Consider the following 72,089-nt stretch of genomic DNA (forward strand, 5'->3'; position numbering starts at 1 on the left):
TATTTGTGATTTTCAAGTGTTAAAATATGCAAATATCATATTTTTAAGGTCTCCAAAAGTTTCTTACATTGTAGTTGTCCCAGAAAAAAATGCTATTTTCAGTTTAATTTTCAACTTTCATAGGAAAATTCTCAAATGCCTTTCTAGAAATACCCTGAGATGATGGCTGAGGGGCCATGGTGTTTTTATGCAGGAAATGCAGCAATGATAGATGAAAAAGGGCTTGAAGGGGCTGGCTAGGTGTGCTCAGTGATTTGGCCACCTGTAGAAATAAGACTGACCCTGATTCTTGTGTTTCAATGATAATTGACACTGTTGGACTCAGAAGGAAACAAGGAAGGAGAGAGGAGAGGAAGTGAGAAGATTTCAGGCCATATTAATAAATTCATTCAAGAGATGTTTCTTGAGCACCTACTATATTCTGGGGATATGACAGGCACTCAAAGAACATGTCATTCTGTCATGAATGTTGATTGATATTTTTTTGTGTGTGTGAGACGATCAGCCCTGTGCTAACATCTGCCAATCCTCCTCTTTTTCTTGCTGAGGAAGACTGGCCCTGGGCTAACATCCATGTCCATCTTCCTCCACTTTATATGAGAGGTTGCCACAGCATGGCTTGCCAAGCAGTGCATCGGTGCACACCCGGGATCCGAACTGGCGAACCCCAGGCCGCCACATCAGAGGGCGCGCACTTAACCATTTGTGCCACCAGGCCATCCCCAATGTTGATTGATATTTTTATTTACAATAATGGGTAAGGTGAAACTGAAACAACACAGATGCTTGTTGAAACTTTACTCTTTCATCAATTATGTGAGCCACTTTGCTGAAATAGATAATAGTTTACAGACATTGGAATACTATTTCCTTAATTTTTTGGGGTTATCAAAAAATACTCAGCACACTCTTAGGCATAATCTACATTATTTTTTTGTTTTTGGTGAAGAAGATTGTCCCTGAGCTAACATTTGTGCCAATCTCCCTCTATTTTGTATGTGGGATGCTGCCACAGCATGGCTTGATGAGCAGTGTGTAGGTCTGCACCCAGGATCCGAACCTGTGAACCCCCGGCCGCTGAAGCAGTGTGTGTGAACCTAACCAATATGCCATGGGGCCAGCCCCATAATCTACATTATTAATATTTTCTCTATTACTTTTCTGTGGTCTAGATGATCAACAAAACAGTAGGTTGTAGAGGAGGAAGCACTATTCCTCTACCCTCTAGGTTCTTCTGGCTGGCCTAAGAAATAAATTGACAGGAGGCAGATGAATAGGAAATATTAAACAAAGTTTAATAACATGTATACATGAGAGAAACCCAGGAAAACTGAGTAACTTGCCAAAATGTTTGAAGCCACCACCTTAAATATCATCTTTAGTAAAGATAAAACAGGACATTGAGGGTAGTGGTTTGGGACTTCAAAGGGGAGAAAGGCAATTTACATGGAGAAGGAAAAGCAAATGTTTGGTAAACAAATGTTTGCTGGGCCATCTATAGACTATGTGACCTGAGAGAGAGCTTTGATAAAAATAGGGCTAGCAAGGTTCCTCCCAGTCTACCACACCTAGAGTTATATCTGGTGATAGCTCCTTCCTAGGACAGGCCTTCTGTCTTAAATTCTTTTAGACAGTTAGGAGGAAGGTCAAAGTTTCTTTCTCAGTCTTCTGTTCTTAAAGACAATCATGCCAGACAGACACATTTTAGGGTGGCAAATTCTGATCCCTCACCGTCAAGTCTTAACTTGTAGCATTTGCCAATTCCCGTGGTGTAAATTCCCCCATCATGGCTAATTTTGAGCTATCAGTATGACATCATTGAATGTGAAGTTGGGAAAGGATTCTCAGTAGCCTGCCATTATAGACGGTTTACACCATGCAGAGAATAGAAGTAAAAAACACTACTACGCTAATGAAGTGATGAGTTTTGAGTAATTACTTTTGTTTTTAATATAACTTAATTGTAAGTATATATAACTTACTTGTTAATAATTGCTGTGTTCAGAAACTGGCTCGCAAAATCCCTGATAATTTAACGATCTACATTCACAAGCTAGAATGAATTGGCTAATCACCCTTTCTGCTACGTGGACAATGGCTTTTGAGATGCACAAGTAGAGACAGGAAGCTCTTATAACTGTCTGGGTAAGAGATGATGGTGGTTTGAGCCAGGCTGGAGGTGGTGGAGGTAGTAAGGAGCAGCTGGATTTGGGATCTGTCTTAGAGAAAAAACCTCGAAGAACTTACTAAAGAATTGGATATGGAGGTTGCGCTTAATACCTAATATCCTCAGGTTTGTTCGAATTTAGAGCATTTTATTTTTTGTCAATTTTTTTGTTTACATCTGTAATTATGTTTCTGTCACTTTTAAGCAATACAAATAACTATCAAACAGGTGAGCTTATCTAACAACATTAATCTTATAACACAATTAATATAACATTATTAAAACTAGAGATGAATAAGCCCAATTAAAGAAGCGTTAAGGATTTGTAGAAATGTAGCTACTTGTGTTCTGTTCTCGAACTGCTTCAAAATCCAGATATTCTTTGTTTTGCCCTTCTTTAAGTACACACTGATGTGAGTATATTAATAGTTAGGTATACTGAAAAGAAACATACGCATAATCAATTATTTTGAATGATACAGCACTTTTATAAATTCGATGAAAGTACACCTTTATATGAATAACGTTAATGGTTACAAAGAAGATATATTCTTGAGAACTCTGATTTCTCTTTACTCAGATCCTTCTTATTTTCAACGATAATGCATATTTTAGCACATGGTTGCATGATTTCTTTCAGAAGGGATTGAATGTTTACTTATCAACATGAATAAGGCATTATGTAAAGATAGAAAAGTTCAAAAAAATCCACATTCATTTTAAGGAAGTAATTGAATCACAGATCTGTGCTTTAACTATTATCCTGGTGTAGTGTTAGGAATATGGCCTATGTCTTTTCAGTAATTAAAGGAATTATGAACATCCACTGACGCTCTGTGAACATGCCCCAACATCTCTGGGAGAGTGTTAAAAAATTTCAATGAGTGGTGATTAGATTAGCCCTTAAATTACAATTCAAATTAGAAATATTATTAATAATTCTGTTTATTATTGCTCCTGAAATTTCAGCTTATTTTGCCCCATTTGTGATTAAATATAAACTTAGGATTGATTCCTGTTTTGTGAACATTTTTTTAAGAATGAAGATTGAAATTGACTCCCTGGTTTAACTAAATAATGTTTTCACACTATTCACAGGGCATTATTAAATGTCTAAAACTTGAGACAGCCACAGACAGCAGATCAATGCCTCTTTTCTTCACATTCTGAGTAGAGAGGTGAGTTTGAAAAGAATAACTGATCACTTCCCAGAGAAATAGTTACAGTTCCCTGCTGGTGCACTTTGCCTTATCAAATGCATTTTCTTTTCTCCTTAATAAGGTCAGTTGACAATAAATAACTTATACCCCCACTTTGTATCAGTAGTACAATGGAAATAACCCTGTGCTGTGGGGCTCGCACACCCAGATTTCAGTCTTGTGCACTCAACCAACTACGCAGTCGTTGGTAGTCTTTAGTTCCAAATTTTCTCATCAGTCTTTAGTTCCAAATTTTCTCATCAGTCAAAAGCAAGTGAACTTGAATTCTAAGGTCTTTTAGATTTATAAGATAACCCCAGGGCTTTCCATTTATTATCATTTTGGTTTTCATATGTTATATATGAAGAGACTGAAAAACAGCAAGATATTCTATCTATATGGAATGCACTGAAATGTGCTTTTCTTTGCTGTGCACATCAATTATTTGAAAAAAAGCCTTACCTAATTGTATGAAGTCAATTCCAACAATAAAGGTATAATGTGAAGCAGTTGGAGACCATACCCAGCACATGTGTCTGAGTTAACTGTTTTATTCAAATAAGGGTTCAGTGTACTTGAGAAACAAATGTTTTTAATATGATGTTTTTGTTGTCGTCCCTGGGTTTTTTTTGCTTCATTGGATATCAATAATGAACTAAGAGATCCCTTTACCACCTTTCTATAGAGCCCTAATTCACTGATGTGATATAGATTATTTGATAGCCTTTATTATATCCATTTAAATTCTACTGCTACTAAATACAGCATTATTTTTTATTAAAGGTCTCATTTCTATTGAATGTACTAAGAAGAAAATAACTATAAAATCCTGCAAGAATGTTTTTGAAAGTTGGGATAGATTAGGAAAAATAAGAGCCAGAGGGATTAGAAGGATTTGGAAGACTAAGCAGGTAGGATAAAGCAAAGATAGAGGAAGACACATTCTTCTGCTCTCAGGCCTCATTCGGAGCTCAGCCTCCCTCTGAATTTGCCACTCCAGAGAAAAGTCCTTGAGCTTCCACATCCGGTCCTTTAGAAATCCCATATCCATCTCAACTTCAACCACTGTGAGAAGTCACGAGATGAGCATGCATGTGAGAGCTGGTCTGCTATCTCTCACATTTCCGGATCAGTTATGCCTTCCACTCCAGCATACTCATTCCTGTTTTCTGCCCTTCTCATCGCGTATCGCTTAGAAAATTGCAATTGCATTTCCACCCTCTCCACTGACACTCCATTCATTAAAATGACCCCTGAAACCCTCCCATGCTGCAAACATTCAGGTCTTCATTCACCCAAAGCTCCATACTGCCCCCAGACAACTTTAGACAGTTCACACTTAAAGTTGTAAGCTGTGCAAACACATGGCCCCCAGGAACATATCCTAACACACTGAAGACAAAGTCCTCCTGTCTTGTCTCATATCTACTCTCTGGATTGTTTGTGTTTCCTTTTTTTCTCTCCACCTTGCACCACTGATCTCTTTTTCTTTTCTGGATATTGCTTTCCCGACATAACTTCTTCTTCCTGACTCCATCCAATTGCCTCATTTAAAATACTTGAATATTTTTATTTCAGAAATAAAAAACCAATAACATTCGTAGATTCCAATGTGATATCAAATAATAAAGCAATGCCCCATTTGGTTTTAATCAGATGGTGGCACACATTTAACAAGAGATGTACATGTTTTTTAGAAATTGTATGTTGAACTTGAGCCTGTTCTTGTGGGTTCTTTTCACTTCACATACCTGAATCCTGGCCGTTTTCTATTGTTTGGTCCCCACAGCTCCTCCAGTAACAAGCAGATTAAGGAGACGTTCTTTGGCGCCCACTGCTACATCCAGCTTCACTACTTGAAATCCATATCAACTATTTATTAGAGTTAGAGAGAGCAGGTGAACTTAGAAGATCTCACTGTTCACAGCCAGCTTTTGTCCAGAATTCAATGTTTGATTCTCTTTCTCTAATCAGAGCATTCTATCCCTGCTCCTCTCTGACCTCCTTACCCACAACCTGTTCTTCATCTTCATCACAATCTCTATTTATTTGGGCCTCCATTTGTTCCCAGGCCATCATTTTTGCCTTGCCTACCCTCAACTCCTCCCACAGTCTGTGACCTATGGGCAGGCATCACAACAGTGTATTAAACATCATCCTAAACCTTTGCCTCCTTGGCTCACCCAATGTGCCAGTCCCTGGCTCTAGGGAAATCTCACTATCAAATCTCTGTTTTCCTGCCAAGTGGCCAGAAGTTATCGAAGAAAGTCAAGAAACATCTATTAAAAAATCATGCTATCTAATATCAGCTGGCCTGTCACTGCTACTTGCAATCCTTTTATTCTTATATATTGATTAAACATCAAAATTCTGAAAAATCCATTTGGGCTGCCACAAACGTTAAAAGGTTGGCGTGTGCAAGCTCATGGAGTCGGAGGATGGACCAAGGGAAACCCTGGAGCAGGCTGGTCTGAGACAGGAGTGACAGACAGGGCCCAAGAGAGTCGGGTCAGAGGAGAGCCCAAAACAGCCTGCTTGGCAGGAGTGGTGCTGCTATTTGCACATGCTAGAGTGTCTGTGCCCAGAGCTGACAAAGATAAATTCCACTGTGGTTGAACAAATAGGCTTTCCTCATCCTCAGCCAATAAATATCCCATATTCTGAATAGGCTCCCAATTGACTTCTTGGTACAATTTGAGTTGATGGTCTGCACAGCTGTGTAGAAATGAGGGCTTGGGTTATATTGCAGACAACCTCTCTGACTGTAATTACCCCATTACAGGAGTGATCAACTGAGACACCATTGCCAAAAGTCCCTCATTGTGAACTCCCCGAGACAGGATACAGACCGTTTTTGATGGAAGGCCAATTGCTCAGGGACTTACTGCCGTTAGCGGTTCTATAGAAGGCAACGAGGCTTGCTTTCAGGGCACAGCGAAGAAAGCATCTGTTTGCTCAGAACTTGTCTTGAGTGCAAGCCTCCTAGTCCCAGGGGGCCTTGTTGATGTTGTTGTTATTGTTATTCTTCATTATTTATTGATCATAGGAAATACATAATGTACTGAGAGACAATAATGTTCGTGGGAAATATAGTTTATGTGTATGAAAAATGCTCAATCTGATATATTGTACTTAATGTTTGGAAGGATAGTGCTTCTTACCTGGTAACTGATGAAACTGATGATTTAGAGGTAGTAGATATTTTTGTTTTTCCTTTAGATGAGAGTGAGAGTTAAAAAAAACACAAACCACTCCAACTACTGGTATCTTTGTCCGAGTCATCTCATGCATGATTGGCTCACAGAACTCACTTGATCTAGATCACTTTGGATTCCCTACATTGTCTTTCATTCATTTCTTTCCCTTCCTTTCCATTCCTTTTTCTTTCCTTTCCTTTCATTCATTCGCTCGTTTATTCAAGAAATATTTATAAGCATGTATTATGTGCCAGACATCGTGGAATCAAAGATTAATGAACTACTGTCATTATCTCAAAAGCTATCTTTTTAAAAAGAAGCCAAAGCAATTTACCATATATCACTTCCCATCTTGGTAGAGATACATAGATGTTGCCCTTAAGATTAATAACCTCATGATTAGTATTGTGGTTAAGATCCTTAATAGCACAATTACAAGAATATTTATTATTTATTATATGGATGACATTAAACAGAAATTGTTTTAAAAACTTGCCTAGAATCAAACTTACAGTATTATAAATATAAATTTAAGCTACAGGATGTGGAAGAGATTTTTTGTTTTAGTAGTGTTTCTTCTCTCCAAATGGTACAATTTTTCTTAATCTTTGTCTAGTTCTAAACTCTTTCTGTGATAATAACTTTGTCTAAATTTCTCACAATGGAATTTCCCAAGTTTCAAGGATAGGTGAATATTTACAAATTAATCATCAACTAAAATAAAACCAAACATATTTTGGAACATTAAGCTTCTATAAAATAAAGTTAGCAATAATTTAATCTCTTTTCCTTAATTAAAAATTCTATTAATATGCTATAAGTGCAGTAATATGTTTTAACATTTAATTATATAGAAAGTTTTCTAAAGTCTGCATCTGTGGTACCAGAAATTTTCAATAGCTGGGACAATGTATTGATGTTTGTTTTCTATGACCTTTGTAAACATCAATGTCTTTACAGAGATTCAATATTTTCTTTTGAATACTGAGTGTTCAATGGAGAGAATACTAAAGAAAGACACAATCCATCTTTATACACACGTCCATATATACAATTTCCTAGTTGATGCTTTCTTTTCTTTGTCATAATAATAGTCACTCACCAAGCAACTTATTATCATCGTGGAGTTAATTTAAATGGCTAGAATTGACCAAAGTCTGTATATCATTCATGGGGTAAGCTGAATCCATTCGTAGAAGCTGTTTTGAATTAAGAAAAGAATTGTGATCTGAATACTGTCTTGAATAAGCATATATGAAAGGCAACGATATCTCTGAAAATTCTCCACATTATTGTGGAATTTCTTCTTTAATATTATAATTTTAATGATTTCAAATGCTCCAACAATTATAGTGAGAGTGTATAAGCAGAATATCCATTAATTGTTCTATATATGTGAACTCCACTGAGAAACTTTAAAAATTTTAGAAATGCCCTGTGCATTTTTATCTGGGAGCTATGCATCAGTACTTGATGTTTGCAAGCATTTCTTGAGCCAATTTCTTGTAATTCTTCCCAATAAGACTTTTGCTCACAAACTCGTCATCTAAAATATCTAGAATTTATGCATCATTCAAGCACTTATCCATTTTTGATCAACAAATATTTATTGAGTTTATGGAAATCAAAGATTTATGAACTACTGTCATTACCTCAAAAGTTTTATCTTTTTAAAAAGAAGCCAAGATAATTTACCACATATCACTTCCCATCTTGGTAGAAATACATAGATATTGCCCTTAAGATTAATAACCTGATAATTAGTATTGTGGTTAAGATCCTTAATAGCACAATTATAAGAATATCTTGGAGCCGGCCCTGTAGTGTGGTGGTTAAGTTCTGTGGATTCCACTTCGGCAGCCTGGGTTTGCGGGTTCGGATCCCAGACGCAGACCTACGCCACTCGTCAGCCACGCTGTGGTGACGACCCACATATAAAGTAGAGGCAGATTGGCACAGATGTTAGTTCAGGGCTAATCTTCCTCAAGCGAAAAAAAAAAAAATGAGGAAGATTGGCAACAGGTATTAGCTCAGGGCAAATCATGCTCAGCAAAAAAAAAGAAAAAAGAAAAACTTATCAAGTGCAATTCGTAGTATAAGGTGTCAGGCATACAAAGGTGAATGATTGCCCTAAAACTGTTTTCTTTTATTGAGAATTTAGTAAGAAATTTACCATTTAGGCCATCTCTAGCCTGTACAGTGTAAGACTTAGAAGCATCGGCTGAATTTCAGCCACTTTGAACTCTTGACTAGGTGCTCTCATGTAATACACCATCTCCCCATTCATACATGGCATCTCTGAGCATGTTTATATAGCACAATAAGGCAGAGGAAGTGATTAACTTGGCTCCAGAAAAGAGGGATAATCAGGGAAACATATATAGCATGGGAACCAACTTCCAAGATGGCTCCAAGGATCCTCACCTTAGTATTCACACCTTGCATAACTCTTCTAACAAATAGAATATTATAGGGATGGAAATTCTGAGACTAGGCGTTAAAAAAGACTGGTTTCTGTCTTGGTCTCTCTCTCTCTTTCTGATTTCTTGCCCTGGCGGAAGTGAGCAGCCGTGTCGTGAAGCTACCCTGTGGAGAAGCCCACAAAGCAAAGGGCTAAGACTTTCCAACAGCCATGTGACTGACCTTGGAAGCAGATGCCCCCCTCCTCCACCACGCAGAACTTTCAAATAAGTCTACAGTCCTGGCCTGTAGTTTGACTGCAATTTCATGAGACTCTTTGAGCCACATGCCCTTGACTAAGTCATGGCTGAATTACTGACCCACAGAAACTATGAGATGACAATGTTTGTTGTTTTTTTTGTTTGTTTTTTCTTTTTTTGTGTGTGTGAGGAGGACTAGCCCTGAGCTAACATCTGATGCCAATCCTCCCCTTTTCTCCTTGAGGAAAACTGGCCCTGAGCTAACATCCATGCCCATCTTCCTCTACTTTATATGGGACGCCCCCACAGCATGGCTTAACAAGTGGTGTGTTGGTGTGCGCCCGGGATCCGAACCTGCGAACCCCGGGCCGCCACAGCAGAGTGCGTGCACTTAACTGCTTGCGCCACCGGGCCGGCCCCCAATGTTTGTTGTTTTAAGCCACTAAGGGATACTAAAGTCTCACTGTCTTTCTTACCTCAATAATTTTTATTTTTTATTTGCACAACAGTCCAAAATGGATATTCCTGGAAGATCATCTCTCCTGGACAGCTTTCTTCTAAGTGGTGACATAAGGACCCAGGTTCCTTCCATGTTATGACAGTGCCCTCGTTTAGATCCTCCTTTAGTTCTTTCCATTCAGCCACTGGATGGAGAGAGATCACAAATAGATGGAGATTCATTCTGTGGGGAGTGTGGGGAGGGGCAGGGTGGGTAGGCCTGAAATGACCTACATTGCTTCTTTCCATGTTCCATTGGCCAGAAATTAGTAACAGGGCAACACTTAATTGGAAGAGAGCCAGGGAATGTAATCTAGCTGTGTGCCCAGAAGGAAAAAGGAGATGCTTTGGTAAACAACTTGTCAGTCTCTACCACATGAGGCACAGAGTGATTGGACTGGGCTGGGATACAGTGAGAGAGAGAGAAGGATAGACAAATTCCAGCCAGAGGAAACAGCTCCCCGGGAACTGAAGTACTTTGGCATAGGAGTGGTAAAAAAACCCCTAGAGACTCCACAATCAGACAATCAGCCCTTCATTTTCTCTATAAAGTGAGTAAAGAAGCAAATTTGAAAAACAGGGAACTAATTATGAAGAAATAAAATATATATTTGAGAAGTGTAATTATGCCAAAAACTAGCAGATTTTGAGTTTCAGAAATGTCAATGCCAATTACCCTATCTAACAAGATACCAAGAACATCTCAAGCATGAGAATATCAATGCATGAAAGCAAGTCAAACAGACTTCACATATAGCCATTTGATTGCATTTAAGTAAAAACTAGTTCCTTAAGATAACTGCAGCACACTTCCATAGGAGAGTGCTGAAAACAGAAAAGCTCTTTTCCAACAACAACAATTTTCACTAACAAATAATTTGGCTGTCAACACATTGCCAATATTGTACTTTTTAAAAATATATTTTGATTGGCCAACCTTTTAGCCTCTTTGTGCTCTGATTTCAGTTTTCTTTGTATTCTCATTTCAGTCTAATAAATTTTAACATGTCATCCAATGGAGAATAAATCTGATGTGAAACCTTGTAAGAGAGGAGAGAGATTTGCACGAAATAAAGGAGGATTTGCATTGCCTGTAATTCTTCCTTTCTGAAGCTAAGGATTCCCTTGTTTTCTTAGTTCTGCTCGTGGGAAATGAAAGAAACTAAATCCAGAACATTCCTTGCTGACATAAAGACAAAACTACTTCCATAAATTTAATAAAGAAATAACGTTATTCCCATGGTTCATTCTTATTTGTAAAACCATAGTGTTTAAATTATATAGATCACAGAATGGAAGAGAAAATATTGCATTAGACCATATAAACCATTAAGAAATATTTTTAAATAATTAAAGGATAATTTAAACAAATATTTTCAATAGATCTAAACTCTCTCTCATAATAACAATAACAAGTGATGAGCCCAAGATTTGCTATTATTTTGAAAGCTGTCCTTTAAATCCAGGGAGTGGAATTCAGTGTTTTAATGGAATCTGTTTTCTATCAAATAAGTGTTTGGAAAAAAGCCAGTAAATCTTATTTAAATCTAAAAGATGAATAGATGTTTCTCAGTGAATGTGAATTCTGCTGTTTCCATTTTTATTTGGATATTAAAACTTTGGAAGAAAATAGTAGTTGAGATTTTTTTGGCCTACTTTATCATTTTAAAGGATGCTTTTACCATCAGAATGAAAGGCCATCATTTATATCTAAACGATTGAAATGACATTAAGTTTGAAATAATTTAGTTGAAGAAAAAAATTGGAAATGTCACTACAACAATTCTTCTAGTACATCAGCTTGTGGTGGAGTGGAAAGGCGCTTGACTTTATGCTCTGTCCAGCCAGCTCTTCTTGTCAGTTGCGTAATTTGGCACTAGTCATTTGTCATCTCTGTTGGGCCTCTTCTAGCCTGTACGCTACTTTGTGTGACTCTGAAGAAGTCTCCTCCCCACTGGGCATGCTTGAACTCCAGGGAAAAGCCTGCCCCCTGCACAGGATGGTCCTGCACTGTTATCGCACAAAATTAGGGTTCTCTTGCCCCATGCGCAAGGAAAATCCCCTATTATTGTGGCATGAGCTTTTGGGAGAAGAAAACAGCTTCATTGCTAGATTGATCTGCAAGGAGACAGGGATATATGATCTCAGATTTGTCTCCCCAATGCAGGGCTTGGGACACAATTTATGGGATGAAGGGCAGGGCGGGCTGAAGTGTGGAGATAGATGATTGGAGGTAAGGAGAAGTGAGGTAATTGATGATCGTGCACACGCTGTCAAGCTTCATGCCTTTTCACAGGATACTCGTTCACAAAATGGCGGCGTTACCACGATCTGAGGCTTTTTATCTCCTTGACATCGAAAAGGTCAGTTATTGAGCATCTGCACAGGCCCAGATAATGGGTTGGTGGTCTCAACCAGCCTCTACTGGACAAGGGGTGTCAATTCCTGAAAAATCACTCTTAATTGCTCTGGATAAGATGAGGTCACTTGAACTGTAACTGTGGTTACAGCATCAGCGGTACCTATTGTACCTACTAACAGGACCAAAGGAAATAAAAACCCTCCGTAAATTACAACGTGTTGTTCAAATATGAAGTCCTATCATCCAGACCAGGAGTTGCAAACTGTTTCTGAAAGGGGCAAGAGAGTAAATATGTTAGGCTTTGTGGACCACACCATCTCTGTTGCAACTACTCAACACTGCTGTAGAACGGAAGCAGCTACAGAGGATTATGTAAGCAAATGAGTGTGGCCGTGTTCCAATAAAACTTTTTTTATGGGGCCAGGCCCACCGGCTTAGCGGTTAAGTGTGCGCGCTCCGCTACTGGTGGCCCGGGTTTGGATCCCGGGTGCACACTGACGCACCGCTTCTCTGGCCATGCTGGGGCCGCGTCCCACATACAGCAACTAGAAGGATGTGCAACTATGACATACAACTATCTACTGGGGCTTTGGGGGGAAAAAAAAAGGAGGGGGATTGGCAATAGATGTTAGCTCAGAGCGGGTCTTCCTCAGCAAAAAGAGGAGGATTAGCACGGATGTTAGCTCAGGGCTGATCTTCCTCACCAAAAAAACAAAAACAAAAACAAAAACAAAACCTTTTTTATGGACACTAAAACTTGAAATTCATATAATTATCACATGTCACAAAATATTATTTTTCTCTTTATTTTTTTCCAAACATTTAAAAATGTAAAAATTATTCTTAGCTCATAGGCCATGTGGGAATGGGCAGTGGGCTGGATTTGGCCCCCAGGCTCTAATTTTGCTGGTTCCAGATCTAGATCACTGACCTCATTACTTAAAAAAATCTCAAATCTTACTACTCAGAGTGCAATCCCGGGAGTTAGTTAGAAATGCAGAATCTTGGGCCCCTACCCCGACTGATGGAATCAGAATCTACATTTTTAGCAGGATTCCCTGGGTGATTCTAGTGCTCCTTTAAATTTGAGAAGGCTTGATGTGGAACACAGTTAAGAATCAGAAAGGTAGAGAAAATAGCAGGCTTTCTAAATAGAGTAAGTATATACCACAAAAGCACAATTATTCCTACAAGATCCCCTTAGGCCCTCTCTCAGAACCAATTTTTACATAAATATATACATTTATGTAAGTTTTCATGTATTTATATATATACACATTATATGTATTATGTGTGTGAGTGTATACACACAAACACACGCACACACAAACACAGTCTGATGGTAATGGTTCACCGGTCCACAGCAAATTGCGTACAAGGAATGTTGCTATAAGTGGAATCCATCTGATAATGGTAACAAATAATATCCAGAAGCCTGAAATGGTTTTTTAAAAAATGAAACCAAATTAAAATTCTAAAATATCAGGAGTCCGGACTCACATCGTGTCAAGTGGGACAGTTGTATGTGCACTCAGCGGTCCCCGAGGGCATCATCATATTACAGCAAAATGCAGTGGCTGATGTGCATAGTGATAACCCCAGGGCAGCAAGGAAAGGTTAAATTATGTTCAGTGTTCTCTGCTTAAGAAGATTGGGACATGTCCTTGCACTTTAAGAAGATTTCCATCACAGGTCGTTAAAATGAGAAGAATGGTTTTGCTTAAAGAGGCTTGCCTTCAATTATTCGAAAAAGTTTTTATTTAGAATAACATTCTCCACCGATGCTAGATAACCATGGCTTTGTCTTTTTAATTTTTTTCATGTGCTGAATTTTATTTACCATCCTTGAGGATGGACATCTCAAGTTTTTGATTTCACGCTTACCACTTGAGAAGAGGCAAGATCATCTGTGTTTTATTTCTCTTTTCGCCTTTAGCTTCTTAATGAGACCAGAAAGCTGCTGTTACAGGTTAGCAGGTGATTGTGGGAGTTAGAAAAGGAGATACTCTTATTTCCTTCTCTCTAGTTCCTCTCTCCCCCACAACAGAATTCCAATCCATTTCTCTACCGTTCATTCCTGTCTTTCTCTCTTTTTATTTGTATCTACTGACATATTTTTAAAAAGCTTATCAATTTTATCTTATGACCCTTTTCCCAACCTGGCATCTGACATAACACAAAAAATAAATAAATAGTTAAAAGAAAGATATGTAGATATTTGAATAAATGGAGAAGACGTAGAATGATTATCGTGAGTAGTATACCCATGCTCAGTACTTTTGACCGTTGAAGGATTATGAAGACCATTTTATTTTTCTCTCAGAATGGTAGAACCTTGGGCGGCTGAAATCTCAATGAAGATGGATTAGGGAACCATCTCTGATGGTGACAGTTGAGAAGTTTGTTTCACATCCCTCTTGTTATCTGTTGGATGGTAAGGTGAGCAGGGATAGAAGGGTACTTGAGAGGGTAGAATTAGACTATGTAGAAAAACACCAATAGAAGGAAAAGGAGAGACTGACTGTGATAGGACCAATTCTGGTTTCTGCCATGAAATTCTAATTGAGAACTCAGGACATGGCAGACTGCAGAAGATTCTACTTCTCTGAGCTCTGGTCAGGCCTGTCATTGATATGATATCCAGTTCCTAGGCAATTCTCCCCATATGCTATATTTAAAATTAAATGCCAAAATGATCTGCATTAATGAGCGCCCAGAGCTCTGTCAAGTACACTAGTAGGAAAGTCATACTTATGGTAATTCAGTTTCAATAGGTTGGTCTTGTAAAGAGAATGGCTGACAGCAGGTTATCAAAGCAATTTCCAAGTGGGCACCTGAAGATGGGCATTCTTACTGAATAGGGACAATGGAAATGCTTCAAGGACGTCGTGAACATACTTTGTAATAACGTGGGAAAGCCATCATTAGCTCATAAGTCAAGCAGCGTGGAGCAGCCCACAGAAAGCAAACGAGGACTGAGTGAGTAATTCTCATTTACAGAAAACATGGCGCTAGGAAGGAAGCAGCCAACAACAGGTCCTCGAGTTGACAACTAGAGTCATAAGTCATATATCAAAATACACACGCATCCATCCAAAATGAGCTTCACACTACACATTAGCTTTTGCAGAAGTACTTATAAATAAGAAATTTCATATGCAAAAGACAATAATTATTTAGTGCTGAGTTCTTTTTTTCAAAATTAGAAAACTGTGATTTTCTCTTCAATAGATTTTTTCCCAATACGTACTATGTGTCTGGCACTGTGTGTCCACAGCCGGGCATTGGAGGTGCTCTTGGGAAGAGGACAAGCCCAGATCTTGCCCTTGTAGAGCTTACATTTGAATTCTTGAATAATTCAATAGATTCTCTCTTTTCTGACTGGAAAAATACATCAGTGTTTCTATTCTATTTATGCAAATGTTTTTCAGCGTTTCCCAGCGTTTTCTTTCAGAGAGTTTTAATTATGGATTATGTCCAGACATTACCATTTGTGTTCGTTCATAAGAGTCCAGATTTCCCTCTTCTGTGTTTTAAAAAGACAAGCTCTAACAGAAGTGAGGGGTTTTGTGGAGGAAAATATGTTTATTTCCTCACCTAGCGAGACATTCGTCATCCGTCACCCTCCTCCAGTGAAGAAGGCTATAACACACCTTAAATTGTCAACAACTGTCAGGGTTTGATATGCGACATCAGTGACACATTGGTCTCTCAAATGAGATCCACTGTGGGAGGTACCAAGCTATCTCATGACAGACTGTTCAAGGATGAGGAGAAGAATTGGGCTCCAAATAATCCTTGTATAAATTTTACACAGAGGAAAACAGAAGACTAAGACAGTATCTCAAGTGCCATCAGAGCATGAAATGAACAAAAGTGAACAACAGTTGAAGGGTTAAACGTGAGCTAAGAGTATGTGTTGGCTTTTAACGAACACCAAGGAAGCCTTTGTGCACATGAGAATTTAGTGTCTTCGTAAACCTTCACAAAGACTGGATCTGAAAGAATATTTGCCCCATGAAATCTTCCTAGCAGAGACGCTTCACAACAAAGATGGCCCCTGATAATGACTCTGAACCTCACGGGGTGTGGTGGGCGGAGCTGGACACCATCCCAGTGTTTTGCCCTTAAAATGACTCCACTGAGAGTTTCCCATAGCTGTCCTGTTAAAACTGATGCTGTCAAGAAAACAGCTGTTTGGATGATTTCAATGTAGATTTCATCCAGTTACTGAGGAGACTTTGCTTGGAAGTATTCTGGCAAAGTCTGGTAACTTAAGCTTGACTCTATTTAATCTGTTTCAGAGAATATAAAGACAATATACCTACCTTTCTTTCCTTTTGCTTTCTTTCTTTCTCTTTTTTTCTCTTTGGAGGAGCCATTCCTCTAACATACAAAGAAGTTAATTTTGAAAGTGTGCCACTGAAACGATATGAAAAGTAGTTTAATAGAAGAGCAATGGTTGTTCAGTCATGTTGAAAGAAGCCTGCATTCTTGTATTTGCATAAAGCACTGTGTATGGTGCTATTTGTTAAAGTAAGTTGAATAGATAGTACTTACATTACATATAAATGTGTGTTGTTTTGAACTGTTTATGTCAGTAAAGTAAATCTAATGACACAAACGTAATAATACCTTAACTGCTTTTATAACCCGTTTACAATATTTATCGTTTGTGGAGCACAGCTAGTGTTATCTGCAATTCAACAGTAATTTTCAATCACAACCTCAAAATAGTTAACGTTAAAAGGAATCAATATGGACTACATTTTATTGCATACCCATGGGCAATAGCTTGCTGTTAATGATCACAACTGCCAACTTATATCTATCACAGTAATTTTTCTCTTCATAAATTAAATGGAGAGGAATGTGAAATAAACTCTAAGATCATGCTATGATATTTCGGTATTTCTCTCTCTTTTTCACTCTTTATCTCTCATTTTTAAGAAAAGTCTTTTTCTTTTTAACTTTGGCTATGCATTCCATTATTGAGAATTATTACCACCAAGTGCTCGGGCTTTGCTATCAATATCACTAGTGTAAGGAATACCAAGAAGGCTGGTATTAGTGCTTTTTACTTTATCCTTTTTGTGTTGCTGAGTACAAAACCTAGCTCTCTAAAACCAATTCCTAGAACGTTACCTGAAAAGATCAGTCTTATGCCAAATGCATGTCACTGTAGAAAGAAATGTAGTTTGATTTACTTCTTAAAGTGTTTAAAATGGCACATTCTTGGCTCATTGGTAGATGTTGTCTGTGGGAGGTGACGTAACAGCCTAGTGAAGACCAGTGTAGATTCTGTCTTGAATATCCTTCATCCAGTTGTTCTTTCAAAAAATATGCATTAAATGTCATCGTGTCACTTTCATACCAGACACATGCTAGTTATTGAACTTACCCCTACCCCTCCAAAAAAAGGAAGAAAGAAAGAAAAAGAAAACCCAATATGAGCATGCCATCTATTTCCTCCCTAAATCCTGAATTTAGTCCAATTTCATCCATTTAATATTACTCTTTCTCTTCAAAATCAATTTTTCTACTTTTTTCTTTTTCCAACAGAAAGGAACTGTACCAAGTTTCTGCTCATAAGCCTAAGGTCTGAAACTCAGGTGGAATTTGTAGCCCTTTGTTTAACAGCAATTCTAAGTTGTGAGTAATTTCCATTTTAATCATAGAGAAAAAATTAAATTAATTGTGCATGACAGAATTAGGTAATGTTATTACCATCTCTGTATATTACCAGAGCCATTGGAGTCAAGAAGCTTTCTGATGATGAATAAACTGCTTGACTGCCTGATGTTGGTAGAACTAATAATTTTTTGAGTGGTTATTGAATCCTGAAATTATTCAGGTGCTATGAAGAACACAGATGAGATAAAAATAGATCTGTGTACTATTACAGAAGATGAACAATCTAAATATTTCTCTCAGAAGTTTTGGTTCTTTTATGAATGGGAATAGGTAGAAACTCACTGGAATTGGAACTCATATATCTTGATTGTCCATATTGGTAACTCTTTCCCCCAAATATATCATTTTCCAAACATTCAAGTTTTAATATACCTGCCAGGATTCAAGACCAAAAGGCTTTATATTTTATGAAATGATTGTCTGTATTGGACAAATAAATGGATAATTGACTTTATGCTGTGCCATAGACATGGTCTTAATGAAAGTTTAAAAAAAATACAAGAACTACAGACTGATATCTCTCAAACCATCTTGTATCTTGAACCATGAATATGATTAATATATCTAGGTGTTCATGTAAGGTTCTTGGGAGATTTATCATCCCCAAGTAAGATCATAAGAAAGAAAGATCATAAGAAAATCATATGAAGATCATAAGAAAAATGTGAATTTCAAATACAGATTTAATACTTAATATACTTACCACTACACAAGAATTATTAAACTACCCAAGAAATGTAAGTTGGTGATTGCCACAGTTAGCCTTTGATACATAATAAATCATCCCAAAACTTAGTGGCTTAGCACATATTTATTTAACCCTTAATTCTATTGGTTAGGAACTTGGGCAGAGCTCAGCTGGGTAGTTCTTCTGTTTTCAATTGTGTCCATGCATCTTAAGTCTGCAGCCAAGTCCACAGGAGCTGGCTAGTCTGGGATCACTTCTTCTAGGAGAACTCATCTCTGCTCCACCTGGTCTCTCATCTTCCAGAAGCTTAGCCAGGCTTATTCATATGGCAGCTGAGCAAGATTTCAAGAGGGCCACTGGAAGCATGGAAGAAAGGCCTAATGTGACTTCCACTATATTTCTTGGGCTAAAGCAAGTGACAAGGGAGATCAGATTCAAGAGGAAGGGAAATAGCATCTATGTGTTGATGGGAGGAGCTTTTAAATCCTAAAGCAAAAGGCACAAAAACAAGGAAAAGTGAAGGATTGTGGCCATTTTGCAATCTACCAAAATTAGATAAGGAGCAATGTGGAATGGGAGTCATGAACCAGATAGTCTCTTGTGCTTTTTGTGACAGAGGAGGTGGGGAAAGAGAAAACACTGTTTTGCATGTATCAACATATACAGATAGCATGCACACATATGTAGATACTCCCATTAAACATTACTCAGACACGAGAAGAACTTTTTTCTCTACCAACACTTCGCTCTAGTCTTTTTTCCCTGTTCTTTTGCCCAAGCTACAGTTTTTCAATTTTTTTCTTGGCTTTTCTGTATCCCCCCCCATTCACTCCCTGACTCCCAGATCTACTCTATTCCTTCTCTGAGTGAGTTTTATACTTCCCCAGTCTCTCTTAGTCTGCTTACCATCTATTCCAGAATCTGGCAGAAACCAAGACAATGAAGAAAACACTGTCATTTGGCAACATGAAGTAGCAATTAGATGCCAGCTTCTAAAGGGCTAGAGGACATTTAAGACCCAAGTGCTGGAAATCTTACTGAAATTGCAGACAGAACAGAGGGAGAAGTACTTGAAAGACTATTAGCTAGCCAAAGCTTGGCCCCATCACATTTTTTCCATTGCCTTGTATAAGAAGTCTTCCATGTTCTTGCTTAAGCCACTATGAGTAGAAGAGAGAATGGATCAATGAGCATCTGTGTGAGAGCATTCCTCAGAAATAATGAAAACTTGTCTCAGTCCTTTAAGAATAAGACCTAGAGAAAGTGATTGCCAGAGCATAACAGAACTCTTTGGATGCAGGTGACAATGAAGAAGAGGATTCCAAATTCCACTGATAATCCACAGCGCAGTTAATCTCTGAATGGTTACTGAGATATGTATTGTAATTGGAAGCACAATAGTAGCCATTCATTTCGTTCTGTACAGTACTGGATATTGTACTCAGACATATAGTAGGCTATTACTCAAACCGCTATTTTCGATTTTTTATTGTTATTCTTTTAATGCAGACCTTGCCCCTTACCCAAGCCAGCATTGTTGCTCCACTGAGGGTTTTTCAGACATCATTAACCACAGGAAGAGAACATAACACAGCAGAAACTTGGGATTGAATAACAGCCTTGAAATTCACACTGACATCATGTATTATTGTTTGCATTATATACTAAACAGTTATTAGGAACAATTAGCAATTAAAGACTCTTAGGTGCAGTTATATGGTTTTCTACAATATATCCTGAATAGCAGGATAAGTGCTTTGGCTGCAAGCCAATCATCAAAAAGCCCACAGAAAACTCTAATCTAAAATACGTGCTCCTTTATGGCCACTGAATGAAGCGCGTTAATCAAGCAAAGCCACACGCGAGATGGGGAGACTTCAGGTGTGTGCTTTCACTATGAAGCGTATTTCCATTTTATCCAAATCCAAAGAAATAATCAGATTTGCACATGGTACTTTTAAGAAAAAGAGACACAGAGTAAGCACAGAAACAGGTATCCAGAAATATTTTTAAAGAAATATATCCTGATTCCAGGACAAAATTAGTGTAATCTATTCCATCTTCTAGTTCTTTAGCACTTGACAGTGATACCTGGTGTTCATCCTAATGGTCCTGAGGCCCTAAATATTCTTTCTGAAGCATCAAAGTGAGATTATATCATGGTCAAGCTAATTTTAATGTTGTGTAGTCTATATATAGTTAATTCCTTGAAAATGAAATAGGATATGGTGATATTTAGTGTTCTCACAATATTCCTCCTGCCAAAGGGCCATAATTCCAATCGTATTGAATACATTGGACTGTGTTTTATTATGTATTGTGTTTATTTTGTTAATAACAGAGTGCTGAGTTCAGTTCATCCTCCATGAATAGTTATATAGATTTTTTTCTGTTTCCAAATCAGAAAACCATTATACAGTAAGCTGATTTCAATCTCTGTTTAGCACCATTTTAAAGAACATGGATTTGTCTGACGCTGGGTGTCGGCTTCTATCCAGTGTTCAGTACGGAAAAAGAGAGAAAAATCTTAAGGACAATAAAGAACAATTCTCAATTGCTCATTGACCTTCTTTACTCAAATCGTTGGAATAATCTGTAAATAAACATCTGATCCATATTGAATAGCATAGCTTACGTTCTTCTAACTTCCAAAGGTGCCAATAAAAGTATTAACGACATACAAGATAGAACTGAGAAGGGTCGGGGATTCTATTATATATTTGGACGTAACTGAGCCCCTCAAACTTTACATAGCCTCAAGTTGTCTTAAAGGGAGAGAAACATGGAACAAATAAGTAGAAGCAATAAAATTCACTTTCTTGTTTTTTAAGGAGGAATGGACAATATGGGCAATAATTATTTCAAGCTTTTAAAATGAAGTATGTGAGCCAGCAGATACATTAAAACTTGATCGAGATACATAAATATGCAAAAGGAAACAAAGTTTGCATAACCAAACCTTATTTTTCTAATATGAAAATAGAAAAGCAGACGCTCAATAGCAAAATACAGTATGGAAAATAATAACCAGAAGCCAAATATTATGTGCGAGTTGTAATTTTACATTTAAAATGGAAAGTGGCACTAAACGAAGTTTTGAATTTTTCTAAAATATGACCTTAAAAATTAATCCGTGATTTCAGTGTCAGGAAGGGCTTTTTCATTTGGCTGTAGGCTAGCTCTCTGGTGTACGGTACCTGCGTTAGTGAGATGGGTTTATCAAGAGCCATGGGCTTGCTTTTCATCGTGCTCAAGCTAAGTCATTTCCCTCAGTAACTGAGGGTTTTCTGAGACATGTGTTCTTCTCATTCTGATGGAGTGAAGAAAAATCTCCGTTAGTGAGTGAGACACGAAGAGTCTTTTGCACACAGACCAAGTATGAATGCTTCAGCGAGGACATGTCATGGATGCTTCTGGGTCTCTAGTTATTGCTAGTGATATGCACTTCCAGGAGATGGAGCTGTAGCTCAGTCTGAATTCTCATCTTTTCTGGCCAGCTCAGAGAGAAAAAAAAAAAAGAAGAAAGGTTTAAAATCTCAGAATCTCTTTTAAGCAGCTTAAAAAGCAATCATTATTGGATGGCATTGGGAGGTAGGACATGGGTCGAAAACACAGATATGTAGATTACATACAAAAATTTCCCTAACTTAAAGCACTTTAATACACTACGTCGGTGCAGGAGAATTGGAAGGAGTTGAAATCCAAGGTTCTGTTGGATAGAACTCAGTATTTATGACCTCTTTAAGAGAAAGAAAAAAGACAATTTTTAAGGAAAAGAACAAAGAATAAAAGCGAGTAGAGATGTTGTTATTGGTTATTTGTTTTTAATGGAAGCCAGCTCATTCCCAAGTCTGCTGAGAAAATATATAATTATTAAAATGGTGTTATTTTAGATTTTTCCATCTGTTTATCTTAAAATATTTCGATCTAAATATCTCCCCCTTCCACTTGACTTTTCTTTTCTACCTTTATTGGCAGTCAGAGTATTATTGCACCTCTCATAAGTTTGAAGTATATGCTTTCATTTCATTGTATACTTCCTATATTAGAAACCGCATATTTGTGACCGATCTCTCAAAATACAGTAATAGAGTTAAGTTGCTAGCCATGCAGGGCAATCATCCAATTATGAAAACCCACTCTACATGGAGGAAAACTCTTCTGGATGGGTGGCTTAGGGGAAGAAGGTGTTTCTCCTGGTAGCCAGCTGTTTCAGCCATAGTATCGTAGCGGGAATTTCAGAAATAAATAACAGCTGTGACAATAATAATGTTTTTGAATAGTTTTTACAATTATAGAATGTTGCCATGAGTTTTACCTCCTTTTACCCCTCATGACTATCCGAGTGTGTGAGATTGGTGTTATAATGCCCTAAATTCAACAATGAGGCTTCCAGAGGAGACTGATTTGATTACAGTGTTAGTAAGTGGGAGAGTTTGGTTTATAATCCACATCTTCTAATTCCCAGCCTTATGCATTGGTGACGTGTACTATGAGGATTCTTCGCTGTTCTGTCTGGGGTGTGCCTGTGTGTACAATGACGTACAGTAGCTTAGTTTCTGACAGGCACTTGTGGACATCCTCGTGTTTGCCAGGACTGTTCAAGGATATGAAGTGTTGTCAGACTTTTCACTGAAACTGTGGAAGGCCGCATTGGAGTTTGGGACCATCTATATTACGTCATTTTACATAGTAATAAAAGCAGAATCACGCAACTATTTCTTCTATTTAATGTCATAATTTCATCACATTCTTTTGTGATTGTTTTTAACTTATGAATGATAACTTTTGAGGTCCATGTCTTCTCTTTTACTCTAAGCCTAAATTCTCTTACAATTCTTTTTTGTGTGTGTGTGTGTGTGAGGAGATCAGCCCTGCACTAACATCTGCCAATCCTCCTCTTTTTGCTGAGGAATACTGGCCCTGGGCTAACATCCGTGCCCATCTTCGTCCACTTTATATGGGACACTGCCACAGCACGGCTTGACAAGTGGTGCGTCGGTGCGCGCCCGAGATCCGAACCGGTGAACCCCGGGCCGCCGCAGCGGAGCATGTGCACTAACCGCCTGCGCCACCAGGCAGGCCCCTCTCTTACAATTCTTGATTTCTTATTTTATTTAAAGCTAGACAAGTGGTGATGGCTGATCACTATTAGTCAAAATTACCATTAAAAAAAGTTAAATTTTCTCCTAACAACAAGATGATAGTTTTCTTTAAATTATAGATATGAATGTGAATTTTTATGCTATATAGATATGAATTTTCTCCTAATTTCTAGCAGTTAGAAATATTCTAACTAGGTACAAATGCTATTCATAATGCTAGTTGTTTTTCAATGTACTATAGATATGGTAGGATGAAGACTTGGACTTTGAACTCAGACCTGAGTTTGCATCTGGCTCTTTCCCTTACCAGCTACGGAACTTGGGTAAATTATTTATCATCTCTGAGCCTTGGTTTCTTCAACCATAAAATAGGGAGATGCTTGACCCCACAGGGATGCTGTGTGAATATTGATAACATAACAGATCTTTAATACCATTAATATATATAAGGACAGTCCATTGCAGGGCACACTTTCTTCACTCCTCTGTCTTCTCCAGTCAATGATTTTGTAAATAGCCACTGCTCTGGTGTTTATTAGGTTGTTTGAGTGCTTTTCATTTTGGCATGAATTTAACTGAAGAAACAGGTGATTTGTTTTGCCAAAAAAACGAGAATTTGGGGCTGGCCTGGTGGTGTAGTGGTTAAGTTGGCATGCTCCACTTCGGTTGCCCGGGGTTCACAGGTTCGGATCCTGGGCACAGACCTACGCACCGCTTATCAAGCCATGCATGGCAGGCATCCCACATATAAGGTAGAGGGAGATAGGCACGGATGTTAGCCCAGGGCCAATCTTCCTCAGCAAAAAGAGGAGGATTGGGAACAGATGTTAGCTTGGGGCTAATCTTCCTCACCAAAAATAAATAAATAAATAAAATTTACTGACTTTCTGAATTATATAAGTTTTGTTTTCTTGTTATAAATTTGAGCATAGAGCATGTAAATACTACTTTCAGAAGACTAAGGGGAAGGAAACAAGACGAAAATGAAATTTTCCCCCAAAAGGATTCTCTAATAATCTCTAGTGTTTTACGCAAGTGGTGGTGGGGGCTCCGTAGAGAAAGCTCCTTGGAACAAGAGGGGCACAGGAACCTGCCCACACATCTTTGCCACCGCAGAAAATTGGCTCTGAAACGACTCTTCTGTGTTAGTTTTACCTGCGTGTTTTCAGTTGTCACTAGCCTACTCAGGGGACCGAAGAAGAAAGCCTTTTTCCAGGACCAGTAAGTCTACAGGGGTCTGAGAGTGGGGATCTGCCAACACAAAATTAAAGTAATAAGGAAAGCATATTAACAAAGTCTCTTTTTCATTTAATAAACATAAAAAAAAGCTGTCCCACCAGGCACGACTTTTTCCAAGTGTTACTGCAGTTAGTGCTTTTAAAAATTCTCAAAATATAAAATAGGAGAGAAAAGAAAATGTGACTTTTCACTTTTTGTATATGTTTCTTCTGAGTGGTCTCATATGCTAATCATATACATATAACCTATTCTGTTTACTTTCACCTATAAGTTATAAATTTAAGTTAATTAAGGTGTCAGTGTACTGCACATAGGGTTACATCATTAATTATACATTTTATAACTTTTGGTTGAATTTAACGCACGATAGGCCAGATGCTGGAATGTACTTTGTTAGAACTGCACTGTTAGACATATATAGGAATGAATTTAAAAAGAAAAGCAACGAGCTCTTCTCTAATTCAGCTCTATCTCTGGCTGATTATTTTGGCTCCTTATTTTAATGGTAGCACTTGAAAAATAATTTAACAGAAAAAAAAATCACAAAATCGACACTCTAAATTTCATATTCTATAAAGAAAGCTTATGGACTAACATTAAGATAGGTGAGGCCGGCCCTGTGGCGCAAGCGATTAAGTGCGTGCACTCTGCTGTGGCAGCCCAGGGTTCGCCGGTTCGGATCCCAGGCATGCACTGACGCACTGCTTGGCAAGCCATGCTGTGGCGGCGTCCCATATAACGTGGAGGAAGACGGGCACGAATGTTAGCCCAGGGCCAGTCTTCCTTAACAAAAAAAAGAGGAGGATTGGCAGGTGTTAGCTCAGGGCTGATCTCCTCACAAAAAAAAAAAAAAAAGATAGGTGAGAAGACTATAAATGATATGTAATTTCAGAAAGGAAAGAACAGAGATTTATATTTCTTCTTTCTCACCAGTAGCATTAATTCTTATTTCTTACTAGTGAAGGTGCACACAAGACAACAGTGATAAAATGATGGACCAATCAAGAGATTCTGTAATAATTTCAGTCTCCAGATCTTCCAAACACAGTGGCTTGAATGTCTTATGTTTGAAGACGATGATGATCTTGGCATGTAGAAAACACTCCCTTTATATCTGGAGCTTACAGGCAAGATAGGTAAATACACCACTAGTCATACTATTCTTTAAGCACACGCAGAGTCATTGCTCAATTATCACTGCTAAGGAAGAGGAGTAATAGAGTGGGTAATACAGCATGGCAGCTAGAATAATTTATATTCGAGTCAAAATGACTTTTTGTACTTACATTTGAATATAATTGTGTCTGATATTCTGGGACTCCTAGCTGAGCGCCCAGCGGGCAGGAGAGTTCCCGCAGATGCTCTCGCTCATTGTTCTCTGGAAGGAGCCAGAGCAGCTCCTGTGCTTGTGTCTGTGGGAACTGCTCAGCTCTTGGGCTCGGCTACCTAAACCAGTGCCCGGCACAGAGCTATTTGTTTGCTCTGCACAGGCCTGCACTGGTGGAGACAGAGGAAGAGAGGTGGGAAGAATTCACCTGCCTGGTCTTTGTGTGTCTGTAAACCACGGGTGGATAACTAAGAGATAATGACATGTAACGGGGAAACATTTTAATGAGATTAAAAAAACGCGCCAGAAATCAGAGAAGCAGCTCTGGCCAGTTCGCTAATGCAGCCGCTTCCTGAAAAATAGACCTTGTTATTTTATTTACCGGAACCCAACGCTGAGGCGTAACCTGTTTCAGCGGAGCCTGCCACTTAATAGAATTAAAAATATACTTTTGCGTTTCTTCACGTTGTTGTATGTCCTACTTTTAGCCTGGTTGTTGGGTTAGATCTAGTCTTTAAAGGGGGAGGGGAGCATGGTTGGGAATTACAGCAGGTGCCTGAGGAGGTGGCAAATGCTCCAGGATCAGGGTGGGGTTGGAAATAGCTCTGCAGTAGAAAGGCTGCAGAGGTCTTGCAATCTTGCTGTAATCAGAGGGTGGTGTGAGTGCAGAGATCATTTTAGTAGAGAGAGAGTGAGACCTGGGAAGGAGGAGAAAAAAATATATACATATATATACTTAATCTTAGCATATTGACTTATTTCATTTCTTTATTTTTCTAAGAATCTTTTTCTTTTTCTTTCTTTCATTTTTTTGCTAAAAATACCCGATCACAAAATGCTTTATTGCAAAACCATCATTGCATCTTTATAAATGTATTGTTTAGGAGGATTTCAAACTCTTCCAGATATAGATGAAAAATCATTTATTAGCAGATCAAGTTACTAATGGAATGGGGGTAGTAATGGGCGGAATTCTACATTGTTTTAAGAGTTGCTCAAAGACGACAGGTGCAGACTGATAGGACTCAAAGAAAATTATAAGAACTTTATTCAATAAATACCAACTGTCTTAGTCTGTTCAGGCTGCTGTAACAAAATACCAGAGACTGGGTGGCTTATAAACAACAGAAATTTATTTCTCACAGTTCTGGAGGCTGGAAGTCTGAGATGGGAATGCCAGCAGGGTCGTGTGAGGGCCCTCTTCTGGGTTGCAAACTTCTCATTGTATTCTCACGTGAGGAAGAGGCTAGAGATCTCTCGGGAGCCTCTTTTATAAGGGCATTAATCTCATCCATCCTCATGGCCTACTCACCTCCCAGAGGCCCCACCTCTGAATACCTAATAATATTAACATATGAATTTGGGGAGGGCACATTCAGACCCATCAGCAACATCCTAGACACAAGTGTTAGAGATGAAGCTTGGGAAAAAGGACACAATTCACGGCTTCAATGTATTTATGTCTTATGTGGGAAACAGCAGCCATAGATTTATGCAGTATTTTTCTTTTCTTTTCTTTTCTTCTTCTTCTTCTTTTTTTTTTTTTGGTGAGGAAGATTGGCCCTGAGCGAGCATCTGTTGCCAATCTTCCTTTTTTTGCTTGAGGAAGATTGTCACTGAGCTAACATCTATGCCAATCCTCCTCTATTTTGTATGTGGGATGCCGCCACAGCATGGCTTGAGAGTGATGTGTAGGTCCATGCCCAGGATCAGAAACCGTGAATCCGGGGCCGCCAAAGTGGAGTGTGTGAACTTAACCACTACACCACCAGGTTGGCCCCTGTTGTATTTTTCTTTATTTTGGCTATACAATTCAGACACTTATGAGTCAGGGAAGCTCAAAACTTGTGTGTTCAGAATAAGAAGGTTGACTTGCTTCATCTTTGTATATTCCCAGGACTAGGTAAGTTTCTTAGACATTTAAGTACACAGAAAATATTTATTGAGCTGAATGTACGTGTTTTATGCTACTCAAAGGTACCCAAACGGTATTCATCACAAAGAAATGTATAGAGAGCAGGCTGATGAGAGGATAGTGAAATGGCCATTCTCACTGTGTCATAAATCTTTCTTTCTTTTTTAAAACTCTGCATAGTAAATAGAATTGAGATGACTGGATCTTGGTATTGGTGACGAGCCTTTTAGTTACAAGTAAGAAACCTAATCCTAACCAGCTCATGCAAATATGGTAATCTGTTGGCTCTCATAAAGAAAAGTCCACAGGGAATGGCTTCAGGCACAGTTGGATCTAGCTGCAGAAACAATATTGTCAGGGATTTCTCTTCATTTCTTGGATCTGCTTTCACCTCTTTTGGCTTTATTTCAGGCACTCTCTTTTCTCATGGTGAGAAGTTGAGCATCAGGAGCTTTGGGCTTAAATCCTAAATGATAAAGAAACCCAGCAATCCTAAATGATAAAGAAACCCAGCAATGGGAGTACCCATTTCCAATAGTTCTATCAACAGCATCTGGGCTGACATTTAGTGATTCCAATTGACTTGTCTTGTATCATAAGCATACCCTGAGTTGATTTCTGTAGCCATGGGAAAATGGGTTGTGCTGATTGGCTGGCCTGGGTCACATTTGAGAATGGGGATGCTCAATTCTCAAAGGAAAGCTAAGATACTCCTAAGAAAAGTTGGAGAAATGGTTGCTAGGCAGACATAACGGCAGAGATCTAAGAGAGTCTGGTACAGAATAAGCACTTAGTAAGTGTTAATTTAATTGAAGTTTTGAGATCTCTTAAGTGTTGTGGCAGGCAGAATACCAAGAAGACGTTTTAACCTACAGACAGCCACTTTGGAAAATTTAGTCACAAATAGTTATTGTGTTTGTTTTGGGATAAGGGGTATTTTCTAATATGTAAGGAAAATTTTCAATGGATATTCAAGGAAGTAAAGTTTTATTCCTGTGTGAATCAGCACTTCATTCAGGATTTTCGTTACTCAAATGGTGCTTCATCAATGACGCCTTCGTGACTACCCTCTGTAAATAAAGGATGCTTTCACAAGCCCCTCCTGATGGTCCCAGCACTTCCTATCCTCTTTCCTTTGCTTTATTTTTCTACATTTTTTAAATCACTATTTGGTATAGTGTGTATTTACTCATTATTCATCCTGTATATTTATTTATTATCTCTCTTCCCTCATTAAAATATAAGTTTCCATGAGAAGCTTATTCATTTCTCACTGTTCACCTAGGCGACTGGTACATATTAGCTGAATAGTAAATATTTGTTGAATGAATGAATGAATGAATGAACAAGATGCTTTAAGTGGCCAAATTAAATTTTCAAAAGTCCAAAGGAACTCAATTCTATGGATCCTTTAATATAGGATAATTATGTCATTGAGTAAGACTTTTTTAAATGGTAGCACATAGAATGAAATTAAATACATATAATTTTTAAATGGAGAAAAGAATGAAAAATACACAACATACCAATTGTCTTTAATTTGTTAAACTGTATTTATTACCATAAACCTAAATTACTAATTTTGGGTCAGGTTGGAGGTCATGTTGATATTATTTTCACTATAAATTATGCTTTTGCCTTGCTCTCAATTTACTATCAGATTTAATTAATATTCACTATTTAGAATTAATGGTAATATAATAGTTGTTTGGTGGTACATATAAAAAATAATTTGCATTGTGTCCACAGACACATAGAGGACATATAAGGTACGATCGAGATAATACAATCATTTCTTACTAAGTAGAAATGCCTATCTGAATTATCAATAATATGTTGGAGTTAAACTGGTTTTTACCAACCAGTATGTATACCCTTGCACTGTCAATCACTGTTCAGAGAGTGCACATTGGTTTGTATCTATTTGGAAGATAAACAACAAAAATTAATGCATTGTAGTCAAATTTACATTACTTAAGTTGTTTTCTCCTTCCTTTTAGCCTGAGTAATAGAGACCTAAGGACATAGACAGCTGCACAGAACCAGCTCAAATTCTTTCTCCTACCTCCATTGCTCTCCCAGCATTCTAATCTTTTCAGTCACCTAGAATATTTTGTCACTGAAGGTCTACTTCTCATTAGGCAATGTAAAATATAGCATGTTCGGAATATCTCTTGTGTTCCTGAATTAAACTGTCATTTATCTCAGTTTTCAGAAGTATAGGCAAATAAGTTTGATCTGATACTAAGTATGGAAACAAAAAATGTGACATGTATTACCATATAGCTATTATTCAGTAAAATGCTACATGTTAAAAAACAATGTGACATGTAGGAACAAGAAAATGCCAAGTGTATGAAACCAGAATGTTATGTTTAAGACACTCGTCTTTGTCCTGGCTATTATCCATAGTTTTCTCTATAATGTCAGACCACGAATAAATTGATTTTCCAAATATAAACTTGACAATCGTCATTCCCTCCACTCAAAAACCTTCAGTAATCCTCATGGCCTCCAACATGTAGTACAAATACCATCCATAGGTCCATAGCCACCACCCTTTATAAAATGTTTTATCCTTCCACTGCATAAAACTTGTTTAGAGTCAAAGGGCTTGAGTAGAGTGTGCCTTTCTTCCTGCTCTACTGCAGGAGGAAAGTATTTTCTCATTCCCGTGTTCTTATATACGTCCTAACTATTCAAGTCCATCTCAAATTCTGCTTCCCCCTTGAAGCCTTATGATATTCACAAACCACCATGCTTCTTCCATTTTTTGGCACCATTCTTTATCTTTTTCACATACATTGACAGTCCCACGAATTTGCCATTTACTGACCATATTGTGTAACTGACGGTCCCATGAATTTGCCATTTACTGACCATATTGTGTAACTCTCTGGATTTCTAAGACTCAGTTACTAAGGAGAATTCATTAAATTTTGCTAATGCTAATGACGATGATTATGATAAGAATTATGGCTTGGAATATGTATTGGCTTGGAATGGAAAGGGGTCATGTATTTAGAGGAAATACTATGAATACTTTAGTTTACTGGTGGGAAAATTCATTTTAAAAATAAACGTTAATTATTCAAATTTTTAATTTTTTATATATTTTTGTATTGATATTTTATTTATAGTATTTATTATATTTACTGAAGATGCTAATGTTATGAATTAAATAAAACAATGCGTGATATGTATGTCATAGATTTTAGAGTCCAATATATTTTTAATACAACCTTTCCATGATATTCATATCCTTAACCTTTCTTTTACAATTTTGTTCCTATGATAGTTGTGCTTAAAATATCATAAGATATAATTGCATGTATGCCATGGATCCCTGTATTAAAGAATATGAAAAAAATTAATACGTTATTGTTAGATTTTTCTAAGTGTTCATAGTGTGGGATGGCCCAGTTCTTTTGTGCTAAATCTTTTAGAAATTATTCAACTCCACTGAGGTAGAATCTATTTCTCTTTCTCCTCTAATCTAACCCCAAGGGCCACCGTTATATGAGCATCTTATCCTGCTAAATTAAGAAGCCCATCCTTGTTGTTTTGTGTGTACCTTATTTAGGCCATCAGCAGACAAAATGGAAATTATATCTTGTAACCCACAGTGTGGTGCACAGGGGAAATGAAGAGTTGATAAGTATATATCCAGTGCACTTATTGTAAGTGATAATTAAAACTGGAGCACAGAAACACAGAAGGAAGCTTGGAATGAAATTGTCAGTCTAAAAATTGTCCATTTAAAATCTCCTCTAATTTTTCTGCAAACAGCAGTTCCCAAGAATCTTATCAAAGACCCACCTCTGCCCTCCTGGGTTCAATTTGGAGGAGAAAAAAAAGTAGAAAGAAAGCCTGTTTGTACCACATGAAGGTCTGTTGATGTCACAATAGTTAAGATGGGGTTGGCATTTCCATTATCTTCCGGGGTATAATGTAGCCTAAAAGGTCATGACGTGGGTGATTTAGTACTTATATTAATTAGTTAATCAATTAACATTTATTTTTTTGATTCAGATGGAAAACAGTATCTTCCACTTTAAAGAAAGCCTTGACTTGTTTCTTATTTCAAACAGTTAAATCACTCACATACAATCTAACACATTTTCTCCAGAAGTTAGGCTTTTACACATGCTTGCAAAGAATCTTGTTTTTCCAGTTTCTACACCTTAGCATTCTGCTTTAAGAAACAGAAGTCTACAATTATTGAAGTGAGAAAATAAAGAGAACATATGTCGACCGATTTAATGATAATATATTTTTATCTCCTGACTTGGGATTCAGTTTTCTCTCAACTGCTTTTAAGCAACTACTATAGAAAATAAGCTTTGTCATACCATCCCGAAACGTTGTCTAAGCCTGGCATGTACTATTGAAAACACCTGAAATAGTTAAAATCAATAAGTAATTTAGATACACAACTCAGGATTCGAATCCTGACTTACCACTTACTGAGTGGCCCTAGGCACCCTTAATGTCGTCATCTGTAAAATGCGAATAAAAATAGTACTTAATTCTAGACATTTTTGTGAAATTTAAATGCATAAACAGAGCTCGGCACAGTACCGGTCACAAAGTAAGTGCTTAATAAATGGCAACTCTGACAATGACGAAATATTCAAAACCCAAAGAACTGCTAGAGCAATAATACACAGCTACCAAATAAAGGTATACTCAAAACGAAAACTATAAAACAGATTAAATAAAATGCAATAAAATGATTTCTTTCCTATGCATATATGAAAGAACTTTGTTGAATTTTACCGTCTTACTGGAGATGTGGTATAAAATATCTTTAGAAATTGTTTTCTGAGATTTTTTCTGCTGTTGTGCGGAGTAAAGCATTAAAAGTGGACACACTAGGAGCAAAATATAAATTGTTCATTTGAAAGATTGTGTATTTATTATGGTAGACAATGCCCCAGTGCACTATATAGGGAAAAAGAGAGAGAGAGATTGACCCAGAGAAGCAGTGTTTAGGAAGACTAGAAGATCAGATATTGGCATTTATGATTACCTGGACAACCAGCCGAGCAGCAACATCCTAACATACAGGAAGCTTCAAAACTACCAACATAACTGCCTGCGGTGTCTGCCACTGAGCCGCGTGCTGCTACTAGAAAAATATCTTCCACTATGCTGAAAAGCAGGGAGAGGAAGCAGCAATTAGGACTAGCGGGAGAGTTTTGTGCAACTGCATGATTGGACATTTTCCATATATATTCCCCTTGTAAACCAACAAAGAAAATCTTATTATAATGATCTCCACAGATTATTGTAGTATTGATCCCATATTCACAAAGCCATTTACCTTTTCAGGTCTCTAATAAGCATCAGCGTGTTTTCAATCATACTTGCAATTAGAAGTATCCTATCAGATGCAAAGTATCTGTATTTAGGTTAGTCAGAGGCACCCACCCCTAATCAAAAGACAGGCTTCTGACTCGATGTACACATATGAGAAATTTGCAAATTAGGCAATATATTAAGTACACTAGCACCATTTGCTGTATAAAGTAATCCTACTGTGAATCTCTCTGTGGAGTGAATATTTGTTCCTTAATTTATATTTTGAGTCAATACAGGCTTTCACAGATATACTGAGAATCTAAAAATTTCAAACATTTGAAAGAGAGACAAGGGGCCGGCTTGGTGGCGTAGCGGTTAACTTCTCACGCTCCGCTTTGGTGGCCTGGGTTCACGGGTTCGGATCCTGGGCGCAGACCAACGCACTGCTTATCAAGCCATGCTGTGGCAGCATCCCATATAAAGTAGGGGAAGATGGGCACGAATGTTAGCCCAGGGCCAATCTTCCTCAGCAAAAAGAGGAAGATTGGCAACAGATGTTAGCTCGAGGTTACTCTTTCTCACAAAAAAAAAAAAAAAGAGAGAGAGAAACAAGATAGGAACTAAGAGATATTGAATACCTCCAATGGGCCAAGCAATGTGCTACATCTTTTGCCTAAGTTGTGTTATTTAATTCTTGCCAAAACACCGTTAGAAATTAGCAAACCAAAGTTGAAAGAGTTAAGTGATGCTCAAGGTGATATATACTTGTGCATATATCTATGTCTATTATCTCTCTGTTTATCTAACACACTAGTGAGGTTTGGAAGCCAGGTGTATCTGATTTTCAACACTTACTGTTCTTTATGCCTGTTGTTTCCAACCTGTGAGTTGTAGATATTTAGAGGAATATCAGATTTAGTACACATATGGCTCCCTCCCAACAAGCATATTCCGGAAACTAAATAAATAATGTGTCTCCATGTAATACCATTTATTGCATATAGGTGTTATGATAAATAAAACATAAATCTACCTAAAACATGTCTGTGTATAGTGTGTTTAGTCAATATTTTTGTTTTACTCAACAGGCAGTAAAAGTAGAACTACTAAAAATGGGAGTTCCATGAGATTTTTGACATTTAAAATGAATTTTTCAAAATAGGGGAACCTATTAAACCATATGTAAATAGAGACACACTTTTAAAATTATAACCTCTCTAAATATTAAGAAAACACAAACACATCCAGTTTTAGAACAGTTACCCAAAGATGGTCCCATTCTGGCATGTAATGATCTTGCTAAGCTTTCCACAGGCTCCAGTGTTAGAACGAGGCTTGGAATTGGGCCCAAAAAGAACATTTGCAGCTGTCAATCCAATGGCAGTCTGCACAGGCATCATTAATAGAGAGAATGCCTGGTCAGACTTTACAATGATATTAACACGCAGATAATGAAAGGAAGTAGCAATGATACTCATATGACTAGAAAAGCACAATTATTCACCTACAATGGCCTCTATCTCTACTTATTCTCATGCCTCCCAATCTTTACTCTTTTGACCAATATCTAAAACTTGAGGCACTGCAAAAGGTCCTATTATTTGGGAATTTGATTTCATGGATGGCATAGCAATCTGAACCAGTGGGGTCATGTTCTCCTGTGTGGCTAAGATGATTCTGGAGTAAATGAAAATTTTCAGAAAGTATGTTATTGCAGAGCCAGCCCTGATGGCCTACTGGTTCAAGTTCAGCACACTCCACTTCGATGGCCCAGGTTCGGTTCCTGGGCGTGGAACCACAATACTCCTTTGTCAGTAGCCATGCTGTGGCGGTGGCTCACATAGAAGAACTAGAAGAACTCACAACTAAAGACATACAACTACATACTGGGGCTTTGGGGAGAGAAAAAAAGAAGAGAGAGAAAGATTGGCAACAGATGTTAGCTCAGAGCCAATCTTTTCCAGCAAAAAAGAAAAAAAGTGTATTATTGCAGCAGTATAATAAATAGCATTTTAATGGCCTTACATAGTTGAGAAGCTTGGTAGAACTTCTAACTTAGTAATAGAATAGTGACTCAAGGCACTGGGGAGAGACCGGAAAAATAAGTTTAGTATTTTTTAATTTCAATATTTGTTTTAATTTTCTTTTTGACTTCTATCATGCAGCTAATGAAGTTAGTGATTTTGGGTCTAGGCAAACATTTTTGCCTGACATAGTATTTAGATGATTAAAGTGACTTTTTTGGTACCACTTTTTTGGGGATTATTTGGAACTAAGGCTCTTTTTCCTGTGCGAGATTGAAAATGTTTATCAATACCTTCCAGGATCAGCTTGGTCTGATTTGGGGGTAAATCTGCCACTAGTTTTAAAATCAGTGATCAGCTGTTTACTGACTTCCAGCCACTATTTCCACCAATATCTACTTAGGAGTTTTATTGGTTGTTGTTAAAATACGTACACGTGCTTCTAGGTGTCTCTTTATCCCTTAAACCCTTTGTCGTCTTAACTCTGACGCCCCACCCATCACATCAAGACTCGTTGACAATCAAAGTCCCAGGTGGGAATTCTCCTGGTTCTTTTGTTTAAATGAACAGAAACTATCTGTAGACTTGCTGGAGGGTGGAGGGAGACAGATTTCTCTAGTACTGCTCCCTAAGCTACAGAAACGAGAGACCTTCCAATAGCTTAAAAAATGGCTTCTCATATAGTTTTGAGGCACCAACCACACTCAATACCAGATGTTTGACACCAGGGACTAGATCAGATGTGTCATATGGCCACAGTCTTCATGTTCGTATTTTCATTAAGATACAGTTCTCAAGACCTCTATTCATAGACTTGATGGGTCTTATATCTTGTCAAATGCAAATCTGGTATGACTGCAGGCCTTCTTTTGCTGTCCTTCCCTTTCAAATCCTCTCCCTTTTAAGTGAAATCTACTGCCACATTATCTAAATTTAAACCTACATTTAATATATTTTTAGAGCTGCTTTTATCTGAAAGCATAATTTCCATTTTTTAGTACATCACTTTAAAATACACACATGAAGGATTCTTTATAAACGTGAATGATTGATAGATAGATAATGAAAGTCTGTTCACTATTTGTTATATGTGTAACACCCATTTCAGATGAGAAGAGTTAAACTTGTGCAACAAAGTCAGAAAAAAACACTCTTGTTTTAGTCCATGCTTCTTGGGTTTTAATTCTCACAAAGGAAAAAATGGCTCATGTATTACAATGAATGTAGAATTCAGAATATGTGTCAATTGCATTTGCAGACATAGCACAGTCCAATGAATAAACGTCGTGTGGTTTGCAAGTAATTAGCTAATTTTGCTGTGTAAACTTTTAGTTTGTCAGTATTTCTTTTCTATATGAAAATGAACACTGATTCAGTGTGTTGAGAAGTGTGTCAAGCATTAAAAGCCTCACTTCGTGTAGATAATAATTTAATTTCTTGTCCTCATAATTCAGTTTGAAAGATGTTTGAATTTATTAGAATAATTCCTCAAACTGAAAAAAAAAAAAAATTTCCTGCTAATCCTTTCAGATCTCTTGTAGTTTTCCAAATTCCAGTTCCATGAATATAGCTCATAAAAATAACTTGTTGATGAAGTAAAGTCGTGTTTATTGCTTATTGCAGTAAGTGATCACTACGTTTACAGAATCTTAGTAGGATCTCAGAGAGGGAAGGGAAAGGCAAAATATTTATGAGATTTTGGAAACTTTTGGGCTGGAGCTTAAGATTGGGCAAATTCATACCTAATGGTTGAAGATTGGTAGACACAGCAAGGTAAGGCTTTCAAAGTGAGTCTTGTAGATTTGGTGAGTCTAATTGAGCTGTCTAGTGTAACTAGTTCTGTATTTTCAGGAAATTTCTGAAACAAACAATACATTTATTTGCTTGTTTGAAATTTACTTGGATGAAACCCAGAGTTTCGTCTCTCTGGGTAAGAGTTTCGTAAATAGTAAAGGTACGTTAATTCAGCCAGTAAGCTATGGAGGTGTATATGGTTTTAGTTACAAGTTGAAAATAGTAATTGCAACACTAGCCAGTTAGCACAACCATGATGCATATAATTTTTCTTTTCATTCCAAGCTACAACATGCAGAACCATAGTTTTTAATTTAAGACTTGTAACAACTATAAATATAGTTGAATATCTGTACCAAGCATTGATTGTGTAGTCTTTTTAAAATTATCATCTATACAATCAACATAATTTTGAAATATATCCAGTGTCTCACAACCACATTAAAGAAAAAAATCCAATCCTAGGTAATGTCAAGAAGACTAGAGATACTACACTATTAGACGGGGGAAAATCAACATAGCCTGAAGTATGCATAATTTTTAAACTATTATGAAACAAAGGTATTCTAATGGAAATTATATATAGGCAGCAAAGAGAATTATAATTTATGTTCCTCCTTTTTACTTCCTGCATAATTAGCTCATGAGAGACGGATGTCTGTATTATTATCTGGCCCACAACTAGTATTTGCATAAATATTTTTCCACTCTTTCATTAACCTCTCACTTTTCCACTTGAGTTTCACGATATCCTATAGGTATACCTAATAGCTGTATTATTATCCCCATTGAGTAAATAACAGAATTACTTTTCAAAGAGGCTGTTGGTGGATTTGGGAATACATAACTAGTAAAGGTAGAGACGACTCTTGAATCCAGGTCTTCTGACTTCGAAGTCTACCTTCTTACTAAAGAACTTATTAACCATTATTTTTCCAGACTTGATTTGCTGTTTTGTTTTTTAAGCAGTGCCATTCATAAAGTTCTGCATAAGATACTAGTAGATATTTCCATTATGTGATAATTTTTTTGCCAGTAGGCAATTTAAATAGAATCTGAACTAGGTAAAAATGTGAAATAGATCAGAACAATTTCCTCCACCCCCACCCCAGTACTCTCAGACTCCTTTCTCCCTTCTCATTGCCTCCTATTATCATCCCCAGGAACGTTTCCTCCAGAGGAAACCTTCTGAAATTCATTGATATTAATTTTTAAAAGAGCAATAATGACCACTAAAAGTATTAAGTTCTGACCCCTCTCCCTTCCACTGGGATTTTTGCATTCCAAGTAATTAGGTAGAAGAATGCTGCTTTAATTGTCAACAAGAGCCTGTGGGTTTTTTGTTTGTTTTCTTTTTTAATTTAAGCCGAGAAGTCAATCATAATCTTGCACATCTGCAATGAGACATGTATTCCATATACTCTGAATTTTTGTAGTAGTGGTTGTTGTTTCATTCTCTTCTTGGAATAGAAGAATTTTCTCTCTTATCAGACACAGAAGAACAAAAAATATATGTTCTTTCACACTTTCAGATTCTATGAAGTAGCAGCATAGCACACAACCGCTAAGGGAAGTTGTGTCTTTTTCTCTTGATTACACATCTGGATTTTCATCTGCCCAAATGTTTCATTCACTCATTCGTTCATTCAAAAAATTATTGAGCTCCTACTGCAACCTAGTTCTGTGCACTTGGGATCTGTTGTGAACAAAACAGGCAATATCCCTCCCTTCATAGAACTTGTATTTTGTGGTTTTCCTAAAAATCAAAAGCGCAAGAATGAGCCTCCAATATTATTTTCCCTAAACTTAGAAAGTAGATTCAGATATACGTGAGGGAGCTTTAAAAACAGAAAGTGTGTAGATCATAGAGGACCATTTAATTAACTGATATTTATTGATATTACCTGACATTCGAGATACAAAGATGTATATGAGAGTTCTCTTTCTCTGAGTGGGAAACACTCAGGTAAAAATAAACGTAGTACAATGTGATAAGTGCAATAGTTACAAGAAGCCTTCCCTTATGAGAAGTCACCCTAGCCAAAGAGAACTTCCCTCCTTTCAGGACATTAACTATCTTTGTTTCCTTCTTTATTTATCTCTTTAGCATTCATCACCATCTAGATAGTCTATATTTTACTTATTTACATGTTTGCTGTTTGATACCATGCTGGAGGTAAGCCCATGATGCAGGAAATGTATCTGCTCTGTTTCACTGTTGTATCCTCAGCCCCTAGAACAGTGCCTGAAGCAAATAAGTGCTCCATAAATAATTTCTTCCCAAACATGTAGGACTTGTGGTGGGAATTATCATCTTAATGAATTTAGTCTTTCTCCTGGAGACACTAAGGGATTCTAAGAGTTTTTAAGCAAGATCTGTGTAGGGAGATATACCAGGCATCAGTGTTCAGACAAAAGAATGCCTCCGATTCCGCAGGCAGTGACCATTAAGAGCTAAAAATAATGAGAGCAGTTCATTATAGTTCCAACTCTTTGCTGATTTTGACCCTGTAGAAAAACACTGTCTGCATCAACTCATAAGAATGATAATATTTTGCAGGTAAATACAGAGGTTTAGTTCAGAACCCATAAGTCATAAAAGAGTTAACCCACTGAACAAAGAGTTAATGTATTTTCCAGAAGGGTCAGCTAACCCCAGAAGGCAGCTCATACACTGGGAGATTCTGGCTCAGTATGTAACAGAATTGGGTTAAGAGAACTATATAAGGCTTGAAAAAGCAGAATCATAGAAATTAGAAATAAAAGGGACTATTAGATCATATTGACGAACTCCTGCCAAGGCAAATTGTTGCTGACAGTATATTATAGCTTTATTCTTTGCAGTAGATTTTTACAGGCTTCCCAGGAGAGGTTTCTCATCTGTCCAGAATAATGAATGGGGTGATTTTTTTTTCAGCATCTCACCGCTAGAAAGCACAGCTTTTTACTGACAACACTAGTTTGGGAGCACATTGAAGTCTGGCATCAATTTCTATTAGTTTTGTGTATTAATAGGTACAAAATAGAGTCTTAGCTGTTGGGAAGAGAGGCTTATGCAATTTCTTTCTCCTTTGTTTAGCACATTGTTTTTTATTAGATGCAATATACTTAAACTGATATGCTGGATATTTCAAAGGATGTCAATGGACTAGAAGAATCATTAAAAACTGAAAAATGTAAAACTCCTTAGATGTTTAATTCAATTATTTTATCTTATTGGATTTTGTGTATAAAATACCAAAATAACCACTAGCCTTATGCAGTTTATTAAAATTTCTTAATAGTGTTCACTTAATTCATCTAATTGATGCTCATACCACCTCGGTATGACGTAACACAGGAATTCTCTATTTTATAGATGATCAACAGGGTCCTGGAAAGGTTAAGGGATGTGCTCAGATACTTAGTGGCGGTGTCAGAACTCGAACTCAGGGCTTCTGACTCTTCCTCCAGTGCTCTGTCTAACCTGCTGCTTTTGGTGAAAAAGAGCCTATGAAACCACAACGTTGGAAAATGTATTATGGTTACTTATCATAATCGCTTTTAATGGTTTTTTAATTTGAGCAGTTGAACACATCAGAAAGTCAATTTTACATTCTTTTTAACGTGAAGCATTATTGCTTTCAAATCCAATTTTTTAAAAAAAGACAAATACCATCACGGGCGGCATAATGACATTTTAGTCAACAGACCACATATACAACAGTGGTTCCATAAGATTAGTACCACGTAGCCTAGGTGTGTAGTAGGCTATACCACCTATATTTGTGTAAGTACACTCTATGATGTTTGCACAATGATGAAACTGCCTAACGACGCATTTCTCAGAACACGTCCCCATCGTTAAGCGACACACGACTGTATCTACCTTCTGCTCCCAGAGTTCCACAACTAAATCTAAAAATAGCAAAATGGCAAACAAAAGCTTGCCTTTCACTTGTAAGCTATTTTTATGTATGGTGAAACATGAGTCTCACATTCTTTAATCTGGCTGTCTTTGGCAGATAACTTAATTATAAGATCTGTATCTGGCCCTCCAAATGGTAAGTTGGATATTTTAACAATTTGTAGGATGTCAGCTTTTTCTCGTAAAAACTTTTTCTTTTTAACTTTTGAATTATTTATTATAGTCTATGGAGTCTGGCTTGTCTATATCCACCACTTTATGAAAGGAAAAAAATGGTGATGATTCAAAGAGTTAAAAATTCAAACACCTACAAGTTACAAAATAGTTGATAAAATGGGGCCAATAGGTTTAGGGGCAAACTAGAAAGCCAATGGCCCAACTGGAGCATGCAATGGGGTTGCTAGTACTTATACCAATAACTATGGGCCAGGCACTCTTCCGTGTAGTTTACAGATATTGATTTATCCAATCTTGACAACAGCTTGAATGAGGAGGTGTAATTATTACCCTTATTGGAAGGTCAAGGAAACTGAGGCATAGAGAAGATAAGCAACTTGCCTAAGGAACACAGCCAAGGAGTAGAACCAGGAAGTAAACCGAGTATCCATGGTCTTCATTACTTTACAATAGGACCCCTGCTTAGCTCCCAAGCCATGGGGACATGGGACCAACCGGTTTGGTCACTTCTGGTTTTTCAAGAGAAGCCAGAAACCCAGGTTTTTTTTTTAAATTAAGATATAATTGACATACAACAGTATATTAGTTTTAAGTGTCCAACATAATGATTTGACATTTGTATATATTGTGAAATGATCACCATAATAGGTCTAGTTAATGTCCATCACCTTACATAGTTACAGAATTTTTTTTCTTGTGATGAGAACTTTTAAGATTTACTCTCCTAGCAACTTTCAAATATGCAAGTTTTAGATGAAATTTCTTAATTTTTAAATGTGAGCAACTGATTAAAAATATTTTAAAATACAATGTGGGTCCAACAGAAAACATCACCAGGCTAGATCTAGCAATAAACCTCTAATTTATGACCTCTGCTTGATGCCTAAAGAGCACATGATGAAGATTGGCAGATTTCCTGGAAATTTCCCAGACAGGCCAAGTTTCATTTGTCACCTGTCAGGGCACTCCTAGTGCCCCCACACACTTTAGAATCCATCTTTTGTCAGTGAGCACAGGCTAGTGAGATGTTTGTTGGTCAAAGAGCTTTGTAAAATGCAGGCAGAGCATTTCTCAGGGAACCTTCAAGAAACCCCCAGAATGGGAAAGTAGAAGACAATTCGGACTAAGTAGGTGCAGTGGCACACTTCCCTCTAGAACTACTATGCTGGCTCCATTATCAAACAGGATACACACTGGTGCTATGATAGACTTCTTTACTTCAGAGCAGCTAAAAACATTGTCTGGAAATTACCCCAGATTTGAAGCAGACACTTGAAATCAAGACTAAGACCAAAAAACATGTCCTACTAATCTCTCACAGCCAGTTAGTAAGGCCATAATGTGAACAAGATGGATCCCGGCTGGGTAGGGTTCTCTCCTCAGCTCAGTGTTACTTTATAAAGTAAATAAATAAAATAGATTTTAGACTAATAGGCTGCATTTTTTTAATTATAAAGGTGTTGACCTAAATCTTGAATGGATTTACTTACTAAGAAATGGTGTTCTAATGATCTAAGATTCTCAATGCATGTTAAAAAGTGCATGTTAAAATAAAACGTACTTCTTATATCACTTAACAGGTGTTCATTTATCACTTACTCAATTCTGTGGTCAACTAATTCATTTACATGCACCAATCCTTTAATCTTCACCATAGTGTTAGGACAGACAGGATTTGGAATTTACAGAACTATGGAGAGGAAGAACCAGGATTTAAATCTAGACCTTCTGACACCAGATTCCACTGACTTAACTACTCATTATACCAGGCTACTTCAAATAACTAGCATTTCCCTAAATACAAGAGTCACAACCAGCACATGAACTTGAGCCTGGAAGAAACTGATAATGAACATTTATCGATTTGAACTAAGAATCTGTTTAATATTTTTCTTCTAATACAAAGAATAGTAAATGCAATAAGAAAATATGTTTTATTTTAAGCAACAATATCTATTATCAATGATGAACTAAATAAGAGGAGTAAGTTTTAACGTAAACCTCAAACTGTAAAAAATAAAACAAGATGTTTGGCTTCCTTTAGATTATACTGTAGTCAGGTAACAATAAGACATTTCTTTTTCTTTTTTGAGGTAGGGAGAATGGCAAATCTTATGCAGTAACGTTCACCAAGGGTAGGTATATTTGTAACATTTTTTAGAGGTTCTGTTATTTAGTTAATTTAAAGTTCACTGAGATAACTTGAAATTTAATTCATTTAAAAATTAATAATTTCTCTACACTTTCTTTGCAAGGTATAGTTTTGAATTTTATTTGATGAATCGACTGTGTAATGTGTCAGGAAAGATTAGTAGGATGTACGCTGAGCAAAGTTTATTCTCAGTGGTCCACAGATGCAGTTAAGATTGTTCTCACACAAGATCTAGGATCACAAATGTTGAGACGCTCTATTTTCAGAATAAATATATATTTTATGACACAATTCTGGCCACGTGGAAGAGAATGAGCCAAAACACTTTTTTCAAAGGATTTTTACTCTATAATCTGTTCCCCCTACTGTACTGTAAGTATCTTGACAGCAAAAACTGAGTCTTATTTATCTCGTAATCCCATTCCAACTCCTGCCATGGTGACCCACATTGTAACACTTGGTATTTGATGAATGGATGAATGATTCAATAAATGAATGGAGAGCGACAGAGAAAGAGAGAGTCTTGTGCTTTCACTGCTAGTCTAGACAGTAACACACTGACGGAGGCATCATAGTCAAAGCCACCCCTGCAAGAACTTCTTGCATTTTTTCAGGGGTGTCTGTCTGCTCCAGGCCCCTCTGTGCCTTTTAAGCACACAGGGCTTTCGTGATCTCACCACCCTCCCTTTTCAAGAATCCAATCTCTGGAAAATAACCAACATCTCTCAACAAGCCCAACTATAAATTTCATGGGACTTTGTGTTGCCCAAGATGATTTAAAACTCATTTCTGTCTCCTGCTAAAGGAAGTACAGGTGTTGGAGGGGAAAAAGCAACAGAACCTTCCTAGAAAGAATCCTGAAATTTATTCTAGAAGAAAGAGCATGGTGGGAGGAAGGGGAGACCGGGGAGGATGATGGAGATGGGTGGGAAGATGAGGAGGAAGAAGACATTCATATGTGGTAAGTTTTAACTAAGCAAAGTCGCCTATTGAGAAATGACATTAAGTTGGTATTTCACTACTGAAGGACACTTCTGGCAGGAATCAAAGCTGCTTTCTTCTCCAGACCACTCAGTAGTCCTTCCCTATTCAATGACTCACTTTTTCTAAGATTAAGGTCCTCGAGTCACTTAAACGTCATTTTATGAGAAAGAGAAAGACAGAGAGTAAGGAGTTTGGTTTCAAGGATGAGACAGTTGATATGAATCCCTAGGGCTTTCAGAGAAAAAACTGAGTTACCTTCCCATCATGACGAGAGGTGGTCCCTGTCCTCTAAGAATCATGGTGCAATTTATCATAGGACAATGGGGTGAAGGTTGAGGAGGAAAAGAAGGAAGAAGAAAAGGAGATGGAAGAGAAAACAAATGCGTCCTATCTGTTCGTATATTGATTTCTCCTTTGTACTAATTTTCATGATAAGTGTAAAAGCAAGGAGCAAGTCTGTTGATTTTATAGGAGAGAAAGCTGATGCACCGAGGAATAAAGAAAACTACCTCAGAACTCTTAGCTAGGAAGTGACAGAATAGAAATAGGATCTCTCTCTTTAATATTTACCCCAGGACTGGTTTCAACACAACACACTGGTTATAAGATTTTAAATATTTGGCAACAAATAATATAGGCAAAGTGAAAGTGAAACGATGAATAGAAAGCCATCCAGAGGATCAGGGAACAGTCATATATTTAAGAAGTACTGTGATCAATACTATAAAGATGATAAGAAATTGTATTCCTCATCAAAATTGGGAACTGTTATTTCTGTAGTTAACAATTCCAATACAAATTTGTTAATTAAAAAAAAATATTTTTTCGCAGATATTAAAGTTGTTTGGTTTAAATATCAGATATATAAAGCCTTTATATACAAAAGTACTTTATAATTCAATAAATAGAAAAAACATGGGATTTAGTGTCAAAAGATCTCTTTTTAAATCCTAGTTCCCTATGTCTGTGACCTTGGGCAAATATCCTTATTAGAAAATGGCAGTTAAAAAAAGTTTGTGGGAATTGAAAGAGATAATTTGAAACATACAAGCAAGGTCATTGCATATTCAAGTATGCAAACAGAAAAGAGTAGGACGATTTTATGCCAATCTACTAGAGTAGTTACAGGGCAGGAAAGGCAAAATTAACTCTTGTTTTGCACATTAGTAATATTGGCTATATATGAGTTTTAGTATGAAATATATATTCCTGTTGTAATGAGAAAATAAAGAAAAATTATTTAAAATGAGATTGTCAGTAAAGGGTCAAATGGACCTCATGTGCCACCAGTACCATGCAGTGAGAGGCATACAGTCTGACTTCTGGGCTGTTCCAGCCCTAAATGCATAATTTGAACCTAATCATGAGAAAACATTAGGCAAATCCAAACTGATGCGCATTCTACAAAATGTCTGGCCTATAACCTTCAAAAATGTCAAAGTTGCGAAAGTCGAGGAAAGGCTGAGGAATGGTCCCAGATGGAAGGAGATCAAGCAGACGTGACAAATGAGTGCAGTATACGATCCTGGATCGGAGCCTTTTGCTGCAAAGAGCTTCTTTGGGAAAGTGACTGAAGTTTGAACAAGGTCTTTCCGCGTCCTTGCAAAATTTTTTTTGTACTTGTTCAATTTTTATGTAACTTTGAAATTGTTTTAAAAGAAACTATTTTTTTTGAAAATGAGATTATGCTTGTAAAGCATCTAGTATAGTGACTGACATGAATAGGTGTTAAAATAAATGTCACTTCTCTGTCATTCCCATAGTACCGCAGACAACACTTTAGTTAGACTTAACTTACTAAATGTAAATTCTGCTATTTTAATGTGTGGTTTTTTTAGTAAAATAAAAAAAGAGAATAGCATGAAGACATTAAGAGCCTTATTAGATCATATTTTCCTAGACTTAAAGGAAATGGTCCTCTTCGTTTTTGTTTTCTCCTCTGGGAATAATTTGGGACCTTGTATAAAGCAGATATCCAACAAGTGCTTATTGGATACATAAACTGTTTGTCATTTCTTAATTCAAAAAGTTAAATAGAAGGAAAAATATTTTATCCTGTTTTCATTTGACAAGACATTTGATGATTTGCAAATAAATTTCAGATATCGTTGTCATTGAAAACCGATCCAAAGAGTTTAAATATCTATATTTAAGTATAAAATTTAACTTGAAGCTTTTCTTAAGAAAAATGAAAAGGAAAAGAGCGATTGTGATTCCTTTGTTGCTGGTCTGGTGGATAGCATATTGAACAGCACCCAAATAAATACTTGCTTCTCTCGGCAAGTCTATTTGCTATAATCTAGTTTCAAATATTTTGGAGCTAATGTCTACATTTAAATGAAAAAGCATACCTCACCACTGAAGCCATTTCAGAAAAGGCTTAGGTTTTCTTTTTGTGCAGTCTTTTATGATTCAGCGGCTCTGAGAGAAACAGAAGGAAATCAATCTCATTACTTGTATATTTTATCACCTGATTTCAGAGATTTTCTGCTTTGATTACATAAAAGATAGCATAGTTATGCCATGCTGTCACTGGCTGACATACAGATTTACATCCTCAGATAAGAATATGTGGCGATCAGACAAAAAGGCCTGGATTCTACTAAAAAGTACTAGTAATTTCCCAGCTGGAAGTGAGGCTTGCAGAAGCTGCAGACATAGGGTAGGAGCAGTTTGCACCCACGCCCTCATCCTTAGGAGAACCTCAGTCTGTAATCTCCATTCTTCCTCTACCAGCAAAGCGGTCCCAAGAGATTTCTCTCAGCAAATGTCTCTTAGCCTCTCTGACGCTTGTTTTGTGTGATCACTGATTAGAGCCCAGTGATTCTGTTCTTGATCAAGCACATGCTCTCTCTGAGAAAAGAATGTGGGATATCTTTTTTTTTTCTAATACCTAAATAAGTCCCTTATGATTAGTTAATGTGCTAAATGTTATCAAAGTCCTTAAGAAAAAAGTATCACGTCTTCCTAAGGATCTAAATCACTCTAAAGACTGAAAGAGACCTTGAGTTTTTTCCTCTTTGTCTACTATAGACAGCAAGGATTCAAAAACAAAAAAACAACCCAGCAATTCAAAGAACCCATTCAAACATAACAAAGGAAGGGGCTTGGTTAAGTTTTCTCCAGGAGGGTTACATCCTCTTGCCAAAGGCTGTAAATAGTGTGTTTCTCTGGTTATAAAGACACAGCAAAACATTTAAGAGCAACCGGGAAAGCCACCTAATTCTTCTAGTAGACAGACTTCCTGGAGAAGGATAAAAAATTTGCATTGTAACCTGTACATCAATGGAAACGGCAATCAAGCGAAGTTGGCAGTCTACAAAGTGTGGCCAACCAGTTTTACAATAAATAGAGGATATATTTGAAAATTCTCAATTCTCAGTGACTTAAATATAACTCTTTTATGAAACTCTGATGTTACATAGTGTTTTCTAAGGTCGATATGATCATTGTAGAACTTTACAGGAAACCTGTAGCCGGTAGAATTCCAAATCCTAGACCAATAGAATAAGGAAAAGATGAAATAGTTAAGGCAGAATTACTCTTTCTCTGTGAATTATTTTCCTTCTGTTGCATATAGCAAAAGTGTACTTTTGAACCCCATTGTAAAGGTCTCTAAAGAGGTACAGTATACTTCATCAAAGAGGAGGTTACCATGTGGGAGGGCAAAAAGCCAGGATGCAAATTTTAAATTAGTATTAGAAAAAGCACCTACAATGACTTTGATTATCCAGTCAGCTATGAATAGAATATTACTTGTTGGCTTTTATCAGTGTGTTATTGTGTCACTGCGGTAAATTATTCATAATGTATAGTAACAAACCTACAGCCTTTGATATTCCAGCACATCCTCTTGTGTTCTGAAGACTGTGGGGTTTGAAGCAACTATTGATAAAAGAGAAAGGAAGAAAATGGTCAATTCACACCTCAGCAAACCTCCTAACCACAGTCTAATAACAATTTATTATGTATCTTTAAAATGCAATTACGGTACCTGAAATTTTTCAAAGAAATGCTTCACTAAGCTGAGACAAACCATGACTTGGCTGAGATTGTGTCTGACCTCATGAATAATACCACGTAAACATGCACAGTGCACAATCAAGCTAACCACCTAGTTTTCCTTCTCGGTAGTGAAAAAGCACGAACTATAGCACACTGAGAAAAGTAATTCAACACCTGTGTCACACTGGTCGCCTTTAATGGCTCTGCTCCCTCGTTGTGCATGAAGCAATCAGTAATAGGGTGGCTCTTCTTAAGGCTGACCACGAATCTAACAGGCAGTCACAAATATCTGAATGACCTTTGCTTCCATAAATGTCTCTGGCAAGCATAAGCCACCAGGCAATTTTTGTGTAGTTGTCTTATGGAAGGGATTACTGGTCATTAAACGTCCATTCCCGCCATAATTGTGCATCGGAGAGGTCAATGTATTCAAAGAAGAGGACCTGTATTCAGAAAAAAGTGCACTACCAGCAGTGCATGGAGGTAGGAAGGTGAGAGTGAAGCATGGAGCATCAGGCTGATAGGAAGAGAAATTGGAAATGGGAGTTTGAGGCCAATTCATGGAAGATCTTGGGGTCTGTTCTAAAGATTTTACACTTTATGATATAGGCAGTAGAAAGCATCAAATCTTCCACACAAAATAGTGAGAGCATCTAGATCCTAATATATACGAATGTTGTAAATGTCATGCTTTCTCGTGTCTGTGGATTGCCTGCCGAACATTCCTTATGTTTTCTCCACTGCACACTTTGCTCTAGCAACTCTTCCCAGGATTCTCTCTCTTCTCCTTTGTACCCATTTAACCTAACCATCCCTGATGAACTCAGAATTCACCCCTCTACCAGGTTTTCCTCTTCACGTCCCATTCAAAAGTCCTTATTAGGCTTAATTACCACTTTAAATTGCTTTTAGTTGTATGATTTTTCACCCTTTAATGTCTCTGAAGTCCAGATGCACCTTACAATTGATTAGGGAGAAGTCGTAAAGTCATGGTCTCTCCCTGGGCATGCGCTAGCTTGGTCATAACTGTTATTCTTTTCCTTTCTTCACTTGAGTTATGTACCTAGTTAACACTAAGCATGTTAAGGTTAATTGCCATTTAAAATGCCTGTAAAAGACTACACGATGCTTCACTACTGAAACACAAGTTACGGTGTGTGCAAACAGCACAGAAACAGAGCAGAGGGCCATGAATTTGATGTTAGTGAAGCAAGTATTTCAAAGTAACAATCAAGAGCTGTACAGGACCTAAGAAAGGAAAATACTCACAGGTAGATGGAGCTGGGTTGTTCTATTGTTAAGATGTTTGCGAAAGGATTGCTGTCGCGTGCCAAGCCACGCAGTGATGGCAGAAGCAAGAGCAACTCTGAGGGCGGATGAAAGAAATTCCAAACCAACAAGAAGCCCGTAGGACTCAATCCTGCGTTGTCAGGACTACCATTAAGGTATGTTATTAAAATTAAATTATTTGGTTTTTTTTCTTTCTCAATGGAATATACAAGAATATGTGTCCTTAATAATTACAGATCTTACAATTAATTATAAATTTGATGAGATGTAACATTTTCTTTACCAAAAGCTTAGCACTTTTCATGTACTTCCTTTTTTGTTTTTTATTTTTCCTTGTAGATTTATCACAGTCACAACCAGATCATAGGCTATCTGAAGGCAGGATCCTTTTCTCATCGCTCTTTACATTACTCTCTGTTGCTTGCCCAGTACCTTCCATCTAATAAGAACTTTTCATATGTTAGAAAAGGAATCATTGTTTTGCACAAGGAGAAAGGCAGTTAACAGAGGAGAGGTTGAAAAAGAGTTCCCGCAAGGTCTAACCCAGTGAATTTATATCACTGATATTTGGCAGTGTGGTCCAGTAGAGAGCACAGCAACTTTGAGATGGACCTGAGTTCATATACACGCTCCACCATTGATGAAATGTATAAATGTCATAACTAAGCAAAGTCACTAACCTTCGCAAGCCAAGTCTTCCAACTGCAAAATAGATATAATGGAACTAATTTATGGTAATGTTGATTAAGCAGGAAAAAATGTTTAGCCCTACATGTGACTAACAGTACATATTCAACAAGTGTCGATTTCCACCTTCCTCTGTCCCTCTCGATTATTAGTCTGCACAAGAACCACCAGGGGGCTGCTCATTTGTATTAGCACTTGCATGGCAATCACGTGATCTACAACATATTCAGAGCTGGCTATTAATAAGAATTACCTGTGAAGATTTTTTTTTTCTAAAGAGATACATGTTTCCCACCTTGGAGATTATAATTTATAGTCTGGAATGGCGGTCAGGAATCTGTATTTTTTTTTTTTTTGGTGAGGAAGATTGTCCCTGAGCTAACATCTGTGCCCATCTTCCTCCACTTTTTGTATGTGGGACACCGCCACAGCATGGCTTGATGAGCGGTGTGTAGATCTGCACCCAGGATCCAAACTCACGTACCCTGGGCTGCCAAAGCGGAGTGCATGAACTTAACCACTACACCACCAGGCTGACCCCAGGAATCTGTATTTTCAAATAGCTCTCTGATCAAATGATTGTGATACACTCTTAGGATAGGATATGACTTCTCTAGTAATACTAGGTATTACTACCACTCACTCTAATTTAAAGATTATATTGATGTTTAACAACTATTTGGGGAAATGAGAAGAGTTGAAAAAAGACCCAGAATGCAGAAACCCATTGAAAAGTGCCACATTTAGAATACTCTCTGAACTAATTTATTGAGGTTGAAAAAAATCATGATTTTTAATGTTTTGTTTTCCCTTCAGAGTCATATGGTACTTTGTGAAAATTTTTTGAAGTTGCATGCTACAATGTAGTCTCTTGATTCACACTAAAATTAATGGTTACTGCTTAGTCTTTAAAGATTTAAGATAAAATCTGCTCAGACATATCCTGATCCTATCCTTCATATAAATTCTGGCTACTATAGACTATTATCTCTTCCAAAGACCATGGGAGTATTATAATCATTAATGTGGATTCAGAGAAATCAGATTATTCAAATGAACACAGGGATGAGGGTTAATAAAGTAATGGTGCAATAATCATTTAAAGCAGTTTTTGTGTTTTATTTCCCAGAATATCATCATTAAATTCATCTTGATGCTAAAACACACACATACAGACACACCAGCTAACAATATTAATAGCCATTACTCTTCAAGTCTCTTGACCCAATAACCATTAATACTTTAGAAGTATGTAGCCAAGGACAAAGGAAAGACGCATTTATTGAGTGCCTGTTTAATGCCAGGCAATCTACAAGGGAATTTATGTATATTGTATCGAATCTATACAACAAATGTGGGAGGTAGGAACTATTATTTATATTTTACCCCCCCAAAAAAATTGAGGCTGGGAAAATTTAACTGATTTGCCTAAGATGTGACTAGTAAGTAACATTCAAAGGGAGGTCTGACTCCTAAAGTTAATACTAATGTTCTTTATATCAATCCTATACATGAATCTGAGCCAGTAAAAGACAAAGGGAATAGACTGGATTCTGTCTCAAGCTTAGAGAATTTTAAATCATTGACAAGACTCCCTTCTCCCCACCAAAAGAAGTGTTTCCATACGGTACGTACTTACAAGATTTTGGTCATGTATATAAACAGAGTGGAAGATTGTGGGTCAGATGTGCGACCAGGATGCTGGGAAGGCATTGGTACGCCCCCAAATCCTCCTATACCTGCCGAAGTATAAAAAGAACATCTCCTGATACCTGGGATTTCTCCATCTCAACCTCACCCACTGGCTTAAAGCTGATGCCTATTCAAATTCTCTTCCTCCTGGGAGGTGTAACACTTTAGACTGTCATCAGCCATTCACATTTTCGTTTTGACCTGGGGATTACAAAAGAGGAAAGGAGGGCACCAGTGCCTGACTGGGAAAAGAAGATTTCCGAGAATAGAGCCGCTTCCCTGACAACCTCACCCCAAGAAACGATGTAGCCTCAAGCTGGCCTAGCGCACAGCGCTCTACAAGGTGGAATATGTTATAGAATTTCGATGAGACACAATCTTCTTGTCCCAGATTCAAGAACTACCCCCCAAGTAGCCTGAAGCCTCATCAAATCTGGGCTAAACTGTATATATATCCCATTTATATATTCTACATGTATGTAATCTTTCTCCCCCAAGTCATTACTTACGGGGAAACTGTTTTAAGATTTTTTTTTTCATCCTGTCAGGAATAATCTTTCATAGAGAAAAACTTCTATAAGTACCTGTGTCTGAAGACTACACTGTACCACTAACAGTGGGGGTTCGGTGCGTCCACTCTGTATCTCTTTCTCATTCTCTTTATCCACTCCAATTCAGATACGCTGTTTGTCACGCGGGAGGAACCACAGGAAGTTCTTATGGTGGTCACACTTTAGGGGAAAGAATTAGTGCTGAGGCTTTTCCTCTTGGAGAGAGCTGTAGGAGGCGATTAGGCGTAATCTCTTGGATGTCTTGCCTGCTCTGCTTTACTCTGACAAAATTGCCAGCCACCTACAAAATTTTCCCAAGAAGGAGGGATTCAAGGGTTGTACGACGGAATCTCTGAAGGAAGGAACGAAGGTAATTTGATGTTATCTGGCTGGTGGTTGCCAGAGGTCTTCATCTGATAGTAGACATTAGCAATAATATTGAGTGAAAACACTCTTTTTGGAAAGTATGAGTTGATATTTATTCCACCAGTCTGTCCTATCTGTGTGACTCTGAGTATAAATCTTAAAAGATATCATACGTGGTGTAGTAAGAATAGATGGAATTCTACTTTTTTAATTTAGACATAAAATGGGTTTGCATAAAAAGATGTTCTCATAAAGGAGAAATTATTTGTTGTTTTCTAATGGTTTTTCCATAATCGTGATATAAAGCTGCTTGGTATCTTTATGGAATATTTGGAAACACATATCCAATGGCAAGAGAATTCTTAGGTAAACCTTGATATATTTATTGACTATTCTATATGAATAATCGGCCACTGATACTAATGAAGACTATATAGTAACAAGGAAACATGTTCTTATTAAAAGAGGAAAAATCAGAATTAAAACTAAATATATGCATTTATGTCAACTCGCAAAAATTTTAATGTACACTATGTTGTCAACTATCAAACAAAAGAAAACTAATGATATGCAGACATGTTAATATCAGTGTCAGTTTAGGGTGATGTGATCATGGACATGTTTTTCTTTTCTTTGTTTTCCAAATTGCATATAGAATGGTTACATTATTTTTAGAAGTTATAAAGAAACTTTTTTAAACAAACATGCAGAGAACATTAAATAATCTAGATTTATCTGTTAGTCCAAATACCATATTTATTTTTTGAATTATTTAAATATAATTAATCTTATTTTTATTCAAGGTAATTCATTTCTCAGTATTGACTAGAGGCTGATGAAGGCATCATTTAAAATAGAAACCTACTAGATAATCAGTTTCTCTGCATAAACTGAGAATAAGGTGCATCTAATTTTGAAGGTGTTTATTCTACTAGGATTTTAGAAGCTTTTCCTGGCACTTAATATAGCAGGAGCCAGTAGTTCATTAAGTAAATATATTCTAGAAGGTTAAAGATGACAGTATGAAGAGAATTTTCCTGCTTTTATTTTTATTTTTGTTTTGTATTTTTGCTTGTTTCTTTTTTATTTCTACTTATTTTGACCCTGGATTGTGAAATTAGTTTATCCTGTTCTAAGACATCTACAATGTATGAAAAAAGAGAGTTTCAAGAAGTTACAGTTACGATTTCAACATCATTACAAGGGCTGTCACTGCTCTCCGTGGGTTTGATTGAATTCTAGCTAGTTGGCCTTTGAACACTTCCCTCTCTGAAATCAGTGATACAAGCCATGGGTGGAGCAGCCGGGCTTGTACCTGGCTCACCCTTCTGAGTAGTAGAGAAAACACTAACAGATCAGGCCATTAATCTAAGACACTCAACTGTTTTCAAAATACTTTCAAAATACGGAAAGAATCTTCAGTGTGAATCATTAGCATTAAGAGAAAATAATGCAGAAAGAATGAAACCATTTTCAGTTATCAGAGAATTTAATTGCTACTCCACTTCTTGATAGCTCAGTGACTGATCACTTAATTTCTGAACCTTGGTTTTTCTTATGTCTCTTCTCCGCTATGGGTTCCAAATAAGGCAACATTTTCTCAAAAGCTAAAAATACCTCATGCACATAATTAAAAAGGAGTCTGGGTGTTCTGGTCTTTGAAATGGGGGAGAGAGAAGGACGGAAGAGAAATAGAGAGTAGAAAAGTGATGCCAAAATAATTAAATGGCAATTTTTCTTTTTAAGATTTTGCTATTTAAGCATTACCACTGATCTGTTCTGTCTTCACATGCTATAATATTTAAAAAAAAAATAATAAAATCAACTTGAATGTATCCTTCATCCAAAAATGAAAAATTAACTGCTCAAGTACCTGGGGTACCAAGTGGAACCATAATATTCATCCTGTAAATAAGACGATTTCAACACCTATTCTCTAAGAGCACATAAACTAATCAGAAAGATAAGACAAAATAGATTCAGAGATAAATGACAATACAAGACTTTAATGGAAATTAAAATATGTGTATATAATATTCTGTATATCATACATCACTCACTATCATAGATTAAATGTTACATTATATATTTTATATATATTTATGTGTTCTACAGAAATATGTGAAGGAGTGGGCAAACATGTAAGGGGAGAAATGGATATGGGAGAAGAAAGACTGGAAATATAGGAAGACTGATTTGCTGCCAGACTCCTGAATTTATTCTAGTGGCAAATAAGAGCTGGTTGCAACATTTCCATTTGGTCTTCGCAAACTGTTGATAATAATACAACCATTAGTAGCTTATTAGAAAATGATTACTATGTGCTGGCACTCGGCTAACCATTGCACCATCCCATCTCATTTAAGGCTCGTAGCTACACTAAGAGGCTGGTACTTGTCTCACCTCCATATTACAAGTGAATATCTTTTTTTTGTTTGTTTTAATTTTTTGTTTATTGCATCAGCCATAAGAAACAAGTGAATATCTTAAAGTTTGGGTAACACAACCAGGAAAGGGTGGAATGGAGATGTAAATTCAGACCTTGCTGACTCCAGAATCCACGCTCTTAACTCTACATAAGTCTCACCTCTCAGGTTAAAAGCGTTTTACAAAAACTTAAATACATAAGTTTGTAAAAGATCATATTTCCCTTTCACATGCAGAAGTTAGGTTTAGATAAATCGTGCTGGAAAAGAACCTACTGGCTTGATTTTCTGTACCTAGGACAATTTTGGCTTTAAACTCAAAACTGAGTGCAGGGATATTTTTATGTCTTTGTCCCTCCAATCCTCTTTTGGCCTGAAAAAGGTGACTTGCACTCAGCAAATTTGTGTCAAATAAATAATCACTTTCACATCTTTCTTTGCTTTTATTTTCGTTTGTCATATTTTCATTTCAAGATAAGATAATATTTTAACATTATCATGCATTGGTAAATTTCTTCTTTCCTATGAAATCGTCAATCTTGTTATTTGAGTATGAAAATACAGTAAAAGGGTCATTTGATGTTTTTCTAACATACTAGAATCAGGAACCCTTTTTTGGTTTGGGATTAGGACACGTGAGTTGCAATCCCAGTTCTTAAAGTTGGTAACAGTTGAACCTAAAGCAAAGCATGAAGCTCTTTGAGCTTGGCTTTTCTCATCTGTACATGGTGGAAACCTTGTAACTTAAGACTTCCTTATTTAAAGCCCCCAAAACCATGTACTTCTCTACATCCTGCCTGGCACACAGCATGTGTACAATATGGAAAAGCTACCTTTTCTTTCTCACTCTCCCTCCTTCTATCTCAAAAAATTTGTAAGTAATTAAGACAAAGATTATTCTGGTTTTTGAAAACCATTGAATTTCATAGATGAGGATATGATCTACGTAACAATTTATCACAAAAAGATAAAATAATTTACTTTCACTCTGTCAATTCTTCCATTGGGCTATGATTTGTCAATAAAGTAAAGTTTCTTTTTCCTCATAATGACATATTTAATCCTTTTAGTATACTATGCTACATTGAGGTTCATAAAACTTCGAGCTTTAAAATGATTAATATACCTACTAAAATGACCTCCTGCAGATGCTCCTTGCCAAAAATTGATTAAATCCACATTTTACATTTTTGTAACCCTTAAAAGTAAAAGGAATCATAAAATAAAAGAAAACCCAAAGTTCTGATTCTCTTTTTGTTTATTTTATTTATATTCTAAATACATTATTAGACAATTTCCTGGAGTTAAAAAAAACACAATCAGATAGAAACTTAGATTTTTTGTGTGTCAAAAATAAGTAGTAGATAATAACAACAATAAGCAAACACATAGGGACGGAGATTGGATTGGTGGTTGCCGGGGCGGGGGGGGGGGGGGGGCGGGGGGAGGGGGATGATTCAGCACATGTGTGTGGTGATGGGTTGTAGCTGGTGTTTTGGTGGCGAACATGATGTGGTCTATGCAGAAGTAGGGGTGCGGTGATGTACACCTGAAATTTTTACAATGTCATAGACCAATGTTACTGCAATAAACGGAGAATTAAAAAAAAAAAATCATCTGCTTCAATAATAAATTGGTAAAGCCAAATTTAAAAATAAGAACAGCACTCAAAAATATTCCTTTTCCAGCCTTTTCTCTCTGTCGTAACAGAGGAATTCTGGCTTCCATTTTTCCAATCTTCAGGGCAATCAGAAGTTGTCAGCATGTTAAACTATTAAGTTGAAACAAAAATTCCCTATTTTTTAAAAAAGACTAATATTCTGTCTAAATTACTTCAGAGCTTCAAGCTCAACATGTTTGAAATAAACCTCTCAGTCATCCAATACTTAGTTTCCTGAGTAATTATCCTTCTCTTGAGAAAACAAATTGGTCTCACAAGCTGATTCTGTTCCCTTCTTTGCACTGGCTGCCAGAAAACTCATTTGTGTGACAAATGTATAGGATGTAAAGTATGCATTTTGTTTATCAACCTCACTTTAGGCTTTGGGCTACTTCTCCTATACTCAGGTTCCTATGATTCTAATTTGCCTACTCATGTTACTTTGTAAATTTTATTTTATTATACTCTATATTTATGTCACATTAAATCTCTTTATTTTTCAATATTTGGGTGCGGATAAAGTTAAAAATAAGTCAGTCCCACTAAATTCAATTCTCCTGCATTCTCCAGCTCAGTGACTCTGAAGATAAGATCCTTGGTCATCCCTGGCTTTTCCTTTCTCTCATTCTGGCCTTCAGTGGTTCATAAAATTCTGCTGTTTCTAACTCCTACATCTCTCTAAAGCTCTCTCCTTCTCTTTAATGGTGCTTCATTGTCTTAGTTTAGAGATTCAAATAGCTTGCCACGTGGTCTATCAGGTATTGTCTCATCTCTTCAAACCGTCTTTTAGACTCTTGCCAAAATGGCCTTTCAAAATTGCAAGTCTGACTATACACTCCGCCGTTAAAAGCACAGCAAAGTAATGCTTTGTACTGTAATGCTTCATAATGCTTGTAATGCTTCATCACAAATGTACTGGTTGGCTCCTATTTGTGTTGAATTTATGACTCATAAGTTTATCATCCACATGCTCTCTTACAAATAGATGTTTGTTAAAAACAATGTTAGGCTTGCTATATGAAAAGTGAAACGCACTGGATAATTAAGGAGATGATTTTAATCAGGCTATCGCAAAAGGGACAACATTCCTTAATGAGGAAAGCCTCAAAAAAGGGTAGGGGACTGGGGGTTTATAGAGGCAAGTGGACAAGAGACTCATCCAAGAGTCCTAAGGGAGTCTTGTAGAAGGATGGAGATGAGTCTTGTCTAAGTGACTGAGGAAGGGTGGAGGTGGGAATATGTGAGGTCAGAGTGTCCCTAGTGACTGGCCATTTCTTGGAACACAAAAGAGTGGGGGTGTTTTGGAGAAGGAAAAGATGAGGAGATATCTTAACCTTAACTATTTTCCAGGAACACAGAGTTCAGGTAAGGTTTAACGTTGTCACTCTTCACCTATTCAACCAAATTATATGTCCTCACATTTGTATTAAAATTGTTCACACAAATGAAAATAGCAAAAAAGGCCAACTTCCTGAATATCCCATTTTTGTCCCTTATATGCCGTTAAATAATTGGTAGTTTTAATCTCATGAGGAAGGGGGATATATAAGTTACTTTCAGAATGACAGGAAGAACAGGGAGAAACTGCATTACTCAACAGACACCCTCCCCATCCCAACCCCAGATGACGCCAATGCAAGTGGTTAGCAGACCACACTTTGAGAAATCCTGGCCTATAATATCATCTGTCTTAACCTCTGGGTGTAATTGGAATTTTTCCTTGAACCTCTCGCTTAACAACCCAGAGCATCACTAATCCCTACAACTCAGGCAAGGAGATTGGCTCCCCCACTGCTGACCTAGCCGTTGTTTCAGATCTCCCAATTGACTAAGGATAAGGAGTCAGTTCATAAGCCTCTGGTTTCCAAGAGTAACTTAAGCTCTAATTTCATAGACGTTAAATCGCCCTGACTTCCTCCTCTTCATGGCCTGTTGGCAGTGCAGGAGTAGCTCACTAGAGAGCAGACTTGCCTCAGCTGTTCTGCCTCAGCCAGCTGGTCAAAGGAAAAATAAATTTGCTTACCTGTGAAAACAGGTTGCCTATAAATCAAAAGGGGTCAAATTATGTCCACCAGATGGAGGTTTTAAAATCTTAATGTGTAAGTTAACATATAATGGATTACTGGAGATGAAATTTTAGTAAGGGTGAATCATTTTGTTGCCTTCTGGGATCTGGGGGAAGCAAAAGGTTACTGTTACAGTGAACAAGAATGAAGTCAGATTTTCATCTTAGGTGACCTAATTACAAAGGATGTGATTCTGACCCATTAATTTTCAAAATGGTATCTAATTACCTATTGGTATGGCTTACTAAGGCTCAAAAACACCTGGGCAAATGGGTTTTCTTTGCTAAGTATATACTTTCTTTTGCGTGCGTACTGGATTTTGGCGTGTTATAATTTTACCCATAAAATTATTCTGGTTTAAGGTGGGGGGGTGGTCTAAATAGCTAAGATTGATCTCGCTCTTTCTCTGTCTCCCTCTTTCCCTCCCTCTTGCCTTTTCTTCCTCCTGCTCTCTGTCTTTCTCTTTTATTGTCTGCCACTTCTTAGCCCTGGAAATGTGGAATGAACAGGGCCACGCAGAGCAACGAGAATCTGAGTCCGTCAGTTTTCTCTTTTAGGACAATTAGAAAGTTGAAATGCTGCTTAACTTAAAGCTTTGGTGTTAACCATGGACTTCATTTCTCTCTGTTCCATCACTGGAATTAACTGGATGAACACATTTGGCATTGAGTGATTTTTTTTATTATGAAAGGGTCAGTCACAAGCAAAGCTCCAATAATCTATGAGATCTATGAGTGACAAAGGATATTATCCAGAATTCTTATATATTCCTATGTATGAATATGGTATCTACACAAAATAAGTGATTTTAGATTATTTTAAAGAATAATTCCAACTGAGAATTATGAATATCTTCTTCCCTCACTTGGTCTCTTTTTTTGCCTTAAAACTCCACAGTACACTTGCTTCTCACCACCCTTTGTGGAAAGGTGTGAAAATTTACATAGCAACTCTTGTCCCCTTCCTGGCATACTGGGACTGAAGTTTTCTTTTTTCATTCTCTATTGCTAATTGATGAGCTTAACATCTTGCTGCATTGGGACGCCCGGCAGAAAACATGACTTTTTTGTAGAGGGGAGAACATTTGGGTAAGTGGATTGTTCAATGTGTAGACTCCCCTCAGGTCTCTTAATATAAGTTCTTTTTCCCCCGTCTTAAATTCTTAGCTACCTTAAAAATATAACCACATTTACATATCAGACTTTGTTGAGATGTTTTTCTTTGACTTATAACTTTAAACTTCTTCCACTAAAAAGAAGAGTCTGTTTTAAAAGACCTAAACTTTCTTCAGATGTTTAAAATCATTTGATAGATACCATTACCCTTAATGGAAAGGAACGAAAAAATACACATCTTTAATTTCCTTTAGTAAAGTGACTTTTAATGAGAACAATGGAAATGTGAATTGTGATTCTAGGTGTAACTCATGTTTTGACATAGGTTCCTGACTTGAAGTCATTTAATCATATGTACTTCTATTTCATATGGGCCAGGGTGAAAATCCATTTCTTTATTTTATTTTTAAGTAGTTATAAAGTGAAGGTGAACTTTTATTTTCATTTACATTATATTATTATTTGCCTTCATGTTTTAAGAGTTTTAAATTGTGCAATAAGTCCCTTCATTCTTCTTTATCAGCATCGTCTTAGGTCAATGGACATCAGAGATAAATTGAATTTTAGTAAGCTCTTGAAATAAACTATTATCATCCAGGGCAAGATATTCCTGGAAAGCAAATTCATGTTAATGTATGTAGTGAGGTTTGTAACTGAAGAAGATTTCATTTTTCAGTATTATGTTTGAAGTAAATTGAATTCAGAATAATTGAACATGAATCTTTCACCCTAATGGGAGTGGTTGTCCACTCAGTATATTTTTTCACTCAGCTATGCAGGTACATCCCTATGAGCCAGATAATATATGTACCAGCTCATTTGCCTGATTCTTTGATCTGCTCTCAGTATATTGAAGCAAAGATAAAGACATCTTCTATCTATCATAGTCCATCTGCAAATAAATATGTAGACCTGTCCTTGGAAGGTGTCATTGTTGCTTGCTAAGGCAAGAAATGATGCCCTTCTGCCTTTGGATATCCAGTTACAAGAATAAACCATTGATAGTACCAGACATAGGCTTTTCACTGCTTTGTATTTTCTTTCTATTGGACTTAGAGAACTCAAGGCCAGCAAAGGATATGATTCCTCATTCAACAGCTCAATAAAGCGTGTACCTAGAATATGTTTTAGAAACTGAAGAGAGAGCATCAGGCATCAAATTTATTTTTATGAATTATTTCTTAAAATGTATAAAAAGGATCAGGTAATCCAAGTGTAATACTTGCATATTGTCACTGAGACTACAACAATTCTCATTTCAATAGCTCTTATTTTCCTAAAAGTAGGACAAGTTCTATAGTTGGTGATATTTTCTAATACTAAAGAAATCTGTGTGGTCCTTTGCCATGTCTGATGCATATAACTCATACTGCCAATAGTTTGTAGTGCCCTCACCACTGTAAATGAACATTTCATTGAGGTAAGTGGAGAAAAATTACCAGACCTTGAAAAACAAATCTATTCTGCAGGATTTTGACTAGTATACTGATTTTCCACTGTAGAAATGACCATTATTTTGTTGTAAAAATAAGAATAAATGATCATATGCATTTCTCTGATGGGAATATAAAATGATATAATTAAAAGAGTTGCTAAAGTTAACAAATGGAGACATGTAGGTCATAACCCAAGTCTGTTGAAGCTGGAGAATCAAATTCTGGTGGTTATTTCACTGTAACATTTGATGATGATAATATTGGTGACAATAATGACAGCAATAATGACATCATCATTTGCTGTTTGGTAGGGATTGTTCTAAGCATTTATATCTAAACTAATTTAGTTATCAAAACAACCCCATGGGGGCCAGCCTGGTGGCGTAGCGGTTAAGTTCACACGTTCCTCTTCAGCGGCCTGGGGTTCACCGGTTCAGATCCTGGGCGCGGACCTTCTCACCACTCATCAAGCCATGCTAAGGCAGCATCCCGCATAGAAGAGCCACAACTCTACAACTATGACACACAACTATGTACTGGGGCTTTGGGGAGAGAAAGAAGAAAAAGAGAGGAAGATTGGCAACAGATGTTATCTCAGGGCCAATCTTCCTTGAAAAACAAAACCCCATGAAGCAGGTACCTTATTGTTCTATTTTATATTTGGGAAAAAACTATGGGGCACAAATTAATCAACCACTAGCAATGAAGTTCTGGGAGGACCAGCTCTCACACCCAGCTCTCATTTTGTGCTCCTCTATTCTGAAATCAATCTACTTCTAGACTTAATATAATACAAAATTCAGTGCTTAGCTGTGATGTCCATGGGTAATAAAACTTAGACTTGGAATATATTTAACAAGTAAGGTTGCTGGTTGACTAATTACAGATCACTACCAACTCGACTTGAATATCTATTGAATAATCTGCTATGCTGTAATATAACCCTGACTCAATACCCCATAGGTCCAAGCTTCTAAACTTCCCGGTCACTTTTAAGATACTCATCCTCATAAGAATAGCTCTGAAGCTAACCCTAAATTCAGTCTATAACTCCTTCAAGCAGCTTGGTTCTAGATCTGCCCTGTTAGGTCCCCTTTCACTTCTGCAAGAACACAGCAGATTTCAGAGATAGTCCTTACAAAGAGTTGCTAGACAAGTAAACTATTACTATACATATGCACTCCAATTATGTAGTTTTGAAAAATGACATGTTATCCAAAATTTAAAATTATGTATCTTTGAAATTTCCTTTTCTGAGTATGATATAGTAAGCCATGGCAACAACTAGGAAATAGATGGATATGTTACAATAAAATCAGATTTTTAACAACAATAGAAAGCTATAGGAGCAACAAGGACTGGAGGAAATAAAGTCTCAAGAAGGAAGAGCCTTTATTAGGTGAGCTGAGAGTTGATAGCTATTTTCTTTCCTAAGAGCATCTGCAGATTCAAGGTGTGGGGCAAGGATGGGGCTTGACCTAGGCAAACATACCTGTTGGAAGAAAGACAAAACAATAGAGCTTTGGGTGGCTAAGTGGATTGGTGTGATGGATAGGAATCCAGGACCTGCAAACACAAAGCCAGTTTTCCCCAGGAACTATTTACTGTGTTCTGGCATAGATGAGCTGTTGAGGGACTCTCCTGCAGTTTTGCAGTGATTAGAAAACAAGATCCCTCTAGAGGTGACCTGCCACAAACACACACCAGGCTCCCTGTCAAGACTTTGCCAAAATTTGAAGGTGTGTGGGGTCAGAAACAAGATTGCTGAACTCAAACCTCTGAAGGGCAGAACTTCATCTCCTGTAGTCTTTCAGGGCTCAGTGGACAAGGATCTGCCAGACTCTCAAACAAAAGCCCAGGAGGCCACACCTAATGAATGGGAATGAAGAAGGTGTGGACCGAGATTAGCTAAATCTTTAACGCATCCCAAACCAGACACAGTTCTTGAGATTGAAGGGTCTAAATTCTGTATGTCTAATAGGGAGAACCCCCTCTGGGGTAAAAGAGCATCATCGGGACCAATATTCCAGACAAAAAAATAAAAGCAGATCCACAGATTATCCAGATACTGAAGTTAGCAGGCAAGGACATTAAAATAACCATTATCAATATGTTAACATAGGACAAAAAAATGGATGATGATAAGAGTTTCAAAAGAGAATTGAAATCAATTTAAAAAATTAATATTTGTCTTTGATGAGAGGCATATTACCTATCCTGAGATCTCTTGAAATTCTCTGAACCTCAATAATTCAATGGCAGGATATTGGAAAGATTGAGAAACGGAGGAGAAAGGTAATCCAAATCTATGTGCTAGACGCCTGCTAAGTACAATATATACACGATATCCTTAATTTCTTATGAAGCAGTTATTATTATTCCTACTTTATAGATCCTTACCTTTACCTAAAGTGTTCAACATAACAAAGCAGGAGAGCATACAAGCTCCTATCTGCTTATTTTCATTGTATACACAGCCTCCTAACGTGGGGCCAAGTTGTAAATGAACACACACCACCCACACCACCTAAGGCTCCTACTTTCATGAGCTTCCAATATCACTGTCTGAGGAGCTACCTGGAAGCTTCTGGGTACACAAGCTAAGCTAGGCTATCCCTCATCCAGAGATTTTGCGTGCTCCTTAAGGGGGCAAGAGTGTTGAATTAGGAGTAGAAAATAACAAATTTTGTCTTATGCTTTTACTTTTTCATGAGTTGAATCATAAAGAATAAAGTGAGCCACACAATTAGAAACACTCCAGGAGCTAAGACCATAAATCTTATTTTTAAGGACTTTGGGTGTAGCACCAGCTCTGTTATTGATGGTGGGTTTTGTACACGTGCCTGATCTTTGAGTTAACTGAAAAATACCGCTAGAAATTGCATTCCTGGGAACAATGGAATCCCTTGTGAAGTGTTTCCTCCCTGAAGAATAGTGAAATGCCAAACAGACAAAAGTAGGAAAACTTACGTCTCCAGACAGCTGCATTGCCAGCGTAACTTCAGAATGCACTATTTCGTACTGTACACAAAGTCTGCTCCCCATCAATTATTCGACAAAAATATCGTTTTGATAAGGGAAAAAGGTCTTAATTGTTCACTGATATTTCATATCCAGAATAACTAGTGACAGTAACAAGAGCATCTGTAAAGCAGACACTTAACGTACATGTCTCCTCTTTAGTCCTATCACTATTCCCATTTTAGAGTTGGAAAAAACACATCCTTAAATAGAATCGCAAATTTTTCCCAAACCACTCAGACATTAAGCTGAAAAGCCTGGATTTAAACCCAATTTTATCCGAGGCCAAAACTCTTTGTTTCTCACTGTGGTAGGCTGCCTTAGCAATTATAGCACATAATTATAATGACAATGCCTTGTTTACCTACACGTTTCTACAAGGGCTGAAATGCTGTGCAAAAGCTTGGAACTGATTTTCTCTTTATGCCATGAGGTTAGCGCACGTATATTATTACTCACAGGCAGCCACATGCACACATTGCTTTGGAATTGGACCTGTATCCTAAGACTCTCAATGCAAAAATGCCTCTTACTCTTGAGCAGATTTCCGAAACAAATTAAATGGAAAGAACAGGAGTCCAAAAACTAGATTGCCTCCTAACCTTGTTTCTTATTTGGTTCTTTTGGCTTTGTGCCTGTGTGCATTTTTTTTCATCTAGAAGTCATTTCTCTGGAATATCTTCTCCACAACATCTACTGCATTTCCCGCGCTCCACTCCCATGTATGAAACATAGCATCCGTTCACATACTCTACCTGCCTATGAAAGAGACACATGTGTTTCTAGAAAATACACAAGACATCGAGAGGAGAATATAAACCACCCACTTGTCTTTGATCCAAGAATCACGGCTAACATTTTTCGCCTCTATTTCATATTTACATCTATCCATCTCGATCTCTAGCTCCATCTTGGTTGTGTTGCTTTCTTTCGTTTCGGACACATTCAGTCACTCTGTAGGTATTGTTTTGTGAGTTGCTGAACTTCAACTGGTGCTACTCTTCCTTCGGTTCAAAAGGATGAAGAACGAGCTGGTGAAAGCGAAGACAAATAGTTTACATTGAAGATAAGCAAAGAAGAAATGCTATTCTAATAGTTTTGGAAATCAGGGTCCCAGTTCTGTTGGGTACAAGAGTCTCTCCCAAAGATCAAGGGATGTGAAGCCTCCACAAAATCATATTTTTTCCTCAAATTTTGGAGTTTAGACTTTAAGTCTAAACTGTATAGCCTTGCAGAGAGGGATCGACCCGGTGGAGAAGAATCAGGAATGCTGTGGTTTAGGAGAGAGAGGAGTGAAATATTTGGAATGGCGTAGAAAAAAGGAAAGGAAAGTATTCTTTTTAGTTTACTTCAGATTAAACTGAGATAATTTCTTACCTGTGAAAAGCACTCAATAATTGGTACATTTGAGTATGCATGTTTGGCCTTGGCAAAGAGACTCTACCTGGGGTGGGAGCTGGAGGTGATATGGAGGTATGCATGCCAGGAAGCAATGAATAAGGATTCTGTGGTTGAATATTTCCCATTCATCTTGTTTTTGGTAATCAGTCTACAAAAATGTCTCCCAAACTTTTCAGCCTGGGACAAATCTAGAACATTCAGAGAAGGGGGGAGAAGAGAAGGAAGGACCCACCCATCTCATTCTAGCCTTTTTTCCTTTGTGAATATTTGCACATGTGGGTTCAACCACAATCCCCAACCATTATTCCATTGTGTATATTATTACTCATAGGCAGCCGTATGCACGTATCAACCATTGTATCTCTTCTTTCACTGTAATTAAAACATCATCTACTAATGAGTTTCCTTATAAATATTGGAAAGCTAAGACCTTTGGACAATGAGCATTGTTACTGAAAAACAAAGTAATTTGGGGAAAATATTTTACAAATATTCCGTGATGGAAATCTATGATGCTTCATGGTTCTATAAGAGTAGATGGAAGTCCCATAATGCAAACAATTGAAGAAGAGAAAAATGTTATCATAGTATACTAATTGAGATATTGATTAATAAGGATGGAGAGTTTTAATCTAATATTTAATTCATTATATTAACATCAGAATAACATTGTAACATAAGCATAACAGTATAGAGTCTAAAAGTGAATATCTGGTCCCTGAATTTTCAGTATTTTTCTAGTTAATTTAGTTTTTTGGCCTTTTTCCTACTTGTACTTTTTTACTTAAATTTGAATTTTGTGAATCTCTTAGTCCCTATAGAATTCATTAACTCTATATCTAGAGTAAAAAAGGGCCAATTTAGCTGTAGCCGTGTTTGGTGATTCTCATTTTGAGCACAAATGTCTAATCAACACCTACAGTCTGGGTGTGCGTTAGTTAGTTTACTCTGCATGCTGCCAGGGCCGGTAACCTAATGATGTTCTGATAGACTCAACAGTTGCAAATGAGCCCTCCAGTGCCTATCTAATCCATGCAGTATTAAGCAAGTAAGGGCAGTTTGAAGTCCTTTACATTCCCTTGTTTATTATGACAGATGTGTTAGGTTGATATTATTTAAACACACCAGCAGCCCATGCATCTGTTATTTAAGATGCTACCCATTCATGTGATTGAGAGAAAAGGCAGCAGAAGAACATAATTTAACTAATCTGGCATTTTTCTCTGCATTTTCAATATGAACGATGTTTTCCATTTGTTTAAAGAAGAATTTTTTAAATTCTTTGTTAAAAATGGATTTTGTTTATTGAATTGGTATTTTGAAATAATAATAATATAGCAATCTCTTTTTCCATACCATGAGTAATTACGTGCATATTCATAGTCATCCGTATTACATCCTAAGAATTACTTACAATGTTAGATAACACACACTGGCTCAAACTACTAAAAATGTAAAATTATTCTACTATAAAAATAAAAGAAATTAAATATGCTTTGTTCTGAAAAATAAGCTTCGGAGTGTTAATATTTAATTCAGAAATTCAGTGTATACTATATAACTACACAAGTTTGTGTCTATTCAGTTTCAAGTACAGGGAAATACCAAATTGTTTTACCACCAAAGTGATTACCGTATTTTTTTTCCAAGAATAAAAGGCAGAATTCAAAATATAACTTTTCCTGGCTATGAACTAGCATTTTTATTGTTCTGCCCAGTGATGGAGCAATGGGAATTGTGTTTACTTTATGAAGACTGAGCTGTAGCAAGCTCAACCACTGAGTTTCCTAGAGTCTGCAACCGATGAGCAAAAATAACCTCTCTAAACTTTAGATTCTAAATCCAGAAAGGATAATTCACTGTATTATATTAATAGAGAAGCAATTAATAGAGAAGCAATATTGTTTTGTTGAAGTTAATTTTTCAGTGAGCCAGAAATTCTCCCCAGGATCTAAAATAAGGATACTTTCCCACTGGAAGGTCAAATAAGGCTGTCTTTGCTAATGAAAGAAACTCAGTAGACATCTATGATTTATTACTACACTCTCCTTATCAGCCACACGTGCCTACTGGAATCAGGACAGGTTTCAAAAGTAGGTTCAGAGTTGCTCTAACATAGTGATATTAATGGAGTAACTACCATTTAAGTCCTCACTTAAGAGAAGGGAGAGCTCACTTGCAAAGTTCTAATCAGATGGGATGGTTATGTGCTATATGATCTCTACAGGCAGACCAGTGGCTTAGGAATCTTGTTCATGCCGCATATACTTTCTCCAACCCCCTTTGTTACCCATCATGTTGGTGACTAAGTATTAACTGTAGCTAAATCCAGACACAGTATTAAACTTGCTAGCAAACTTAGTTCAAGATTATAGAAAAAAAAAATTCTGTTGAAAATATATAAGGAAAACTCTGTAAAAAGTGCATATATATACGGAATAGCTCACAGAATCCCCATTTTGGTGGACTTAGTACACGCTACATAAATAACGAGAGCATTGGAGGTAAAGTCAAAGGAAGGATGACTCTAGCATTCTGGAAGCCAGAGACATGGGTGATTTTCGGTTGAGCCCCAGTCTGACCCAAGTATGTGCGTTATCTGTTTGCATTTGCTAGTCTTTTCCAAGATAGGCCCGAATCTCGCAAGAGGAAGATCTCATGATGCTTCTTCTCCTATAAAATTCAGCTTAGGCATCCATCATCCCTCTTGGTAACTGTCTCTGGCCCTTTCTCTGCAGTCTGAGTATCCTCCCTGTCATAAACTGTACACATCTCCATAGTTAGTCATTGTGTTATAATTATGCCTTGAGAGTGTTTCCACTGCTACACTCCTTATGGGTAAAGGGCTTTGTCTTTATGTCCTCAAAGCCTGCCACAGTATCTTGCCCATGGCAGGCATCAGTGATGGATATTGAATGAGTGAATGCTAGTCTTGGTGTCCCTTACCTCTGAAATCTCAGACAGATCCACACTGGATCCCCTCCTCCTGGTTACTTGCACAGACACATTCCACTCTTTCCTTAACCAGATGGATTCGGCCAGCCCAGACCATTCACCCTCATATATACTTATAGAGAGGTAGGAACTTGAAATTTTAAGGGACATGTTATTTTATCTTTTTGTGGCTAATTAGTGAATATTATTCTTACTATTGTTGTCAGCTACTCAGTGATTCCCTACATTTTTCATTCTCTAACATCCCAAAAATCTTCTTAATTTTCTTCTGATAACAATAGCATTAAATAAGATTTCTTATTCTTCTCTCTATTGATAAGGTGACTTTTCATCTCCCCTATTTCCACAGGGAAGTCCACTAGGTTAGCTGAGAACATCAAGGAAACTTTTTCTAATTAGAAAAATCTCACCACTCTGTCATCTCTAGGTCTCATATTACATAATTATCAGGTATAAAGATTATATCTTATTCCAGTTATTTTTAAAGTAGTGCTTTTAATCTGTCTCAAAGTGGAGAGACATTGATTTTTTAAAAAAAATCTAGAGGCACAGAAAACTAGAAGAATCAGTAGTAAATTATCAACATGAGGTGGAATATACCAAGGCAGACATGGATTTGCTGGGATTCACTTGCCTTGGCAGATCTCACTCCTAGAGGGGCCGAGACTCCCCTGAAGAGGATCCTAGGTTACTGGGGAAAGCAGAGCAGTCTTAGGAGCTCCTGAACTATTGAGAAGGTTCAGAACTACTGCTTTCAGTCTGATAATGCTCAGATCTACTCTGGCTCTATAAAAAATTACCTGGTCTTCCAAAGAGAACTTGGAACTTCCCCGACGTTCCTAGAAGTTGGGTGGAAATTGAAGTACCTTTAGACATGCAAGCAATACTATTCATTCTGCTTGGCTTGTTCCAATGCTCCCAGAGCAGTTAATTCTGAGCAGAGAGGCCATTGCTAGAATACGAGGAGGCAGGGGAGGCTTATGTAAAAAGCCATTGTTGGAGCCCTGCCCTAGCAATAAATGTTGCATTTGAAGAGACTGGCACAATTGGGAAAATTAAATGTTTTATTAGTAAAATTTCATGATATTTTTAAAAAGTTATAATATGAAAATACATCATATACCCCATACTATAGCCATACCATATATAGCATGAATATTCAGCAAGAGTTTTAAAATGTAACACAGATTGGCAAGAAGAAAATATCAATAGTATATAATAGTTTTCCTACTTATTTATAATTACTAAATAATAGTCTCATAAAATAGTGTCATACCTGTTTTAACATCTATTTCTTGATAGTACACTATTAACGTATTTTTAAGTCATTGAACAAAACTCTTTAAGCTATGTGACAATTCACTGACCAAAAATTCGAAAAACTTCAAAGGCAGTTTTATTCTTAGGTGTTTATGACTTAACCCAGAGTGATTTCAGTAATTAGCAGAACCCCAAAATGTATGTACCTAATATTCATTTTAGTTGATACCACATTTTTCTTTAAACAAATTCCTGATATGTATACACACATACATGCACACGCACATAATCTTCAAAATTATGAAATGTTTCACACACAGCAGAGTACATATAACATATGTGGGAGGATTTATAAATGATGAAAAGGAAACCAAGGTACCCTTGACCTAAGAGATAAAAATCTTACCAATACCTTGAAGCCTTTAGACCCTTATGTGATCACAAACACCTCTCCCCCATCCAAGAGGTAAAAAATGTTATACTTTTCTGCATTTCCTTATAATTTTACCTACATATGTATGTAACAATATGTTCTTAGTATTACATGTTTTTCAACTTTATATATGTGGAATTATTATTATTATTATTATTATTGTGAGGACGACCGGCCCTGAGCTAAGATCTGCGAATCCTCTTTTTGCTGAGGAAGACTGGCCCTGGGCTAACATCCATGCCCATCCTCCTCCACCGTATATCGGATACGGCCACAGCATGGCTTGCCAAGCCGTGCGTTGGTGTGCACCCAGGATCCGAACCCGCGATCCCTGGGCCTCTGCAGCAGAGCACGAACCACTTGCACCACCAGGCTGGCCCCTATATATATGTGGAATTATAATGTGCATTGTCCCATAATTTGCATTTTCACTCAATATTAATAATCTTAAAGATACACCCTTGTTGATGTGTGTAGTTGTTAGTTTTCTGAATATAGCACGATATATCTGTTTATTCTCTTTTAATAGACAATTGAGTTATTTCCACCTTTTGTTACTAAAAACTATGTAGCTCTGAACATTTTTATATGTGTCCCCAGGAACACAAGCACCAGAGTTTCTCTCGGACACTATTTTTCAAACCGTGAGCTGTAACCCATTAGTGGGTTGTGAAATCAGCTTACTGAGTTAAAACAAGTATTTTAAAAAAATGACTTTGGAGAGAATAGAAAATAGAGTTTATAACACATAGTAAGAATAACTATTATTTTCTAAGTTTTGTTTGTGTTATATATGTGAAATGTACATTTTTATTGTGGATTGTGATAAATATATTTATGAAACACAGGAATAAAAGTATATTCCTAATATGGAATTGCTGAGTCATAGCGTATAAGCATATAAAGTTGCTAAGATAATACCAAATTGTTTTCCAAATTTGCTTTCAGAAAATTAACATTTCCACAAGCAGTTTGCAAGTTTCCATTGTGCCACATCTCCAGCAGCAGCTGTTAGGGCAGACTTTTTCATTTTTCCTGATGTAGTAAATACAAAACGGCATGCCATTGTCACTCAAACATGTTTACCATGATTATCAACAATATTCACCTAATAATTAAGGGCATTAGGATTTCCTCTTTAAAGAAATGCTTCGTGTCTTATCCCCATTTTTCTTTTGGGGTTGTTTGTATTTTTGCTTATGAATTTCATATATATGTTTCATGGTTATAGGTTGTAAAGTTAAAATATCTTCCTCCAAACTATGAGTAGGTTTTTCACTTCATCTCTGTTATCTTTTGGTAAACAGAATTGTTAATTTTCATGTAAGCCAA

This window comes from Diceros bicornis, chromosome 29, assembly GCF_020826845.1.
Source record: "Diceros bicornis minor isolate mBicDic1 chromosome 29, mDicBic1.mat.cur, whole genome shotgun sequence".
NCBI lineage: Eukaryota > Metazoa > Chordata > Mammalia > Perissodactyla > Rhinocerotidae > Diceros > Diceros bicornis.